A 72,089-nucleotide genomic window follows, 5' to 3' on the forward strand; every position below is an offset into this window, starting at 1 on the left:
GTGACCGCCTGGCACGTGTATTCCCCAACCAGTTGGCAAAATCCTCCCAGTGATTGTTTTGGGTGCTGGGATATTGCTGCGGTTGTAGTTTGAGTGGAAGTGACTGACTTGCCCAGCCACTCTCCAAGCTGTAGTGAAACTGCAAAGTTGGACGCAAGGCGAATCCAGTTTGTGTCACACTTTTTCAAGTTTATTACTGCTGAGCTTATAGTTAGTATTTGTAGAGAAATAACTACAGGAAATCTTAGCAATCCTCTAACAACAAAACCAATTACAGGAGGTTTTTGGTACTGCTTCTTTACCCAATGACAGCCAGCAATGCCCAGGAACTTCTGTAATCAGTTGGTGAATACACATTTTCCCAACCGGTGATTGTATCATGTCCAACTATTCATCAGTTGCCCACATGATGTCACATGAGATACCTCAATAGCTCCACCCTGACTCATTGATAAGAAAAGCAGTAAAAGTCGGGTATGGAAGTACTTTGTGTTGTGGGTGGATGACTGAGGGGTGATAATTGATTTAAAAAAAGACAATATGCAAATGATTCTTTTGTACTTTTCAGACAAAGGAAAGAGATATTTCCAGTTTAGCGAAGCACCTAAAAAAATGGCATCCAGATGTGTTCAATTCAGCATACAACAATATCCAAAATATTATCATTCTTATCCTGAAATACACATGTTTATTTGAGATAGCTGGAACTGCTGTTGCGAAATCAACTTTGTTCTGTCGGCTCAGATGTTTGCAATGACTAACATTATATAAATGCTTATACTGACACAATGTACCCAACAAAAAACAAGACTTGTTTTGGCATCGTATTGGGTAAATCAAGCAAATCTACTCATATTGGTACAGACCCCCCCAAAACTTCAAAATTAAGATCAAACGATCCTTTTCCTTTTCAACAGAATTAACAGAATCCCACTGAGCATGTGCTGAGAAAGCATCGGTACTCCAGCCATTTCCTAACTGTACTAAATGAGGTCGTAACAATTAGCTCTCTACTACTTTTACATCTGACATTTATGAAAAATTGCAAATAGTACTTAAAAGTTAAAAAAAAGAAGAAGATCTGACTGACATAATGGGCCGTGTTTGTTGAAAGAACAGGTCAGTACTTGGTAACTAAATCTGCCATTATGTGCACAAAAACACTGCCTAGGGAGAAGAAACTACATTTTATGTTTTTTCATCACTCTAATATGCTTGAAACTAAATAGGTTTTAACTCGAGTTTCCATAATACAGCATACTAACCATGCTCACCGCTCCGTGACACTAAACAGGTTCTGCTACTAGGTGGCTATAAGGGAAGCACTCCCTGAGTTTAATCAGCATCGCTAACAAACCTTTTGAGAGACTAAATGTCAGGGGATCTCTTAGGCGTGGGCTGTGTATACATTTCACAAAGATACAGTATGCGTTACAAGTCTTGTCATGTTCTCCAGCACTGGTCTCAGTTACAAATCTGCATCCAAGAATCTCTTATTAACTTTGCAAGCTGATTATTTTTTTCCCCTCTTCTCCCTTGGCTGAAAAACTGAGTTAAGCTGACAAGACCCATAAGGACATACTGCAACTCGAACTTTTCATCTCTCCTCGCTTACTGCTTGGCCTCTAGAGCACTGACAGACCGTGCAGATATTTCACACATTGCATACGACAAGGCATACCTTTTCCCTTCTTTTTTTTTGTGCCACAACCTTTAGTTAAACAGTTACTCCAGCAGGCTTGCTCAAGCGCAGTTACACATGCGAGCAAGCACACCCCCTTCTTGCGAGCCTCTGCAATGCAAAGCTCCATATAAGGACATGTTGATGATGTAATGGTCCATAGGCAGGGAGCACATCCCTTATTGTTTGGTCTGACTGCAGGAATGCCCACATTACTGCTACTAAGAGACTGAGAATCAGAGAGAGAGTGCAGGAGAGCCGAGAGCCCGGGTGTTGTACGGCAAGTTGATCATGAGCTTGTGGCAGTAAAGCTGGGAGAGAGAGCCGCTGGCACAGGTAGGCACACAAAACATTGCCTTTGAGGAGAAGAACTTTCAAAACTTTAAAAGAGCTGCTCCCTTGATGAGCCTGAACGCGCACAGATTTTCAGGCTTGCATCTTGTCATTCTGGTTGTTCTTTTCAATTATATTTTGTGTAGTTACTGTAAGTTACATCTGAAATGCGTCTTCTTTAAAACAGCTACAAAGGAAAATTAAGACATTAGATTCTACTTAATTAGACACCATTGTGGGGATTTTAATTCCCAAGTACCTTTTTGCATATTTGCTGAGAAATTCCTATAAAAGTTGAATGAATTTAATAGAAATGATCGGAAAGGAGCACTTAATATGACAACTAAAATATATAGACTGTAAAATTAGGGAAATCTAAGGTAAGGTCCTAAATGTTCCTCGTTGTGTACTATGTAAGTCACATAATAAGCAGAAATTAGTACAACTTTACACAATGTACACCTAATTGAATTACACACAAATATTTGAGTCCCATGTGTAACGACAAGAAAATTGACTGTGTGTGCCTGAGTGCGTGTGCCATAGCAGATGGCATAGTTCTGTGGTGATAGTAATAAGTATATTATATTAATTCAAGTCATACCCATTGAGATTAAGAGTAATGTCATTAACTGTATTGTATAAAACAGCAGCCGTGTTTAAAGTAAGTAAAAGAGTTTTGGTGCTTAAGACCTGAATGTTTCAGGAGAGTCACATCCAGGTCTCTGTTGGGTTCACACCATGTTATTAACCATAATACCACTAGCAGGAAGTTAATAAATACCCGAACAACATATATCACGCGTTTTGATTGCACTCTGGGGGCATATCACTTGGCCTGTGCAGATTTTAAATACAGTCCGTGGACCTCATCAATCAGCGTCCTCCCTTTGAACTGTTGTCACACTAGCATCTGTTAAAGAAGGAGGAGATGGTCATGTATGTGCACAGGATATATTGGTCTATACATACATGACCTAATCGCTTGCGGTGAGGAAATGGCACAGCAACCCGCAGAGGAGGCGCAGCGGCACTTTACACACAGCGGGTGAGCCACAGTTTCCAGCATAAAAACAGAGGGAAGCCCTCGGCAAAGCTGTAATGTGTGCTAGTGTGTCTCCCGTATGGACTTGGCTGAGAGTTGCCGACTGGATGTTTCCTTTTCTTTGAGTGCATTCATGTTATCGTACATTTGAGAGAAAAGGAAAATATAATATAACATTAAGATATCCACTCTAGGACCCTAACACATCAAATCACTCAGCACGACTCGTTTTTCCATGACACTTTAACGACACACAGTGGTGACCCTGCATCTGTCTTCCTGGGAAAACCGCTCTGAATGAAATCAGTACCTGATGCAAAGTTTGCACAGACTGCTGGATGGGTGGTAATAGTGATAGCTGTTAGACTGTTATGTGACCAGCTCTTTTTTCAAGAATCACAGATCTCTGCGTAAAGGAGCTACACTCTTGCAATGCTGAAAATGTAGCGTGATGGGGTTCAAAATGTCGATCAGCTATTAGTTATGTAGCCCTGAAAATGCACCACACATAGTAAATTAGATGGTGACAGCAGGTAGGTTGAGCTACTAACCATCATTTAAAAGTTTGATTGTACTTCCTTTAGGTGCCACCTGAGGTTGGCTCCACAAAGGAGTCAATCGTGGAAGGCTCCCATTTTAAAATGGAAGACCAAAGCATTAGAAAACATGTTTTCAACTTTGACCAAAAAAAACAGAGGAAAAAGAAAAAAGGTTTTGGCCTCTATGGATAGTTTCCCCCTCTCATAACAACTCTAAGTGGGATAATTTTTTTAATAACTTATCCAGCTGGACAATTGAGCTTTCCTGACGCAGGTAGTTGAAGCTGATCGGAGTCTGCTAAGCCTCATCCACTACTTTGAGTCATTAAACTGGACCTCTTCACTGTATGTATGTTGCATTTTAATGGATTATCTGACTAATATTAGATTATTATGGTACAGACCATCCAAAAAGTTTGTCCTTCAGATGTGCTGAGGGAAATTCTACTGCTCTATTATTTCTAACTACACTAATTACACCAATTAGCTGATACGGGTCTGTTGTGTTGCACTTTGTGAATGCAGCTTGCTAACCAAGCTAGCTAGTATCAGCTGATAACTTAGCCATCTACCCTTTTATCAATAAAAGCTAACGTCTGGCTCGAAAAAAAACTTTGGCTAATATGGTAACGTTGACAGCTCAAGGTGTGGAACAATGGGTGACATCACGATAGATAAGTCCATCGTATTTTTTTTCACCAAGGGTCACTATGTCTGTTTTTGCCCCATCCATGCAACACGCAGTATGCTCTAAATTATATCTAACAACCAAAATGGTCTCAGATGTTGCTCTGTTGGCCAATTACATTCATCTCTCTGTGTGTCCCTGATGAGAAGATGTCCGGGAACAAATTATCTGATTTAAAGATTTTTTTTCTGTACCACAGAGTACATCAGGCACAGAGTAATATAGTCCTACAAAGGAGATAGAATTTGTCTTTAGTAATGCAAAGCTCTCTTGCATGCAGTAATTTGGAATAATATCCATTTCAGGACTTTTTTTAACGTGGCTTTTATTTTTTTAAGCCAGAGTGACAGAGTTTCCAGTAATACTAGGGAACAAAGTATGTTGATCTTTCTATTTTCGCCGATGACATCACTAGAAAAACAGTGGGGACTGAGATAAGAGATTAAATAAATAGTGATTACAGACTGGTTTGAAAAGGACATGTCTGCCTGCTGTAGAGGAGTTTTGCTTTGCAGTTTTTCACACGCATAATCTAATCAAAGAAAACGCAACCTTTCAGCACATGCATGGCTCCTGATGAGGTGATAAGTACTTTGATGACACCACTGGCGAGCACTTTGTAGTCCTGGGCTTGATTTGCAATCAACATGTGTAGGAGAGAGGATTAAAAACAAGAGCAAGCTATGTTGATAAAACCCAGACAGAAAAGCGCAAGTCCTTGGGGCTATCAGATACTTTGAAACGAAAAAGCAGTCTGGAGTTTCTGGCATGATTAGAGGTTAGTTTAATATACTGTTGAACACCATGTCACCTAATAACCCCAGCATAGTAGCCAAATCAATCCTCTATATGCAAAAATCAAAGTAGTTTATTCAAGACATAAATCTTTTTTTTTAAAACTGACATACATGTAAGTGTGCATTAATATATACCACCATATAACTTCAACTTCATGTAATTTTACCAGAATAGATCAAAATGTGTAGACTGTCTCTGTTTTAAATTAAACTGGAATATAAGTAGTAAAAGTGAATAGAGCTTTTGTAGTTGTTTAAATGTAATTGACTGAAGTGTAAAGCAATATCCTGGGGAACCTTTCCAAAAAAATGGTACTAAAGTGTAATATTTGAGTAAATGTACTTTGAGTTTACCATGAAAAGCTAAACTATAATGGATGGTGCAATCTTGTGTTGTGTGATACTATAAATTCTGGTATCGCTCGGATACCAAATACAGGGTCAGTATCGCTGATACCAATACAGATACCGATAGAGCAGGGTGTCATGATTTATGAGATGAATCATCATCAGTTTACAAATTATTAACATATGTTAATGACCAATAAATCACTGTGACTTTTACTTTCTACAATAATTAGTTAGCACAACAAAACACACCTTTAAGCTTTTCATGCATTTTGAAACTGGGTGTTTTTATAAGCACATAAAACATAAGAAACAGAAAGGTTCAGACAATTTTCACGGTGCATGTTAGAGATATATTTATATAAAGTATCAACCCAGGCCCTTCAGTATTGATACAATACCGATACCGGCATTGGTATTGATACTATCAGTATTTGGATTGATCTAACCACCTCTAGTGCAATGCTCTACTCTGACTATACCCAATATTAGAATGGTACATCTTTATTAGAAAATTTCAACATAATTTGCTATAAATAGGTTTATTTGTTTCTTGTCCATAAAAAGATTTCCTCCCATAATGCATTACAACCACAATAATTAGGTCTTATTATTAATCTTACAGATTTGTATGTACTTTATTGGGTGTTTTTCTGTGTAATAGCAGCACATGGATCTAGTTACATGTGTCCCCCTAAATGCAGCCGCCCTTTAGCAGCTACTGAAGAAAGAAATGACATACTGCTGTAGAAGTGACCCACCCTACTGTACCACACTTACATCATGGCCCACAACCCAAGTGTACATGTGGAATTAGTGATCCCTAAGAGTGTGTGTGTGTGTGTGTGTGTGTGTGTGTGTGTGTGTGTGTGGGGGTGGTGGGGGGGGGGTGGGGACTTCTGAATAAACCCTGCGGAGCTGTAATTGCTTTTGGAAGCAGGGGGAATTCCTTTAAAAGTATAAGAAAAAAAAAAAAAGCAGGGTGGGTAGGTGGTGGTGGGTTTAGTAAGGGGGAGGAAGGTTGGTAGTAGAGGAACCCCTTAATTAAAGGATTGTTCCATGCCAGTGGGCCATCTGTGTGGAAACGCCTGGCAGATGCACACACAGCAGTCATAACATCTTTTCTCCAGGGGCTGTAGGCACTTTGGTGATGCATGCATGTGCCAGACGCCTTGACCCGGGCTGCACACTGTACTTAAGGGACTACAGCTGCATCAGATGGCACACATATTCTATAGTATAAAAATATAGGATTTCATTAGTTGTGGAAATATAAATATTACATACGCTACCCTGTCGGGTCTTGTTATTTTTCTTAAACAGACTGCTTCTGATTTTATTTTACATCAGTTTGTCAGCTGTGAGAGACATTATAAAAAGTTTACATTCTAACGTGTCTCTCATTTTTGAGGAATCCTGATATCCTGATTTGCTCTTGTGCAGTGATGCAGTTATTTCCCTCTATGAGCTAACAATCAGATTATAAGTGGGCCACAGACATATTTTATTGTGCTTACAATATGTCATGTTGTTCAGTGAGATGATCACTTTCAGAGGTCAACATTTGGCTGTGTGTCTCTTTTCTGACAGGGGACGTAGGTCTTACGCCACCCCCTCACCCACTGTGGAAACTTTCAGAAATTCACTGATTGTTAAACTTAAGACCCACTATTTAGAGTAGGAACTCGGGTTTCCAAAGCATATGAGAATTAGCTGGCACTGAGGGAACAAAAATTAACCAAAGGTATTTCAGAACGTAAAGTGATGCTTTTTTTTATTATGTGTTAAACTTTCCATGACATAAGAACTTTATTCCTCCTTAGATATGCTGGGAAAATAACAGTGTTAATGATGTGTCAGAGCTTGGAGAACTGGACCATATGGATAACAACAGTGAGGGTGTCGAGTTCCTTTAGGGGTTTTCTTATATAATATTAGTGGATAAACAGGATAAGCATTTTAGATTTTTAGGTTTAGGATGCTCTATTTTTACCCTCTATGGAAGACTTAAGCAGCCAAAAAAATAATAATAATAATTGAGAAATTAATCAAAAGATAACTAAATACAAAGGCAAATATTAAAATATATCAACTTATATACGGTTTTAAAAATTAATTAATGCCTATTTTTAACATTTTTTCTATATTTTGTGCTTTTTAATTAAATAACGTACTTTTGTCAGAAAAAAGCTAACTAATCAAATTCCTAAAAATCATGTTCATCCTTTTTTTTCTTTCCTTCTTTTACAGGTTAAAGCTGTTAATTGATCAGGAAAAGGCCTACCAAGAACGCAAAGACGAAGAAAACAACAAAAAGGTCGCAAGCCTCAAGGAGGAGCTGACAAAACTCAAGTCGTTTGCGTTGATGGTTGTGGATGAACAGCAGCGTCTTACCGAGCAGCTGAAGCAACAGACAGCTAAGGTCCAAGAACTGAGTGCCAGTTCTTCACAAGCCCAGGAAGAGCTGAGCTCAGCTAATGCTCGTCTGCAGGAAGAGGAGCAAAAGGTCTGTCGCTTGGAGGCTGAGCTGCGTGACCAAGCCAGTCGATACCATCAGGAACAGGAAGGCATGACTGCCAAATTAACCAGCGAGGATGCCCAAAACAGGCAGCTGCGTCAGAAGCTTTCAGCTCTCAGCAGGCAGCTTGATGAGCTGGAGGAGACCAATAAAACCCTGCGCAGGGCTGAGGAGGAACTGCAAGAGCTGAGAGACAAAATTAGCCGCGGTGAGTGTGGAAACTCTGGCCTCATGTCAGAGCTTGAAGAGTTACGAAAACGGGTACTTGAAATGGAGGGAAAGGATGAAGAGCTGATCAGAATGGAGGACCAATGCAGGGACCTCAACAAAAAACTGGAGAAAGAGGCCAGCCAAAACCGGTGCCTGAAAGCTGAAGTGGACAAACTGAATCAAAGAATCATGGACTTGGAGAAACTAGAGGATGCATTCAGTAAGAGCAAACAAGAATGCAGCTCACTGAAAAGCAACTTGGAGAAAGAGAGGTCGGTGTCAAAGGTTCTGACCAGTGAGTTGGAAGTCCTCAAAGTCAGAGTCAAAGAATTGGAGGCTGCTGAAAGCCAGCTGGGAAAGACAGAGCTGACTCTGAAGGAAGATCTCACCAAGCTAAAGACTCTCACAGTGATGCTGGTGGATGAGAGAAAGGCAATGGCAGAGAAGCTGAAGCAAATGGAGAACAAAGTCCAGAACAGCACAGGCAAACTGCAGGCTGAACAGGACAGAGTTACATCAGTTACAGAGAAGCTTATTGACGAAAGCAAGAAAGCACTGAGATCAAAGGCTGAGCTTGAGGAGAAAATCTGCAGTGTTACAAAGGAAAAGGATGACTTGAAGGCCAGGTTAAGAGCTGAGGAGGAGAAGAGTAATGATTTGGAGTCTAAAATAAGCTTGATGAAGAAAAGGTTGCAATCACTTGAGACAATAGAGAGAGAACACCTGAGAAACAAGGCTAAAGAGGAGAATATCAAAACGCCAATTGCTAACCGCTTCCAGCAAGAAGACAACAAAGTAAAAGATTTGACCCAGGAAGTCGAACGCCTCCGACGTAAGTTAAAAGACATGAAAGTGGTGGAAGGCGAATCATTAAAAACAGAGGCGTTTGAATCGCTGGAGAAAAGATTTAACAACGAGCAAGAAAAAGCTAAAGCCTTGATGGAAGAGCTGGAAGTATCTAGAAAAGAGCTTTCAAAGTACCAGCTGGCTGAAAAGAAAGAGTGCAACCAAGAGCATGTCCTTTACAAACGCCTTAAGGAAGAGGAGGCCAAGTCCAGCCATTTGACCAGAGAGGTGGCAGCTCTGAAAGAGAAGATTCATGAATACATGGGAACAGAAGAGTCCATTTGCCGCATGAAAACTGACCACTCGACACTGCAGAGAAAACTGACCCAGCAGGAAGTCAGAAACAAAGAACTGGCCAGAGAAATGGAGACGCTCACTCGAGAGCTGGAAAGATACCGACGGTTCAGCAAAAGCCTTCGCCCAGGAATGAACGGCAGGCGCTTTTCAGACCTGCATGTTTCCACTAAGGAGGTTCAGACAGACCCACTTGATTTCATGTCTCCCAACTGCAAGGGTATGCCACCGCTGGAACGTGCAGTGGTGAACGGCAAGCTGTACGACGAGAACGAACCGGAAGAAAATGCAAATTACAGCAATGAGCTGCAGCTCACCAAATGTAGCCCCGCGATTATCAATAATGTAAATAATCTTAACAACAACCTGAAAAGAGCACGAGGCCCGCTCCTTAAAAACAAAGACGCTCCTCATCAGGTCAATGGAAAAATGCAACCGCGGCAGAACGGCAGCCATGTTCAGCCTGGAGACGTCGTGTTGACCCACAGTCCTGGGCAGCCTCTGCATATTAAAGTGACACCTGACCACGGACACAACACTGCAATGCTAGAGATCACCAGTCCGACCACAGAAAACACCCAGTCATTCACCAGCACTGCTGTCATACCCACAAGCGGGGGTCCACCCAAACAAAGAATTACCATCATCCAGAATGCATCTATATCCCCTAATGCAAAATCCATTTCCCCAACAGCAAAATCTAAGAGTTCCTCTGTGTCTGACGAGCCATGTTCACCAGATAGGGCCCTGTCACCTTTTACTATGGCTACATACTCCAGAGCGATGACCCCAGACTCTTGTGGCTCTGTAACCCCAGACAGAGCCATGTCACCAATACAAATAGTATCAGTGATGACAGGCACCCCCGACCGCTCCTTATCCACGGAGCCAGTTGAGGTTGTTGGAGGACACGCCGTCTTCCGCGTGACCCCTGAAAGGCAGAATAGCTGGCAGGTCCAGAGGTCCCCCAGCATGGGGCCCAACGTCATCACCACAGAGGACAACAAAATCCACATTCACTTAGGGAGCCCATTCATTCAGGGCATCAGCACTTCGTCCCAAACGCAGAGTCCATGCCACACGCCTGGACTTCCCGAACAAAGGACTCAGGTGCTTGCAAACTGCAGTTCTCCTACTGTCAAAGCCAACAGCAAAATCACAAGTAGCATCATGATTAAGCCCACCTCCATCCCAATCCAAAGGCCATCACAAATTACAGTAAGTAATGCCTACGACTGACCTGATAACCCCCCAAACCCTCCATCCCATCCTGCCCATAAGATACCTCTTATACCCCAACTCTATACCCTAAAAAAAAAGTCTGATTTGCTTCATTTATGAGCTTAAATGGTTGAATGTTTTACTTTTCATTTTTGTTGGTTTGCTTGGTTCTGTGTGATAAAGTTCAAACAACTGTGTGCCTGCATGAAAAAAAATAAAGCACTAGAACTTGAATTAATCTGACATAACACAAGGTTTTAACTTAAGTGCACTTACTGTATTGTACTCAGTGGCACATTTGCCATGTAGTCAGACTATTCACACTGATGTATCGTACCAATTTTTATACTTCATACTCCACATACTGCATTATTATTAAGTTGTTTGCTTTCCTGAGAATTAAAGTGTGCAAAAAGAAGTATGTTTTAGTTTGTCATCCATGCTTGCCTATTTCATTTATTCACTAAATCCAGCATGTTTTGATTTTTTTCTTTTTACAAATACATATAATGTGGGAATATGCCATTAGATTAAAATCGGCTGTTTGATTTTATTTGTGCTGCATGCACCGTAACGTTTTAACACTTGAAGACTTGAATCCAATGAGTCAAAGTCAAAATGTCTGCAGATCACTTTCCGTCAGACTCAAGTGGAAGATTTTTCAGCATAAAAAACACAGTGCTTATGTTTGACCAGATGACACAAAAGCAAAGTCAAAAACCCCTCAGGGATTCTCACATGGTTGAGTTAAAATCATAAGCTGATGTCATAGTTTCTTCTTCGGGACACAGAAACCCAGTAACTGAGAAAGAAAACCACAGTTGTGTGAACTTGGGAGTTCTCTTAAATGACATAATGGAAACTCTGCTTAAAACCTTTAAACCTTAGTGTGGTGCACAGTAAAGCTGCTGTGGAAGGTGAGTCTTGTACTTTTAAAAATGCAAGAACTGCAGTTGTTCTTCACCAGTGGTTTTTCAAACATAACTGAAACATTCTTACATATTCACTGGACCATGAAAACTTTTAGCATCAATCGTGTATGCAACACTGCAAAGAGTACCTGCTAGATTACATCAGTGATTTCAAACTAGGGGTAACAGCACAAGAAAGCCTGCGGCTGTATGTGCAGAGACAATGGATTACGTGGGAAGACTGAGTGTACCTGAATAGGTATGAATAGAACCATTAAAACTCATATGACCGTAAAGGATAAACAGTACAAACAGAAACCCAAAAGCAATAAATACATCATATACAGATGAGGATTAGGTCCACTGAGAAAAAAAATGTGGGAGCTCATGACTTTTCTTTTTTTTTTTTCTCTGAAAAAACACAACACAAAAGTTTATATATAGTTATAATTACAGATAAATATAAAAGGGACATAAATGTGAACAAATACTTCACATATAAAGGTTAATACTCTGCATTTGATTGGAGCTGTAGCCTAAAGTAATGGCTTATTGTTACTAATAGGCTAACCATAACTCATACCATAACCCACTGAAAGCAGTGGCTAACGGTAAACATAGCTGACACTCAGATGAAACTGGCCTAAACAATGATAATTCAACTGGCTGAAAACTTATTTTAACAACATATATTTTTATATAATTAAATGTGAAAACAAGATTAAATTTAAACTCGATTTAAATGAATAGATCTCAATAGATGATGATGTGATGCAGGCTTGAAAAAGGTTGGGAACCACTGCATGAGAGCACAATGTTTCAATCTCACATGAGGGTCGGAGTAAAGAGAAGATGATGGAAAAGGGCAGAATGAGAAGGAGACAGACGACCCGTGTGGCAATCCTTATAGGGAGCAGTTGAAAGAAGATGTAAAGTACAATTCTGGAAAAAAAGATTTATCTACTGCAAATTTAGGGTAAACTATGATGAGCAATGTTTAAAAAAAAGATTACAGCAATACAAAAACTTTACATTAATAACAACAGTCTAAGTTGTCTGACATAGTGCAAAAAATATAGTAATATAATCATAATTATACATATTAAAACTATTTTTATATTCTCTTAAGTAGTAAAGAAAAAAAAACATTAAAAAAAAGACCACAGTATGTTTAGGTTATCTGAGGTAGTCCCATGCTTAGCAGTTGGTATGGTTGCCCATCAGTGTTTTGGCTAGTTGGAGGTAAACTTTTCTCAGACTTAATCTGGGACTGTAAGAGAAACAACAGTTTTTAGACACAAATAATTGCGTTATCCTACTAAGTTAACATCTGCCTATATAAATGGGCAGGACTGAAAATATAGCCCTAACCACTAGCCGCTACTCGCTGATACCTCACAGCTAATGTGGCTATCGGGCAACTGCTAATAGTTAAATAGCTAATAGTTAAACAGGTAATGCTAACATGCCACTGACCAGGTTAACATTTATGAACTGTTAAATACTTCAACATCGTTGAACAAAATTACTTATAAAGAGCCAGATTAACTAAACGGGGTAACTAGCTTGTTAGCGCAAAGTGTCTTTAGTTTTAGTTTTACAAAAGTTGTGCTGTGTTCTAAATACAGATGCAGGTATTTCATTTCAATATCAAGCACAAAAAAATCAAATAAAAAATAAAAGACATCCTTTTTTGTCAGCATTCAATGTCGGCACAATTAGTCAAATTACGGATCACAAACATTGGTGAATCAGTTTGCGCGCCCAATTTAAATATTCTCCTCCTTATACTTTGTCAGTCGCAAAAATCTGTGAGTTTACACCTCATACCTTTTCATGGTGCTCTTGTTGGAAATACCAGCACAGCACTTATTTTTTTATCCTAAACCCAGTTTGCACTGGTTCAATGTTTTCATAAATCTGGCCCAAAAATGTTCAGTGAACACAAACTACTGCAGCTGCTCCTGAGTGGAGGCCCTTTGTTGTGCCTACCTGTATGCAGCGGTGCTGTATGAAGTTGGGTGTGAACTGTAGGAGGTGAAGACAGCACTGCTGGGATCGATTTTTAAAATTTTTTTAACAACACTACTGTGAGAGGAAGACGCACCCACCTCTAAGCACAGTGCAGAGGGCACTGCACTAAAAGTGGACGATCCAAACATGCGGCGTGACAAAGAAAATCCTAAAGCTTTTAAAGTTGTGGAAATAGAGGGGGAAAAAACTGCCTTTATTTCCCAATGTTATGAGCATAGCAACTGAATAATGCACTCCAGGAAACATACTGTAAACATCACAAAACCCCTTCAGAAAACCTGATACTGTGTTTGGGTCACAGGAACACAAACGTATTCGTTGAAAGTTCTTTTTACTGAGCGTGCCTTTGACTGGGTAGAAACCCAAAACGTTTATTTTCTTTTCTCCCATGAATCACGTCCTTTGAGATGAGTCATCTGTATAGCCTACAAATGTTTTCTATGTATATGCATTCTTCCACATGTACTGAAAATGTTACCTCGTATGTGCGTTTCACTTCACGTTAAATCTGTACCAAAGGTCAGAACTGGATGGTCGGGGAGGGGAGGTTGATTGAAAGGCAGGAATGAAAGGACGCAAGAGGAAAAGGTAATTAATTTCATGTCTTAAGGAAAAGATAATGAACGCCTCAGATGGGCTTTCCTCATCGCAGTGGCATTTTATGCACGTATAAAACTAAAACTAGTATTGCATCATATGATTGGCTTGTTTAAAATCAAACACACAAAAAAATCTTAATTATTTTACTCTGTATTTCCAGCTGGATCAAAGCAGATCCGTACTTTAATTGTTAGGTGATTCAAGTAGGGCAACAAATTAAGTGTTGCAAGGGGTAGAAAGACAAATTTGAGCAACTTCATTGCTCTTCTTTCCATTCCTGAGCCTTCCTCTTTACCCAAATTCTTACATTTTACCAATAACCATTAAAAACTAATACACTTTAATGAATTACAAACTCATACTTTGATTGTTCATGGAGCGAGGCAAGTGCTGCAGGAAAACTGTCGAACCCGACCCAAAGGCAGACGAGCAACGAGGCGATGATTAAATCAAGCATTAAATCCAATGAGTGAGAAGGAGCGCAGCTGTGGAAACCAGATCCAAAGCTCGCCTGGGTGTGATGAAACGATGCAGGGGCTAAACAAGATGCTATTCATTAGACCTCTCCTTGAGAAAAGCATCCAGCAGCTGGGATTACTGTCTGCGACCTTAATTACCCCCTGACTCACTTTAAACTTATTCGATTCATAAAACTCATCTGGTTCAGCCAAGGAAGACAGATCTGTGAACGGTATCCCAGCCAGACTGGGAAAATGAGTATCATGTGACACACTGGAAGGCTATTTCATTTAAAAGCCCGCAGCAATGCTCCCTTCTGCTGGGCGAGAGCGAAGCTGTAATCACACTAAGCTCACAATGATACTGCTGATTAAGAGCAGAGTTGTTCGGGGGTGAAAGAAAACATCAAAAACGCCAGACATCCTGATGTGATTTTTGAACAATCAGCTACTGATATCAATCAGCCAGGGATAGGAAAATCGAACGATTACCACAGCGCGAACAAAGAGAGCAGATCTGCGTGCTTTAGCCCACCTTGACCCTTAATAAACAGCAGTACTGGGGCTTTGTCTAAACAAAAGGCTTCGTGAGTGTGAGAGTGCAGACATTGTGAAAGCAAGCCTCTCTCCCACCGCAACGCAAGCACCAAAACAAACCTCGTGTTTGGTTGCCACAGAAACAGCCGTGCCGGTGCAGTGTGGGGCAGAGGAGGAAGTGCTCAGCTGAACTCCTGCTGTACCGCTGATATATGAGAGGACAAAGCCGCACATTAAGGTCTCTCTCCATGTAAAATCAACAGCACTCCCATGACATGGGTCAGATTTTCTGGACCATTAGCTCTGCCGAAGCATGAGGCCCTACTTATTCTGAAATTTATACCCCCGTATGAATATTTAATGCTGTAGTTCACTGAATATTTCTTAATTCTCTAAACCTCACGAGCGCTTCTCCTAAGTGACAGCAAGAGGTTTGGAGCTCGGCAGGGAATAATATCGGTGAAGTGATGAAACTCGTGGAAATACTGAAAACTTTCACTGGGCTGGAGAAAAGGATACCAGATCGATGACACGTTCATACAAAGAGACGGTTTCGGTTTTTATTTCTGACTCCAGTGAACTCCAGATAAAAAGTTAAGAGGCCTGGACTGAAAAAGGCTTTTTAAACTTTTTTTTTTTTGCTAGAGATATCTCAAAATGCTTTCCTAATATCAATTCTGGTTTAGGGATGTTTGATGTAAAGTACAAGGACATTTTTTTGCAGTACCAATCAGCTTTTGAAAAATGAGGAAAATGAAGAATAAAGCTGTGAAAAGATTAAACTCAGTCATGTGTAAAAGTCCTGAAGCATCTCTCATTTCTTTATATTTTACCAAGAAAATGGGAAATACGTGCAGTGGTTTATTTAAATGAACAAATACACATGGAAATACAGTATATGAGGCAAAAAATTTGCTTTTTACAATTTTAACAAGCCTGAAAGTCAATATTTGAAAGTCAATACATTATTTAACCACCTTTATTCTTCAGCACAGTCTGAACTCTCTTAGGCAGCTTTCTTGTCATGTCTTTAAGTAGTCTTCAGGAATAGTTCTCCAGGCTTCTTGAAGGACATTCAAAGCTCTTCTTTGGATGTTTCTGCCTTTTGTTCTGTTCCCTGTCAACATGATCCCACACTGCTTCAATACTGTTGATGTCTGGGCCCTGGGGAGGCTAATACCCCAACCTTTTCTCCCTGTTTCCCTTCCTTAAGAATGGCTTCTTCATAGACACTTTCACTGATACCATTTCCTGGCTAATAGCTCTTTGGGAAGCCACTCGTTGGTGTAAAGATAGTATTTTATGTCTGTCAAACATGATCATAGATCAGCGTTTAAGTGGCTTAACAAACAAAACAAAAAAGCATTCGTCTGAAAATGGTCAGGTACAAGAACTGGACTTAAAATGAATAGAAACAAAGCAGAAAGAAAAACTTTGAAAGACTTTGAAACCCATTCAGAAAGCCTGGAGAGCCATACAACCAAGTCTGGGTCCTTGGAGGCAAAATACAAAGAAATGAGGGATGGCTCGAGACTTTTGCACAGTACTGTGTGTGCCATTTTTGTTTGTTGATTACTCTAAAGAAGATAACACCTTGCTGACTATCACCAGATAGGGATTCAGTCACTGTTTAATGGATAAGAGGATCGCAGCATGATTGGTGAGATCTTCTTATGTAGTCCTGAGCTGAGAGTTTTGGCTGTCATCATCTTGGATGTAACTGGAAAGCCAAAAGCTCTGCATGCGCAGTATGCTGTTGACTATGGTAGTCATGCACTAAGGTACACCGTTCTTTGACTCTGATGATGGCTGTAGTTTACAAAAAGAAAATCATGCAGCATCAAATAAGACTTGAAACTAGCAATCTAGGTGGAAAATGCATACTAAAGTGACCCAAGTGAGGCGTTGGGTCCTCTTGTCTCTACAGTCAGACCTTCTGCCGCCAGAGGAGTCTCCCCCTGCTGGACATTAGAAGCAATGCAGATTTAAAGCACTGGCTTAATCCATCTTTCTTATCCAGTCTACTGAGCATAAAAACTACACATTTAAACAAGTGCATTAGATGACAGCAGTGTTTATCTAAATCAGTGTATCCATTTCATGAAATGCCAAATACTAAATAAAGCATGCTACAAATACATTTACTGAGTATGCCATCTGTGGCTGAGGTTCCTCATAACTGTGGAAACATCTTATCACTGTACTGTAAACAGGACATAGTTTCTACTGTGCAAGGACCGATCCAAAAGTGATGCACCTCAGTGTGCTGCCCTGCTGCTCTGCATGTAAACATGCTGATTAAAAGTGATTGCACAGTAAGTGGAGCAGTAAGTTGTTTAAGAAAATGCGAAATGCGATGTGTCTCATGAGATGCCCTCATATGAGGACTGTGATATAAAAGCACTGGTTTCTAAGCACAAGTTACACTGTTTTTATCATTACCAGGATGAAGTGGAACTATGTCAGGGCAATTAGCAGCTTGCAGCAAAGGTTTTTTTTTTTCATTTAATCATCAAATCATTCTCAAAATACCTGTTACCATTTATTTGATTAACTGGTGGACTCAACAGCTTTCCCCATACTTGTAGTTTTCTTCAGAAGAAGCACTGATGTGTATTAAAGTTTGCACAAAACTGTCTAAATGTATCACTAAACATATTGTGATATTGCTGTTTAATGCATTTTAAAAATAGTAGAAACCTTTTCCTTTACTGAAAATTGCTCTATTTCATGTCAAGTTACCATATTTTTAAGCTACAAGCACAAAATACTGCAGTCATGCAGCAAAAGTTTGGCAGTGTCCATAAGATGTGATGTGATATCCTCTAGTGGTCATTATAAGTATTACAGCCGGTTTTTGCTGAGCTCATGGGCACAGTTCAGCCTTCAAACACATCTCTTTTTCATGCAGTCCTCTACTGTATTCGCTTCTTTCCTCATTGTCGTTGCTATAAGTCACAATGGAGACTTTAAAATTCTGTCTTTGTTCCCTCAGCAGATACCTCTAGAAGCATTCCGACGTCCAGGACCGACAAGAATCCCCAAACCGAAGGGCTTCTGCTCCCAGAAAGGGACAAACAGCACAGCAGGAAACCTGGGACTGCAGTGCAAGAGTCAGCCGCCACAGACTCACGTACCTGGTGGGAAAGAGCAGGCCTCACACACAGCTGCATCGCACAACAACAACCCAAATCTAGCAAACCGGAGACTGTGAAATCAGTCATTTCTCTTCAGGAGGAAAGCTTTCAGTATGTCGATGCCAAAAACATACCCGTAGTTAGCTGATATATTAAACAGGATAACAATCATTTTAAACTGATGAAGACTTTAAGAGAAGATCCGTCATGACCCATGATTCATCTGTGGTGCTTTCAAGACTACAAAACCGCAACTGTTCAGCGTGTGCACTGCAAAAACTAACAAGTCACAGGAAGTACATTAAATGTGGATTCATTTAATTATTCACTGATTACAAACCAGTAAATAACTTTTTCTGTCAGATTTATGTGGGGAAGCCACTGTGATCGAACAGAGAATTTAAAAAAAAGAAGCGTAACATTAGATCAGCAAGCGTGTTATATGTTGTTTAATGAAATATTTATTTGTATTGTGAATATTTTGGTTCCTCTTTGCTGACTTTTTATCTGTTGTCGGATACAGGTGATGAAACAGCCTTTTATTCATTTCGCAGGATAGGACATGTTTGTATTTTTTAAGTGGCAATAATGTACATACTGTAGGTATATAACTGTTGTAATGCAGCTCATTCATAGTGATTATGTCTAAACTGTGACATTTGTGGTTTTTTTGGTTATCAATAAAAATCTTTTTATACCTTGAACTCCAGAAATGTTTCCTATGTGCCTTACTACGGTCACTCTGCAAAACTGCAAAAGCAGCTTTGCGTGATACCTTCAGTACATCCATTGTACAGCAGGAGCAACAGTTTTTCCATGCAGGGTTACTGCATACACCATATAGATATTTCACTACAAGACAAGAGTGGATCAGAGAAGATTGTAACACACATACATACGTCAAAAATTAAAAATCTAAAGAAATGATGTGGAAAACTTTCAGGAAATAGCAATTTTGTATTATTAATTGGTCGACGTTCAGCAGCTTGCACAATGCGGGGCTTACGTTTAATTAATTGTGACGCAGTACAGCAAAAGGTGGCAAAAGATGCAGACTGTGAACACTGGCTGCATACAAAAACAGCCAAGCAAGGACACAAGAAAGAATAACCAGACTTTGCAGTATTTTCAATGAGAACACAACTGATATAGAACTTTTAAGACCATACTGATACCGATATGAGGTGATATAACAAATCTGATACATTGGCCGATATTTTTTTTTCATTCAAACACACGAATCATAAACAGATTTGTCTAACAATTCCTATGAGTAATTATTTGAGTGGTTACTAAGATAATATAATAACGCTGCTTAAATATATTGTGAGTGTGAATGGTTGTCTGTCCCTGTGTGTTGGCGGACATCTGGACATCACCCTGGACAGACTGGCGACCTGTCCAGGGTGTACCCCGCCTCTCGCCCTATGACAGCTGGGATAGGCTCCAGCGCCCCCCGCGACCCTGGAAAGGATAAGCGGAAGCGAATGGATGGATGGATGGATGGATGGATTGATGGATGCTTAAATATAGACTCTTTTACCGTCTGCTCGGATTAGCTGGTTGTTGTTTGTAGCGTTTAAAACACGTGTTGCAAACAGGAAAGTTGCAGAATGCTCTATGAACGTGTGTTTGAATAAGTAAATAAGTGCTCAAACAGAGTAGAAAAGCACTCCACAAGTAGTGGTCCATTTTCCATAAATGAAGACGATATACTGGCAGGTCGCTAATATCGGCCTCTGTTTCTGTTGTTTGTTATCTTTCCTGTCGTCTTCTACAAACAATGTCCAGAAAAGCTTATTCAAGAGTTTCTGAAACATAAATTGCAAATAAACTTTTCTATCTTTAGCCAGTTACATTAAGGCTGTGTGGATGATTTCTTATAGTTTTTATTGGAACTTTAATCATTTACAAATGTGCTAGAAAGGACTATTTATCAGTTTCCCTCATTAATAAATGTATCTTTGATACAGAAACTCACACAAAATAAAGAAATACTGATTAACAAAATCAGTTTTTTGCATGTTACTCCAAAAGTTTGGAAATTTTAGGAACATAAGAAAGTTTAAAAAAAAATGAAACTTTTGGACTGTGGTTTTTTTCATACTGTATTACATTTATTACACCAAAAACCAACACTTAGAGCACAACTGTTCTTTATCAGACTTTTCTCATATCATATAAAACTACCAGAAATACATCAGTTGAGGCAACAGCCTACTTTACATTTTCCAGACAGTTACCTGTGTTTTTCCTCACACCGGTCAGAGATTACACAGACTCTGAACCTGGGAGCTGGCAGGGTGAAGTCTGTTTAATGTCTGATCTGACTCAACATACAGCTCTGCTTGGTAATGCTAAGAAAAGGTCAAGACAGCATGTGAAAATGTGTGAAAATGGCTAATGTCTAATGAATAACTGTATCGCTAAATGGAGTATAAAGATGTTGTAAAGATGTAAGTATGTGTAGAAATGTGTACTGAGGCATTTTTCATCTTATAAATGCAAACATATGAGATTTCTAATACTGCATATTTTAGAACTATACAGTAACGGTAAAAGTAGCATCAATTAAATATAAACACTGGCAGATGGTCTACATATTTTTCACTTAACTACGACATTAAAATAGAATTTCCTTCATAAATTTTAGTTTCCAAAAACCTTTTGACATAAAAATAGTCAAACAGTCTTTTTCCAAACCTCGCTGTCACTGATGTCCTGCCAAAGCACACTCTATAGCTGAACGCAGCACAGACAGGAAGTGCTGTCTCTCTTCGCCTCTCTGTGTGGCACAGACCCAGGAGTGGCAGGGACCCTCGAGGACAAAAGCATGGCTCACATCTACAGAGAAATACATGAATAAAGTTGTAAGCTTTACAATTAAAGGTACTTATTTTACCCACTAGAGGTCAGCAAACACTGAAAAACTCACAGCGTGTGTGCCTGATCTCTCTCACAGACAGGCTGGTGAGAGCCACAGAGGCCAGAAATGTGTGTGTGCTCTGGTGAGCCAGCGTGAAAGGTGTGTGCTGGACATTTTGCCGAGTCAACACCAAAGCATCGGTGAACAGGAAGAGGCCCACATCACAGACGTGCTCATAGGTCCTACGGCAAAAGATTAGTTCAAAAACATTTGGTAGCACTTTATAATACGGCCTGCGACTAAGGGTGCAATTCCCCTGTAATAAAATGGAATTTCAAAGTATTTTATCTCAAATTAAAATGTAATTATACTGTGTACTGTAAGTAAATGTAAGTAATGTGCAAGTAATTTCAGGTAGTGTGCAATTTCATAGCAATTTTGCAGAAAAACAAACACTACTTCCCAACATGCAACTTTCAGTTCAGAGGACGTACTATGGAGTGTATTAAGCTTGTCTTTTTTTTTTACATCTTTATTTTTTTCCTTTATTTAATATTCATTATGTTGATGTACATGATGGACATTCTATTGTTCAATTGAATTCAGTTAATTCTAATATTTATTTTATTTGACCAATATAAATGTTATAAGGGCTGTTCTCTTACCAACTTACACAAAAAAAGTAAAGCAATAAGAGCGCCGTCCTCTTTGCAGCTGTGTGCTGGGGCAGTGGGGTGAAGACAGCTGATGCCAACAGGCTGAACAAGCTGTTTAAATAGACTGGTTCTGTCCTGGGTGTCAGACTGGAGAACCTGGTGTCTGAGAGGAGAATGCTAAAAATGCTTCTTTGTATCATGGACAACCCCTCCCACCCCATGCACGCCTCCATGATGGACCATCGGAGCACACGCAGCAAAAGACTCATCGCCCCGAAATGCAGAACTGACTGCCACAGGAAATCCTTCGTACCGGTGGCAATAAGACTGTACAACTCTTCCTCGCTTTGTAGGTGATTCTCCTGAGGATTAATACCAAAGTTATTCTGTTCCCATTCAGAACGTGCAATATCACCCAATAGTATTTCATCGAATGTTTGTTTCATCTCCCCATCATACGCTGCTACGCTCTTTTATTCAATTGCACAATACTATGCCACTTTCAGAAACACCTGCACTGATTGCTAAGCTATTTATTTTTCAGGATATAGTTATATATATATAATATATTGTTACTTCATTAGAGTTATTTGATATTATGTTTTGCACTATCCTACTGTATATTACTGTATACTACTATACTTATTGTATATATTGTATATCTTATTCCTCTCTTCCTCCGTCTCACTTGCTGCATTGAGCATGTGTATGACAAAAGAATTTCCCTCAGGATAAATAAAGTTCTTCTTATCTTATCTTATAATGGAGCCAAGTATAACCTTTTTTTTTCTTTTTCACAATCACTGTTCAAACATAACTTTCAAAGGGAGTGTCTTCTTTCATGTAAAATACCTGGAAGTTAGGCCAGATTAAGCCACTACATAATATAGCCCGCACCTGGAAAAGTGCAGCGTGGTTGGCTTGTAAGACAGGGAGATATTGTTGGGTTTTTTCACAGAATTAACAAAACATTAAACAGTACTTAAAATTACTTACAATGCAATTATTCTTTCTTTCCCGTAAATACATGAAGTTATGCAATACTTAAAATAACTACTTAAAATTACTTACAGTCTGCTTAAATTTGAAATTCCATTTAATTACAAAGGAATTACACCCTCAGTTGTGGGCCGTATTAAAAAGTGTTACTAAGCATTTGAATGAAACAGACAAAGTACATATGCATGCAAAGTTACATAAAGAAGAACATTATTAAACTGCAAATATACACATGGTTACAAAACAGCCTGAATCTGAGCATTGGTGTTATTACTTGAGAGAATCCGGTATCTGCTCATCAGGGCTCCTGAGCAGAGCAGCATCCTGAGTCATTATTAGTTGCCTGTTTTCTTCACTGAGGTTCTACACACACACACACACACACACACACACACACACACACACACAAATATATGGTTTTGAGCATATATGATAAATTATTAAAGAGTTAGAGGCATGAAGAGAGAGGAAGAGCTGTGTGTGTTTTTTGTATTTTTTACCGGACAGCCTTGAATCTGTCGCTGCGTTTCCTCTATCAGTCTATCTGCCTCTGAGCTGCGCTTTAACTGAACACAACAAAGAACATATGCATAAGAGGAAAGCCAGCACAGCCACAACAGAGGCATTTACATGGCTTATAGCGCTCTGTTCATGCGTTACCTTGTGTATGAACTCTCTGAACTGGAGCAGCGTGTTGAGGGCAGAGCGGAGATGTACGTGGTCAGGATGACCGGGGTGCGTGTGCAAGGACAGAGCTTGAAGCAGAGTCACATACTCCTGCATCCTCCACACTGGACACAGCAGCAGCTCTTGTAGGCTTCATAAACACAGACGTACTTTGAAACACTGTGGTTTGATACATGCAGGCAGGTATGCATAATAGCAAATAAAAGCTGTGTGCCTGCTCTTACCTCAGCATGTGAGTTGCAAGCGTTCTGTCTGATCTCTTCAAGAAAGCCCGAAATGATGGCTTGCTCTCCCTACACTGACGCACATACATGTACAGATACACAACAATTAAATTCAAATATATTTTTGTGTTTAACTATTAGAGCCGAACAATAGTGTGTACTGCATCTTCCACAAACCAGAACAAACTCGTTTTAATCGTATCTTTTATTCGTACCTGTATGAGCCACTTTGCATGGCTTTTGTAAAGGGAAGATTACTCAACAAGAAAAATTCAATCTCAATAAAAATAAATAGAAAAAACTAAATTTTCTTTTAGAGTAAAATCTACAATGTCACACACTCTAGACGTTCAGATAGCCAAATCTGAAACCCAAAGAATACATTATGTACCGTTAAAATTATTATAAACTGCAGTAATGTTTGACCTGTTTGTGCTGCTGGCCATGGAATGATAATGCTTATATAATGCTTTTATAAGAGGTTAAAGGTGCTAGAAATGCTAGAAATTGGTTATTTTAGCCCTTTGGTAGGTGGTTGCTATGCAACATGATGATTAACATTGATTGTTAATTGTCATTTAAACCATTTCTGCTAAATTTCAAGTTATGTACGATTAAACAAATGTGCTTTGTTTAAAAAGACACTGACTTTACCTTATCAGTGGTGTGGATGGCAGTGGTGTAGTTGTTGAGGTAGTTTGTGTAGACTCTAAGTTTTGAGCAGAACTTCACGAAAACATCTCCAATACACTTCTCTGCACCCCACTGCTGTAGCCGCGCCTGTAAATCAGCCTGAAACACCCTGTGAAGTACACACAAACATGTCTCCCGTGTCATATCCACACAGACAGACACCTTAAAGGGTGGTTAAGTTGACTGTGTTACACCTGTGTGGCTTGAGCTAGCCATCATTTCCCTCACTCCCTTCGAGGAATGACACATCCAGGTTTTGTTTGTTTTTTTCTTTTTCACACTAGTGCCAGCACACATACATTTCACTCATTTGAGCATTCATTATCCTAACATCTCCTGATATCACATGTTTATTTATTTATTTGATTTGGTGAATAAAATAATGATTGGCAACACACCCTGCTTGGTCTCACATCTTTGTCATTGGCTGTTGGCCGGCTTGCGACATTTAGGGGCTCGTCCGGGATCTAACTGATGTTTGGAGACAGTTTGCTTTGTCTTTTGACTTAGGCTCATTGTTCAGGTGGATAGTGTTTCCACCTCTGACCTGGAGCAAGTGTTTTGTGGAGATTTGGCTTGTTTTGTAGCCGCCTTACATATTCAATTCAATTCAGTTTTATTTATATGGCGCTAAATCACAACAACAGTCACCTTAAGGCACAATTATATTGACCCCCTATGAGCAAGCACATTGGCAACAGGGGAGTCACCGCACCTAGTGCTCCGATTACCACTGGGACCACTGTTACCATCACCCTCCACATCTTCTCGAGCTCTTCTCTGAGCCCTTGGTATTTCTCCAGCTTCTCGTGTTCCTTCTTTCTGATGTTGCTGTCATTGGGAACCACTATATCGATCACTACGGCCGTCTTCTCCTGTTTGTCTACCACTATGTCCGGTTGGTTAGCCACCACCATTTTGTCCGTCTGTATCTGGAAGTCCCACAGGATCTTAGCTCGGTCATTCTCCACCACCCTAGGGGGCGTCTCCCATTTTGACCTCGGGACTTCCAGGTTATACTCGGCACATATGTTTCTGTATACTATGCCGGCCACTTGGTTATGGCGTTCCATGTATGCCCTGCCTGCTAGCATCTTACACCCTGCTGTTATGTGCTGGATTGTCTCAGGGGCATCTTTACACAGCCTGCACCTGGGGTCTTGTCTGGTTTGATAGTCCCCAGCCTCTATGGATCTTGTGCTCAGAGCTTGTTCCTGTGCTGCCATGATTAGTGCCTCTGTCCTGTCTTTCAGCCCAGCTTTGTCCAGCCACTAGTAGGATATATATGTGTGTGTGTGTGTGTGTGTGTGTGTGTGTGTGTGTGTGTTTGTGTGTTTGTACCTGTTGAGCTCCAGTATTTGTGCAACAGGACTGAGGACAATGTGGATGTCAGCATAGCTCAGAATGGCTCTGTTGGAGTTCAGAGCTGCTGTGAGAGGCTCCTTGTACACCTTCAGCACAGACCACACATATCAAATGAATATTTCTAAATACTGAAAGCTTTCTTCTGTCTGATGTCAACATAAACACTGTAAGTGGCAAAATAGAAAAAAATGGACTTGCAGGGTTGTGGTTGCCCTTAAAATTCAACTTGTGTGGTTTGCATATATTAAATAATTGATATCTGGATTCTGGACTTGCTTAGACAGATGTATATATATATATGTTTTAGTTCTGAAGGAATATTGTTTTTCCACTGCTTGTTAAGGTCTGGCACTTGCAGATTAAAAAAAAGAAAGAAAGTATACCTTCAGCACCGCGTTTAGCTTTCCCAGATAAAGACACTCGCTGTGGTGCAGCTCTCTCGCAGCTGCACCTCTCCAATCCAGAACCATCTAAAACCAAAAGAAAAAAAAGATGAATTAAATGTTCTCCTTGAGTTTCTACTACAAGGGGCAGTTTAAAGCAGACACACCTGTGGTAGATCAGGTATCACATTGAAGCATGTCTGTGAACCACCATCAGCTCCACTGCTGTCCTGTCCATTACCCTCTTGTCTCTTCTTCTCTTCATTCCAGTTTTTCAGAAAGATGGAAAGAAACTCCACAGGTCGGGTCTGAAGGTGTAAGAGAAGGAGAAAAACACACAAACACACTTGTGCGATTACCTTTTTCTTTTTCTGTTGAACTTGTGCATTACACAAACTCCTCTACAGTAATTCCCACCTCCTCCTCTCTGGTCAGAGCAGTGAGTCCTTCGATCAGAGCCTCGCTGAGATCTCTGGACACACAAATCTCGTCAATGCGGATTCTCTCCCACAGAAAATAGCCTAGAAAAACAGAATTTAACCAGACTGCTACTTATAGAGTATTTTTCTATTTATATTTAGCACTCAAAGAAGTTTCTTACTACACACCTTATTCATACAAATGCTTTTCTCCTTTTAACCAGGGGTTCAGCATCTTGGCCAAAGATCCGCTGCACTTCTAATTAGCAGACGATCTGCTCTACATCTACACCATGGCACAAATCAGCACGTACATGAAACTCACCCAGAGCTCGGCCCCTTGCCTGGACGCTGGCCCACTGTAGCTGCAGCCCTAAGGTGCTCCTCAGCTCTACCAGCGCCTCCTCCATCCACTGAGCCTGCGTGCACCAGCCCTGCAGTACAGCCTCACACACATACTGCAGGGCCGGGCGTGCTGGCTGGTGCTCTGAGAGGCCGGTATGCACACTGCCATCAGACCACTCACTGAGGACTGGAGAAGATGAAGCATGTTGAAAGAAACACACTTTGTGAGGGATACTGTAGTCTACGAAACAATGACAGGGGAGGGGGATATTCCTATGCTTAGGGTCAAAGTTTAAGGGGTTACGCACTGTTCTGGAAATTCCCGGTGGCCACACCCACCGGTGCCCGAACCTCCAGACCAGTCAGCGTGGAGAGATTCTGGAGGAGAGCCACTCCTGATGCTGCAGAAGAGAAACCAAGAGGCGAAGCAGGAGGCAGCTCAAGTTAATGAGAAAATACTGATTAGAGAGAAGAGTGTGTGTGTTGTAACATCTGCTACCAGATGCAGCCAGCGGGCAGAATATGTCAATCCCTCCTCCTTCCTCAGTTGGAGCCACCATGCCACACAGTTTTTCCCAGAATTCCCTACGATCAGGAATCAGTAGAGTCTTCTCTGATAGGCTAGAGTCTGAAAAGTCAGGGCAGAATTACATAGTAGGTCAGCAGAATAAGGGTTAAGTTTTGGTCAATGGATTAAAATGGCAGGTACCACTTTATTAAAATGTTTTCATAATAAATGTCAGCACAGGATTTTAGTCCAGTTAGTCCAGAACAAACTCCTGCAGTGTGTGCACACATGAATTTACTCATTGTGATTGAGTCTCACTGTGAAGCAGGTGAATTTCCTGTGTTCCTCCGCAAGCTAGCAGGCCAATCCTCTGAGCTGGTTTCCCAGAAATAGCCCTCTCCACCTGGGTTAGCAGAGATGAGAGAGTCCCTCTGTGGTCATAGAGAACCGCAATCACACCAGGCTTCACTCCGCTCAACACCAGCTAGATTAAAAAGAGCGGATGGGGAGGAATGTTATCTATTCATCTTCCCATTGTGCGTTTTATTTCTGCACTCGCGGGAGTGTTTTATGTCTGCTCTGTTTCAGGAAAAATAAATAAATAAATAGATGATGATGTGAATTCACCTCATAAGCAGGAATTCTGTTGGAGATGAGCAGTAGCAGGGCAGGAGCGGATAGGTGAAGGGGAGAGACTGTGTGAGGCTGTGCAGGTCTGTAGATAAAAGACGACAGCGCTCCTCTGGTTTTGATCAGTGTTTCGCTGAAAGATGAAAATGCATGTTACTTTCAGCATACTGTAACATTATATTATACAGATGTTTTCACATGTGCTCACAGATACTTTATATACACTGAATAACTTATTTTGTACACTTCAATCGATTCAAAATAGACTTTGAAGCCTCCAGAGCCGAAACACGAAGACGTGCCGCTCAAAGCTGGCTACAAAAATGAGTCACTCCCAGTAGACGCCATTGTAAAATGTCAAACTAAACAACAGAAATAAACATGTTTACAGGATGCTACAAATATTGCTTTGGTCTCCAGGGTTAAATTTCCCCTTTATAACAACAGCACAGTGGGTAATGTTGAAGATTCAAAATGCAGAGTCCACTAACTGTGGTTGAAGCTAAGTGAGGTTGATCTAATATGTGGTTAGACAATCACCTGCTAATGCTGGAGGCCTGGACTCTCTCCCAGGTCTGAGGTGCACTTGTGGGCTGTCCTCTTTCCAGGCTGAGAGAGTGGCTGGAAGAGCCAACGCTCCTCAGAGGCCAGGAGAGGGGGGGCTGAGAGACGAATGTTGGGCCAGACTCGGGTCTCCCTTTCTGGGTACCTCCACCTCTGGCTATTTCTGGCTTTGTGTAGCTGCCCCAGGGTCTCCTGGCACTTACAGACAGTCCTACAGATATCACAGATACATGATCTGACAGTAAGGGCGAGTTTTTGCTAATCAGAAGCTTTTTGTGCTTAGCAATGAGTTGGAAAGGCAAAGATGAACTGTTTGATAATCAATAAAATATATTAATCACATTCATTAAACACATTCAATAACATTCATTCAGTTCAGGTTTATGTATTTAACACCAAATCACAAGGTAAGTCGCCTTAACGTGCTCTGTACTGAAAGGTAAAAACCCTACAGTAAAACACAAATAAGACCCCCTTTGAGATGGTGGGAATGAAGAACTCCCTCCCTCCAACAGACCCAGGGAGGGGCAGTCATCTACCATTACACATTAGAGGGTGAAGGGGAAAGAGAAACATAACAGAGATCATAGACAGGACAAAACACAGAATAAAAGACTGAGTAAACACTACCATTCGCTTACTACTAACAAACCAACTGTATTAGAATTAACCAAATAAACCTATAAATGGATGATAACCATTCACGCACATCTCACTGAATTATGATACGCATGAAGGGAGTTAGAAATAGTGACATAAATGCTCTCCCTGCAGTCTGAGTCCAGAACATTCACAAGTCTGATTTGAACACCTTTATATAAAGAATACAACATGTTTGACACAGGAAACCTTTCGATTTGTCTATATGTTTGTTTTCAGTCCCGTAAAGCTTGTAATGACATTTATAAAAAGTTATAAAGGAAATGTCCCAGGAGCTGTTTTCACTAGTCAGGAATCAGACCATCAGGATCTCTGCCCACAACTGCTGCCAAACTCACATCACACCAGAACCCTACAGTGCCTAGCGCATGTGGTGGGCCCACAGGAGGCCAGGCCCCATGGACTAAGGCCCAACCACCAGTGCTCTCCCCCAAGCCTCGATAATGCTATAGTAACCAGGGCAAAATAGTCCCTTGTTCTCTTCTTCATAGAAGTTATCTAGATCTATTTTTATCTGGCCAATCATCCAGGACTAATATGCCTTGCGAGATTCTGCTAGGAGCCTGTAACAGACACATTATGGGTCAAAATTAGGTAGGCAGGTGCGTCGTGGTACAATGATCACCCGCCAGGAAAGAGGACACACTGAAGAGATATATCAGCTGACTTGCCTTGGTATCCTCCAAGAACAACTTGCGGAGGTAGCCGGGGAGAGGGAGGTCTGGCTTTTTCTACTTAGAACACTGCCCCCACGACACAGACCCAGATTGTACCACCTCAAAAATGTGTTGCTATAGTTTCTACACCCTGTCATTTTTCTGTTTTTTCTGTTCCACTCACTCTTCTCCTCTTGAAGCTTCTCTCTGATTTGCTGCCTGATCCTCTTCTCCCTCCTCCTCTCTTCCTCTTCCTCTGTCATTCCTGTGCTTTGCTGGTTGAGGGTCCCATACATCTCTGCTGCCTCCCGTGGAGTGAGCCAGTCAAGTGTGGAGAGGCAGGAGACATAGTGAGTTTTCCATGCACCAAACTCTTTATCTCCAGGAGTGTAAGGAAGGAACCAGCCTCGTCTGATGCACCGGCCCGCCCACAGACAGTCCTAGAAAGAAGAAGAGGATTTAACTTGTTTCATAAAAACCCAATTAATGATGTATGAATACATTTCAGATCTCTTCAGGGCTTCTCACCTGCTCAGCTAGAACCCTCCAGTGCCAGCTGACTTGGGCAGCTTTGCAAAGGTCACGTGGGGACAGAAACGACATCACATACAGGGAGAGAAACCGAGGCAGCACTGATGTAAGGTCCACTTTCGTGACCGGAACCGTCTCAATCAGCAAATCCCGGCAGTACCTGCTCAGGTTACAGAGGTTTCCAGTTTGAACTGTGCACCTGTGCACACTTTACTAGTTACAGTTTCAGGCTGAGATTAATGGTTAGGACAGAAAAGTGTAGAAACCACTTTACTTGAGCTGTGACTTGGTGCCACGAGTGAGCAGAGAGTGCAGCAGGTGTTTCCTCTGTCTGTCCGTCCACAGATCAAACCAGTGTAGCACAAGATTCACTCTCTCCTCAAATAACTGGTAGAAAATGGAAAAAGGATACCAACACAGACACATTCAGTGCGTGCAAAAGCCTCAAGCCACCTCTCATTTCTTAATATTTTACTTCCAATTAGCCAGAATTTCTTGTAACTTTTTTAAGTGCTCTTGAGCAATAGTTCTCCAGGCTTTCTGCACGTCTTTCAAAGTTTTATTTGACATTGGCTGCTTTTTCACTCATTTTCAGTCCAGTCCTTGTACCTGATCATTTTCAGAGGAATGCTTTTTGCTTGTTAAAGCACTTCATACTGACCTAAATTCAAGTATATAAAAGGCACCTAACTTAAGGGATGAACAAGTGTTGTGTCTACACATAACCAACTTAGCAAAAAAACACTTTTAAATTGTATCTTTATGCACTTTGTTACTTTGTTCTCATAACTTTAATTAAATCTACAAAAAGTTCCAAAGATAACACTTTAACATAAATGTATATTTTTGCACCAATGAAGTCATTGCTAAAGAGCTGTTAGCTGCAAATGTGACATATCTCAGCATGGTGTGCAGTGTATGCTTAAAAGATCTGAGGAGACTGGACCTCAACATTATTGAAGCAGTGTGGGATCATGCTGACAGAGAACAGAACAAAAGGCAGAAACATCCAAAGAAGAGCTTTGAATGTCCGTCAGGAAGCCTGGAGAACTATTCCTGAAGACTACTTAAAGACATGACAACAAAGCTGCCTAAGAGAGTTCAGACTGTGCTGAAGAATAAAGGTGGTCACACCAAATATCAAGCTTGTTAAAATTGTAAAAACTCTGTTTTTGCGTTATATACTGTATTTCCATGTAAGTTTGCACGTTTCAGTAAATCGCTACATCTGTTTCCCATTTTTCCTCAATGAAGAAATGAGGGATGGCTTGAGACTTTAGACTTTATGTGTCATGTGGGCTTTTTTAAGCTTATAAGTAAACATATTTTAAGCTTTATTCACAGTAACGATTCTGCTTTACGAACAGCATACTATTGTGAATTTCAAAAGCGTCAGAGTTAAATGTATTTTGAAGGCACAGAGCAAAGCAGATCCTTTCAACTAGTTTGGAAGAAAATGAAATGATTTTTACAAAATACACAAGTATTTCAAATAAACTAAGATAAATATGAGGTGCTACTTTTCATTACATTTCTTGCAAACAAACGTAATGAAAGGAGAATTCTCCTGATGGTTTTATATAAGAGGTGTGGGCAGTAAATACAAGGTATGGCCTCGAATTGCATTAGTTTCTTCTAATGGTCAAATACTCAAGCTACCAATGTACACAGAAATGCTGGCTCCATTGGAAAAACAATCAGTTTACCTTATTTAATAAACATATCTCTAAGAATAAACTTATTTTGCTGTGTTAAATGAAGTGATTTAACTTCACCCTGGGTTTTTATGTTTCATGCTTATTTTTTTTTAACCCTTCAGTTATGTTTGTTTCTCAGATACAGTAATGATGCTCCTGGGTCAATTTGACCTCCGGCATGTTTAGTTATCCAGGGCAATCCAATCCAATCCAAGAAAGCAATAAATTCCAATAAACATTGTTTATATCTCATTATAACCTCCATTACTAACTACAGGGAGTGCAGGATTATTAGGCAAGTTGTATTTTTGAGGAATAATTTTATTATTGAACAACAACCATGTTCTCAATGAACCCAAAAAACTCATTAATATCAAAGCTGAATGTTTTTGGAAGTAGTTTTTAGTTTTAGCTATTTTAGGGGGATATCTGTGTGTGCAGGTGACTATTACTGTGCAACCACAGCCTCCCAGACACTGTTCAGAGAGGTGTACTGTTTTCCCTCCTTGTAAATCTCACATTTGATGATGGACCACAGGTTCTCAATGGGGTTCAGATCAGGTGAACAAGGAGGCCATGTCATTAGTTTTTCTTCTTTTATACCCTTTCTTGCCAGCCACGCTGTGGAGTACTTGGACGCGTGTGATGGAGCATTGTCCTGCATGAAAATCATGTTTTTCTTGAAGGATGCAGACTTCTTCCTGTACCACTGCTTGAAGGTGTCTTCCAGAAACTGGCAGTAGGACTGGGAGTTGAGCTTGACTCCATCCTCAACCCAAAAAGGCCCCACAAGCTCATCTTTGACGATACCAGCCCAAACCAGTACTCCACCTCCACCTTGCTGGCGTCTGAGTCGGACTGGAGCTCTCTGCCCTTTACCAATCCAGCCACGGGCCCATCCATCTGGCACATCAAGACTCACTCTCATTTCATCAGTCCATAAAACCTTAGAAAAATCAGTCTTGAGATATTTCTTGGCCCAGTCTTGACGTTTCAGCTTGTGTGTCTTGTTCAGTGGTGGTCGTCTTTCAGCCTTTCTTACCTTGGCCATGTCTCTGAGTATTGCACACCTTGTGCTTTTGGGCACTCCAGTGATGTTGCAGCTCTGAAATATGGCCAAACTGGTGGCAAGTGGCATCTTGGCAGCTGCACACTTGACTTTTCTCAGTTCATGGGCAGTTATTTTGCGCCTTGGTTTTCCACACGCTTCTTGCGACCCTGTTGACTATTTTGAATGAAACGCTTGATTGTTCGATGATCACGCTTCAGAAGCTTTGCAATTTTAAGACTGCTGCATCCCTCTGCAAGATATCTCACTATTTTTGACTTTTCTGAGCCTGTCAAGTACTCTTGACCCATTTTGCCAAAGGAAAGGAAGTTGCCTAATAATTATGCACACCTGATATAGGGTGTTGATGTCATTAGACCACACCCCTTCTCATTACAGAGATGCACATCACCTAATATGCTTAATTGGTAGTAGGCTTTCGAGCCTATACAGCTTGGAGTAAGACAACATGCATGAAGAGGATGATGTGGACAAAATACTCATTTGCCTAATAATTCTGCACTCCCTGTATTTCAATCAATATTTGGTGCACCTGTGTTCTTTACCTCTCACATATCATGGTTCAATGAGGACATATTCGCTCGTTTTTCACAAAAAATGTATATTAAAACATTTTATTGTACATTGGAAACACCTACACGTAAAAATTTACTTTTTCATGACTTTTTTTTAAATTGTATTACAAACACATATATTGATTGCACTTATTAAGTCAAGCAGAAGAAGCTTCATATTAAAAGAAATACTTTTAACTATTTTTTTTTTTTTTTTTTTTAGATTATTTTTCTTTGAAATGTGTCAATTTGATCCGCAACATAACCGGTTGGAGTGGAGTTTCAAAATTAGGAATTCAGCAGCCTTCATAAAGCTCTGCACTGTCCTGAAATGCATTAACTCTGGTTTCAGTGACATGTTGTTGCTAATAAAATATCGCAAAGTTTATCTGCAGGGAGTTTACCAAGGCCCACGTAGTATTTCTGACCTGCAGGTTGATCCGCTTGTTGTTCAGGGGAGTCCAGCTGCTGAAGCGGGTGTCGGACAGCAGGGTGCCGGCCTGCTGCGGCTCATAGTCCGTCCCGCTCAGCTGCCACCGCTTCACCGAGTGAGGGGCTGATGTCAGGCTCGCCTCCATGTGCACAGACAGTTTAAAGACCTTTGAGGAAGCGCCTCGAGTTCTGCTTCACTTAAAGTCCGATCGATTTATTTCCAGATTGATGTCTTTAAGCCAAGTGTCCACTTGCCAGGCCGCCCCTTGTGCTGTTCTGTGCAGTCAGTCACCTTAGAGACGCATCAACAAAAGGATTCCTGCACACTGCACATCCCCGTGCCTCCTGCACATTAATAATTAAACACGCAGGGTTCACATGTAAGCAATCACATATTAAAGCATCAAGTGATACACTTGCTTTATACTTAACCCCTTAAGGCTTAGTGTGCCATATTTGATACATGTTCTTTTAAGAGCTGTACATCATAAATGCGACCCCCTAAATCCCCCTAAAAAACCTACATAAGATTGCACAATACATTTTTAAGGAACAAAAAAATGTCTGGAAAAAATATTATACAAATTATACATATATGGAAATGTAATTATCATTATTTCGGGGGGTTTTTTAATTGTCAAATGCTTCAATAAATACTCCATTTTCAAAAACTTAGAATTTTCTGACAATTAATTCATGGTTCAGACTTTAATGCTTGGAGGATCAAAGAGTATTCCCTTAGAAACCTGTACAAGTGGCACATCACCTAAAAAACGGTCTGTTAAAATATTTTTAATTTTTCAAATAAAGACAAACTGTATTCATTAACACATTATTTATTGTTTTTAACATGGACAGCTTCTTCAGTCAATCGACCACAAGTGCTCCGTGATGAAAACTGGGCTATAGAATAGCAAATGAAACTACAAAGAATATACATTTCGCTTTCTAATACTGCAGTGACGATAAAGCATACTTTATCCAAAAACCTAAGAGCCTTTGCCCATCGAAAGGACAAAAATTTAATTATGGTTTTACCAAACTTTGTTGTTTTCTCACTTGATGGAAGTATTAATATTTCTGTTCATCATATAAACAGAGGTAGAGTTGCTCAGTTACCCCCCCACCCCCAATCTACATTCATTAAAAGTCAGGAGAGAGGTACAACAGTGAGTGTCTACAGCACGGTGGAGGCTCTGTCACGGTTTGAGCTGAATGCAGAAAAGTACCTCCATGGAGATGATCCCAATGATCCCAAACATACTCCCAATACAGTAAAAGCAGACCCGGATAGTAAAAAGAGCACAATGGAAAACTATCAATTCCGCCTCCCCCAATCCAGGTACTGTTATTACCCTGTTTACTCACTTCTCTATTATCTTACTTTACAGCTGCAACCAAGAAATTCAGACGGAGAACTTTATTGAGTCAAAACAAACAAACAGGTTAAACACCCCAAAACATAGGTTAAAATACAGTGTCCAAGAAAAAAAAAAGAAAAAAGGATTTACAATCAAAGCAGCATCAAATGATCTTATCAAAACTCTGAATCCAAACCTAAACTCACCTAAAGTCACTTAAAGTTTAGAACCAATAAGGCAAAAAATGATTAAATGATTAAATTAAGGCTTGTTTGTGATGACAACATTGGGACTGTTTAGTCTTCTCCAGCGTCAAACCAACACACCAGTGATAACGTGTGCAGTGCATGCTGTGTGTCGCATGGGTATGTGCAAATATACTGAAATGGACCAAGTCCACTCAGCAAAAATCATATGCAAAAATCGCAAACTGGAATTAACATACTGCTCTATTCTCAGTACTCACCGGGTCCTTATGTTATTTTTGGCTGGTTTAAAGGATTTTTAAATCTATGCTGTTGTTTAAAGCTCTAATACTGAGAAACAATTAGAAACTAATGCCTAGACTTTGAAAAGTCAAGCTCTGTTTCTTACTGTGAGGAGATCAGTGCAACACAAGTGATCTACATACAACGTCTGATCAATGTCAAAGGAGCAAGTTTACAATCATTTCACTTTCAGGTGATTGGTATCACTTTGGTTAGCAATGTATTGCAAATCTAAACTGCTTGGAAATGAGTGAACACACTACGGCTTGGCTTTAAACATTACAGGGATGCACCAAAGAAAGAATACAGTATACTGCACATTAGCTAAAGCTCTCAGAGAACAAACCTCCCTTTGATACAGCCACGGCTCAGGTAAGTCAACATCCTGCTGTCTTAGTAAGATCAGACCAGAGAGATTTCCATTCAATATTAGCTATTGTTAAAAAAACAAGGGGGGGTAATGTGGTGCATCCCTATGAGATTATCTTACAATACATCCCTCCCCCTGTACAAACAGGGAACGCTGGTGAACAGCTTTGTTGCCATTTCCACTGCAATACATACAATCAACACTGCTGACACCTTATATATGAAGGCTAGAAACTACCTAAATCAAAAATAAATTAATGATTTGTTTAAAAAAGAATTATATGCCATTAAATGTACAAAAAAGATTTAAAAAATATAGAAACTACTTTCATTGTTTAAATTTTATTTATTTATTAAATGTTAAATTAGATATTTGTTTTAAATTGCTTCAGCATTTACTTAGTAAAGATGTCTGCATGCTTAATAATTTATGTATATATATGCGTATTCCATTTTTTTCAACCCCAGACTTACTTTTTTTGTTTTTTTTCCCCATTTGTTTATGCATTTCTGCTTCATTGTGCAGACTTTTAGCTAAAGGCAGCCACAATATGTGACAGAAAAATGCATAAAGAAATGTTTGAGGAAATGAGTGAGTAAAAACTTTCACATTTGTAAGTCAGCAAGTTAAAATGAATATAAAGGTAAATAAGTACAAAAGCAACTTAAAGCAAATATGCCATATATGGTCAATTTATTATTATTGTTATTATTATTTTTTACTATATTTTGGTTCATTTAATTGCATATACATATATATATATATATATATATATATATATATATGTATAGCTATTTTGCATTTATTGATTATGGCAGTTTCAACCCCCCATACTTACAGACCCCCATAGGTACTATAAATGAAATAGTCGGCTCAAATTTGATTGAGAAATCTTGGGAAGACCGAAGTCACACGCTCGCAGTCCTCGGGATCTCTTGTGTGTCGGCTAGATTCAGTTTCTGACTGGAGAAGCGATGTCAAGAAATACAACGGTTACAGCAGCTGTTAAACAAGAATGAGCTTATTTCAAACCTATTAAGGGCTAAGACAAAGGATACATGGAAGAACTCAGCTCCTCCAGCTGTGGAGAGAAAAATAACATTTTTTACTTCACTACGAATGCAAAAAAATGATTGCAGGATGATGTTCCAGACTTTATCCTGTTCAGCATGAAGCCAGCTGACTAAACTCTTTAAGAGTTTAACACTTGCCGGAGGATAAGCAGCTAAATCCTCACGGGGATACTGAGTAGTTACATGACATCAGTGAAGGGATTATTCAGCAACACTGTTAAACTGTCAGGCGGCATGCCACGGGCTATGAAAAGAATATTTTATGAGTTATGTCACGGTGCCCTTACATTAAGGAGCAACTTGTCCATGTTGGTGTCGCAGGCTGTTTTCCTCTGATCCTCGGGCATTTCATCCACCTCACCGTAGAGGTCAAAGTGCAAGCGTGCCAGCTTCTCCTGCATCTCTCTCACATGTTCCATTTGGTCAATAGAGCACTCATTGCCTAAGACAAAAAACAGTCCTCAGTTATCCGTACCAATCATGTCTCTCTAAGTGTATAGGATGATTTCTATTACTGGATATATGAATGTCAGTGTGTGCTCTGGTGAAAATGTTTTTAGTGTGAATTACCAAATGCCTGTAGTTTCCCTGAGTGGAAGTCGTTGAGGAGACTGAGCAGACCATTCTCCATCTCCTGTACATCTGAAACATCTGTGAGAAAAGAGTGCTGGACAATCGGTGTTGCCTGGCCCTGGTTCTGACTAGCTTTACCACCCAAACCCTGCTGATACCTGGGTTTATCTTTCACGCCCCTAAAACAGGCAGAAGCAAATACAGGCAGAGTGAATACAAGTCAACAACCCCAGTTCGGTAAATCCTGGGTAAAACTGAAAAATACTGAGATGTTAAAACATTGTAACTACACTGTTACTACCTCCTGCTCTTGTTCTTTTGGCTGGAGTGAGTCCCTGTGTAGCCAAGGTGCCGTCCTCCAGAGGAAGCGCTATTCTTCCGGCCAGACCCACCGGACGGAGCCGCTGCGCTGGTGGAAGTCCTTGGACTCTTTCTTTTTAGCTTCCGCTCCTCCATAACTTCATGTTACGGTGCCACTTGGTGAGCTGCCCGGACTGGATAAGTAAAAGACGAAAAGCTGACAGGTTGGACTGTAATTCAAAGCCCAGCCCTGTGGCTAACCGTACAGAATCAGTCTGACAGGGCAGGCAGGCTCCGTACAAACTGATGGCTTTCGTGACTAAGCTAACGCTAGCTCAGGAGCTAGCTACTCGGCTAACCTTCTAACTTCTGACACAGCGTTTAAGCCACACAGCACAAACATAAGCCGATAGATATATTTACTCCCAGTAGCAGCTGAGAAAGGTATACGTTACTTCTGTTCGTGACAGGTTGTCCACTAGATTAAAACAATTAAAAATTAATAGTAATTTCCGAATGTACCCCGCAGGCTAGGTGGCTAGCTTGCAGGTCCAAACTCTTGAAAACTTCCTGTTTTGGTAGGACGCAACGGAGCAGATCGGGGCCGAATTCCAAACCATAACGCTTCACGGCCACTATCCACAGAAAAATTACTAAGTAAAACATGCTAAGTCGTGTTACACAACAGCGTGGTGCCAATCAAATACGAGTGAAGCTTTATAAAAGCACAAATATACTTATTTTTGATTAAAATGATTTTTTTGGCCTTCTCTGTAGAGTCCTCCTGAGGCCACCAGGGCTGCATTCCATTATAGTTTGATATGCTCTCACCGATTTTAGTAGTATTTTTTTCCCCGAGATTCTTGAATATTTACAAGACATTTAATATCCTTTTTAAAATTAATTTCATTTTAAATGTACTTCATTAATTTAGAACATTTATTTTAGTTGTTATTTGTGAAGTTTTGTATGTGAATGCTTGTTTTTATGCATCAGAAAGAGGAATTTCTTCTTTCTTTCTTATTATTTTTTTTAAAAATATTAAGCACATTTTATATAAGTATTTTTTTAAGTATAACTCTGCAGACTCAGTTATCAATTTCGTTTGAGTGAGCTAACTAAGGGTATTATAGGTAGCTTAAAACTAAACTAGAGTACAAAAAAGGGAAAAAGTAATTGAAATGATTTTGTGAGGTTGGAAAGCTAACTAAAATAAAGTAAAAATATGGAGGAAATATGGTTAATTTTAGTATCTGTTAGTTTGGTAAAAAAAAAAAAAAAAATTGTATTACAGCTTCCCTATAAGGCATTGATGGACATGATTATCGAGAAGACAGGATGTCTACAAGACTGCAAGTCAACTGCTTTTAAAAAGTTGTCTGTTTTAATAATAACTCTGGAGCTAACAGAGGAACATCACCAAGCAACATCTCCTCAACTTTGACTCCGGTGTAGTTGCGTGAAGCAACCACAAGAGAGCGATAGGTGAACACCTAATAATGATTCCCTGCCTCTCCCCTTTTCTTAATTAGGAATTCTTTGGTGATAAACATAATGAAAAGAGGCTCTTTGTACACTTTAATTGTGCATATTTTCATAAATATAAACGAAATTAAAAAACGCTGCTTAACTGAATTCCAGACAGACTATTCAACTTTTTATTGGCAACGCCAAATATTTTGCACTCAGTGAGCATCCGAGTGTGTGTGTGTTTAGGGGTGCGTATGCCATGCTACTCCAGTCCTAGTCTTGAATAGCTTCATTAATAGCTGATTTTATTCACTTTTACTGGCACATAATGAAGAAAAAAACCCAACAAATTCTTCTGATTTTCAGCATTTGCGATTGCATTGCTGTCCCTCACTTGTATTGACGAGTTGGCCTTTGTGTTACTCAGTAGAGAGAGAGAGAGAGGAAAAAAAGGTAATTCAGGAAGAGGGGGGAAAAAAAACAACAGATAAATGCTTAATGTGAATTAGAAAATGAATTTCAGTTTGCATCTAAAAACCCTAACTTCCTACCAAAGAGGTCAAGTTAAAAGTATGACCCAATGAGGATATTTGAAATATCAGACTGTTATATACTCTTAAAAGCTGCGTTTTTCACCCCCGCCCCCTGTTAAACGACTGGGGCTGAATTCTGCGTGACACATCAGGCGACCTGCAGATGTTTTTCTGATCTTGACCCTCCTGATTTAAAGCTCAGGAAATGACGCACCGTAGATGCGTTGATGCAAACAGGCTGTAGATCAACCTCACTGTCGCTAATAATCCATTAACTAGATATATTATATTTAAAAATGTAGCTCAATTGCACCATGGAAAGGCCCAGTGCGCTGTTTTAAGTCTGCTCAATCCTTCCAGCTCCTCTCCATTTGTTCCAGTTCCAACATCAGCTTTTCTCATAATTGTTTTTTCACAGCGATCGATAATCAAAAAAAGTGGAACGAAATTCTCAGAATTCTGGAAAACTACCTGGCGTGGAAAATGAACTTGAGCTAGCGGGTAATTTTCTCTCTCTCTCTCTCCCCATTCCTTCCATCCTCGCTGCTCGAGTGTGTGTTTACTGCGTGACAGTGGCAGAGTGAGTTGAACCGGGATAAAACGTTACAGATGAAAACATTTAGACTGTCGCGTCCACGCAGCCATTAACTTAGCAGATCCACACACACACATATATGCACACACGCATGCACCTATCTCTCATCAGTAATTGCAGTGTAGGTGCTGTTTGGAGAGCTAGCTGCTAGTTACAGCCAGTTCATCCTTTTCTCGTGTGCACGCCTGCTTGAATATGCATTGGATTGTAAATGAATGACAACTCGTTTAATTACACGCTCGCTCTTATTCCTAATTCTAAGTTAGCAGGTCTTTTTTCCCCGATGTGACGTTATTCGGGAATTCTGTCAGACAGAGCGTCCCTATTAAAGGCTACGGTCTGGGATTGCAACAGATTTCAGTTAAGCTGATATGTGACTGTGTTTAATAAGAAGAGCTACACAACCTCATTTCAGTTATCCATGTTTTATGAAGTTATTACTTCACTAAAATAAAAAGTCTCTCTCTTTTTTCCCTCCGAGGACCTGACCCATAATCAATGCAGAACATACGCTGATGTTATATCAATCAGGAATAAAAGCATGAAGGACGTTCTGTTGTTTGTATTCATGCTCCGCGTACATCCGTGTTCGATACTGTATGTCCCCCAGTGTGACAGGACACACATGAGACTTGTGAGCAAGACACTTTGTGTGTGTGCTTTCATTCCTGCGGTTGTAACCCAAAATAAGGCGTTTTTTTTTTTTTTTAATAATTTCTTCATTAATACAGACACACTTGACCCAAGTGTTTTCTATTAAAAAAAGATGAGATTTATATTGTTCTCGGTCTAGTGTATGAATAAATGTTCTGTGTGTGAGGGAGCTGGACATCTCGTCCTTGTCTTCTATTTGTCTTCCATACAAGGACGGGGATCAACGCGCACACAGTCACATAAACAGCACATGCAGTCTGGGATTGGCTGAGAGGAACGAGGAAGAAATAAGAAATGGAAGAATTTGAAGAATGGAGAATTTCTTAAAAAAAATTTTTTTTTAAAGTGTCCTTTTTATGACAACCTGAAAGAGTCTTCTTCAGTAGAAATATTAAAGCACTGTGGATGTGATGCTGAGTATAGCATCACTTGTAATCACTTACACACTAAAAAGGATCAAAACAGGTACTAATCAGGCAAAAAAAAACTGGCTTTAAATTGTTTTCAACATGTCTGCGATGTATGTATGGAAGACGAGTAGAGCCGCTAAAAATAATATTTTTGGCGCCCCCCCCCCCATTATTCTGACTTTAATATCAGAATTCTGTTTTGTTTTTTTTTCCTCATAGTTCAGATTTTTTAAAAAGTCAGAATTCTGAATAACAATTTATTCAGGGAATTCCGACTTTATTCTCAGGATTCTGAATTTTTTTTAATAGTTCTGAGAAAAAAAATTGTAATTGTGAGATTAAAGATTAAAGAAACGTTTCGGGGAAAAAAGACTAATCTTAGAATTTAGACCTTTTTTTTCTAGTTTGGAGAAAATATATTATTAGAGTGAAAATTGGGGGAAAAAAGGTTCAGAATTCATTTTTCCCCTCAGAATTCTCAATCAGAGGATGACCTAAATATTATATATGTATTTATTGTTTGTTTTTCAGCGGCTGTAATCCTCTTCTGTACGTATGAGGCCAGGCACTGCATTAATGCTGGTAGTAACCTCATGCCCTATTTTTTTTTATTGTACTCTCCTGGTACATCGAATAATACAAATAATAATAATAATGATAAATACATTTTTTACTGAGTAAGTGATAATTTCAGAAACATGTTGGTTGATCTTGGTCAGTAAGGATGTAAAAGCAAGCTCAAACACCTGACACGTGAGTGTTAACTACCAAAACATGAGTTTTAAGAAATGATTTTGAAACCAAATGTGTTAAAGTTGAGACAGAATCGATTTTTATCCATCGATTTTTCACAAAGATGCACAGGCAGTTTAAACAGTATGTTCGAGTTTGAGAAAATTGTTAATTTTGAGTGATTGTTTATGTGTATTATACTTGTGCATATTGGACAACATATACATGGATACGGATGTATCTGTGATAGCAACAGGCCCTTCAGTTGCATTAGCGTGTAACAGTTAAAAAACAATCACTGTGAAAAGTACTGGTTGACATTTCTCATGCAAGCTTAGTCACTGTGCTTTAGTTTATAGCTGCCACACAGGAAAAAAGTATAGGTGAGAAATCAGTTCAAGGACTTATTAAAACCGATCAGCAGCTCAGTAAAAGATAACTGATTTTATTAAGAACTTATCAAAATAAACTCTGAACATTTAAATGGTTTAAAACCAGTTCTGTGATGTATATTAGTAATAAAGAGGTGTTCATTTTTGTTCACATGACTAGAATCCCCATATACTGGACTAAAGATCTAAGAGAAAAGTCTTGGAAAGAGAATTTTGGATCTAAAAGATTGCAGTTAAATGCCTTATGTAGGTGGTGCTGACTGTAACATGTTGCTCCAAGAGTCTCTAGTATTTAATATTACATTTATTTATTATATAAGTCAATTAGGATCTCACTAATTCCACCCAATTTTCATCTGAGACTCTTTGGTCATGCCGCATATCCTGGTATCTCCTCCTAAACTTCCGTCTCCCTCTCATTGAGTTCTTCCCCCTCTCCTCCTTCCTCCTCTTCCCTCCCTCCCCCCTCTACCCACTGGCCTCTTCCTGTCCTCCTCTCACCACTCTGTAGAGGGTCCAAGTGACATTTGGCTGTCCCCTGCCTCGAGGGGGTCCAGGAGATGCAGACGTTTTTGGCAGGCAGGCACAGGGAAGCCTAGGGGTCCTGACGGGGACTCCTGGACTAAGAAGAGAAAAAAAGTACACATCATAAAATGCACCCGCAGTCAGAAACACACATACGCACTCGGGGTGCACATGCAAAAGCCAGCTAATGCGCAAACAGGGGAGAGCTAACGCAGACACATAATGACACGTGTTAATGTGTATGCACGCTCGTGCACCCACCCATCAAAAACATGTAATGAAGGCACAGTGGATGGTAAATGTGAGAAGGCGAGGGAAGCTGACCCCCGGGATTTGAACTGCTAAACTACTGAGTTTTCCCAACTGCTTCCATTCCCTGTCTTAGTTAGGATTAGATCCTTATTTAACAAGGCCTGTATGCTGGTAGTTATATGGGATATAGGCTGTGATAAAACAAGGACATTTCTGCCTAACTATGTTTTTATCCAAGTGCCAAACATACTTTGATATGAAGATAAATTTATTTAAGATTTAAAAATGCTTAAAAGAAGTTTAAAGTTCTGTAACATTGGCTGAACGAACGTTCCGGTTAAGATCGAATCGGTCAGACTGTCCTTGTTTCCAGGTTGTCAAACACTGACAATGACTTCTCAGAGATTTGAGCAAGGTCACTCACCACACTGTGACACCTGTTCTGGATCCAAATCATATTTTTCTAACCCTAAAAATAGTATTTTTTGATCCCTAAGCCAGAAAACCAAAGCAGAACAAAGTGTCCAAATGGGACATGAAGCACAGTCTCCTGGTTAAAACACTTGTGATAGATTCAGACTTAAAGGATCATTTTTTCAGTCTTTTCCAAAATATTCAGGCAGACTTGGTTATATTACAGAATAAGACCATTTGTTCATTTACACTTACTAAAAATGAAAAAGTTTTCCATTCCAAAACAAGTGTGATTAAGGATTTTTTTCACTAACTTGCCACCAACTTACAATACACCAGATTTTAGTTTGAGTTTTTAAAGAGTCAAAGTTCTACTGCACTGTACTTCCTGTAAGGTAAGAATCTGACTGAAAGGCAGAGCAGTTGAATACTTTAGCAGAATTCAAAGTAAGATTCAAAAACAGGCAAAACCCCTGTATGACTTTAAAACACAGAACTGATGGGGAAACAGCAACAGGTGGGTGTAACTGGGTGGGTGTAGCAGGAGCTGAAATGACATGCAAGGGATGTTTTTGATTGTGAACACACAAAAATATAATAAAACATTGTAGCACATATATGAAGTACCTGTGAACCCTTATTTATCTTTTACTAAGTCTGGGAGAAGCCCTTCAGTTGGTCCACTGTCTGAAACAAGCTGTTTTATCTTGTCTGCCTTTAAGGCCTCCCTCCCTTTAAGGGTGTTATCACATCTGCACTGTTTAGTCTGTTTAAATCATTCTGTGGCTTGGTGTTGCTCATTTGTGCAGATGTGAACACCGTAATTGTAGTTGGGTGTCGAACAAAACAACCACCCCAGATGGTCTCTGTCCGGTTCTAAACGATGATCTGACCTCGATCCGAGCCAGCTACCAGGTGTACGCTGCAAGTCTGAACTAAACTAAAAATACCCTAAGATTACCTGTCACTTGCAAACAACAGGTGTTGAACAGTAGGTGGGAGAGGCTTTTGTCCTCTCAGCCAAAGCTCTGCGCTCGAAATGACCCACAGAATCACATAATCAAGAGTGTAAAAAACTGATCGTTCAGAGGAATCTGAGGCCTGACCCGAAGCCTTTTGAGCTTCTATATACACTAACCACACTATTTGAGGTCAGTGAGGATCCAGCACTGTAGCAGTATACAGCAAGACAGAAAGAATAGAAGTAGCCACTAATACTTTACAGTATTAGTGGCTACTATAGAATCAAGCTGCTGCTGGTTTATGGTTTTGAGACTCTGGTATTCTCACTTCTTCAAAACCACACCCCCATTTTTCCCCTCATCAAACTTGTAATTGTCAGAACTGATGCTGACTCGACTGACATCAGTTGAGGCAATTTTATCAGATTTCATTGAGCTCCCTCTGGAAACACAAACCATTTGTTTTGTTTTGTTTTGTTTTGTTTTGTTTTGTTTTGTTTTGTTTTGTTTTGTTGTTTTGTTTTGTTTTGTGCATGGTCATACTGGTAAGACCTGCAAAAGGTTCCTCCATGTTCATCACACAGTAATACAATCAGCATTTCCTCAATCCCATCTTTCTCTGAACCTTCTCAGAGATGTGAGGCCTTCTCATTTTGAGTGTCAAAGTTCAATTAAACCCATATATCAACTGCATGTTAAATTATAGCTTTAAAAAAGCAATTTTTATGAGTATCCAAAGGAGGCCAAAGAAAGAGGAAACATGACTTGCTTGGATGGACAGTTCTGGTGGTGTGGCTGTCCTCCTCTCCTATCACTCGTGTACCTCTGAGACCACTCATCTGTCTATTTTCCCTCTCCACTCTCCTCTGTCTCCCGGGTCTCTTCAGAGAGATAATACGCTGGCCATCAGGGGAGCAGCAGAGCGAGGGGAGATGGAGATGCAGGGCTAATTGCGGGGTGTCGTAGCTCAGCGGCGCGGCACTGCCCACTGTTTTGGCTCAGCCGTAATTACCTGGTAGTCACAGATGTTTCGTGCCATTGTTGAATGCCCAGACAGAGAGGAAGGGATACATAGATGGACGGAGAGGTGGGGGAAACAGAAAGAGGGAGTGCGGTTTCGCCAGCCAGCTGCAAACTTCTGCACACGAGCAAAGAAACAGCTACCAGACACTTTCTCTCTCTCTCTCTCTGCATTTATTCATCCATCTTTTTTCTTTTTTACCCATTCTTTTATTCATCTCTTTCAATCCATTATCAAAGCAACCCTTTTATATTTGCACCTTGAGTGTTGATGGGTGATAATAATTCTTTTTGTGCATGTGTGTGTGCGGGGTGCAGCCTTCCCACTGAGGCAGAACAAAGTAGCGTAATAACTCAGACACTGAGCTGACCCTCTCTGCCGCTCTCAAGTACACTTAATGGAGGTGTGTGTGTGTGTGTGTGTGTGAGCATGCATGTGCATCGTGAGTGTGTCTGTCTGTCTGCTGGATTTGAATATGACTGCACTTGCATGTGCATACTTGACAGCGTGTGTGTGTGTGTGTGTGGATCCCTGTGTGTGAATGTATCCTGTTCTCCAGTGTGTGTGTTCAAATTGCTGATCCCCTCCAGGGGTGAATTGTTATGGCTGCTGTTCTGTTGAAATTACTGTTATTTGTTTCCTTTAAAACAAGCTAATTGCAGCATAGCCGATTGCTGCGTGTGTGTGTGTGTGTGCTTATTCGTGTGTGCGTCAATTTGTTTGCTTCCTTGTTTATTGTTTGTTTGTGTTGCATTGCAGACCCCTCCAATTTCTTTAGCATGGACACATTTTCACTCCGGCGTCAAAACTCATTCTGCTGCAGCTGTTGGGTGGCAATTTGACTTTTTAGCCAATTCCCCCCCCCCCATGATTTAAAAAAACTCTTCTGCTTAACAAAAAGGAAAGGAAATTATGTGCACATAAATTGTATTACAAAAATAAATCTCTCCCTGTGAGAATGAATCAATCACGTTTAACTCAGTTCCTTTTTATTAAGTGCTGCAATCATTTACTAAATGGCCTTGTTTGTGCCTTCTGAAGTATTTTTCTTGCCAGTGTTAAAACTCTTGTTAAAATACTACTAAAAAGCACTCAACAACTTTTTTTTTCTTACGCTTATCTGATTCAGGGTCACAGGGGTCTGGAGCCTATCCCAGCTGCCAAAGGGTGAAAGGCGGGGTACTCCTTAGACAGATTTCCACTCTGTCACAGGGCTAACACAGACAGACAGACACCGTTCAGACTCATATTCACACCTCACCCATGCTTATCTTTGGACTGTGGAAGCTGAAAACACGCAGACTCAACACAGAAAGACCCAAGATGAGATTCAAACTATGGAACATCCTTTTTTGTGTTCCTGCTTCCACAGACCCAGACTTTCTTGTCCTTAAAAAACTGAGGAAGATGGATTGGAGAGAGATTTTGTAGGAGACACTTCTGACCTGTGTGTAGTGCAGGGCTGGGGTCCTCCACCAATTTGCCAGGTGCTGATTCTGGCCCACAGTTCTAAGGAGGGTAGCTTTGCACAGTTTCCAGACTCAGAGGCAGCGTTAAAGATCATGCTGGATGGAGGATCCCACTGCTTCTCCCTCCTGGACTAGAAAAAGAGAAGGTTAACAAAGCCTGGCTACAGAAGACATCCATCAAGGCTACAAACTCCAGGAAGCAGAGTTGGGGGAAACTATGTCTTAAAGCAGCTTCAAGCTCTTGATTTGCTCTTGCTGTTTGACCATTAGTCTACAGATGGAACCCAGAAGATAGATTGACATTCACTCCCAGTGCCTCACAAAAAGCTTTCCATACTTGAGATATGAGTTGAAGTGGGTCATCAGTGTAGTGGTTTACACATTTATTTAACAAGCGGGGGGGAGACATAAATCCTTTGGGGAACAGATCAGGAAGGGTACCTGGTGACTAAGAGAGCAGCTGAAAGTAGCTAATTTTGTTTATTTTTTTACTTGAGATATGAATTGGAGAGTTTGGTTAAAGCTGCAAAGTAAGCCGCCTTACAGAATCTGTCAATTATTGTTAAGGTGACATTATTACCATTAGAAAGAGGAACACCAGGAATGAAATGTATATAAGACCAAGGGTGACTGGGAACAGGTAAAGGTTGGAGCAGAGCAGCTGGTGGTTGAGAGCTGTTCTTATTTCTAGTTGCAGCTACATATTCTGTCACATTCTTATCTAGGAATAGCCACAAAAAAGTGTTGAGGGTGATGGTGTGACTTATCCTGTGATACCAGGCACATTTTGAGGTGTGGGCCCAGTGGATAACTCATGAGTGGATTGAAGACGAGATGATCCAACAGAGCCACGGTCCAGTTCAACTTAGAAGTCATCTTCTGAGGAAAACTGACAGTAAAGAGCATCAGGTTTCATCAGTGAACCGGGACAGTCAGATCTGAGTCTGAATCTCCCAAAGAAAGATTTAGAAGTTGAGGTGAATGTGGTGAGTGGTGTAGCTGCCTGGCTCTAATTCCACATGAATCTCCTGTAGAAGTTGAAGAATCCAAGAAATCATTTTAGTTGTTTCCAGAAGGATGAGATTGGCCTCTCTGCCACTGACACCTCAGGGTCCCGCTTGTTCGCTCTAGAAAATATATCCAAGGATATATCTAAATTGACAATTCCCATCTTTGACAGGTAACCTATTCTGCACTGACAGAATAGGTTCTCATGGTCTGTTTTATGGAGAACATGAAATGCTGAGACCAGAAAGGGAAGGCAAAAAGGAGCAGGAGGCAGAGGCAGAGAGGCTACTCACCTGAGCATGTTAGCATAAATAGTTGTCAGTAATCACAGCTCATGTCCAAATTGAGACCCGGTAAGAGTTTGACTTGTTAGCAGTTATATTTACTATACTTTAATATTTACTAATTAGAAATTAATACAATGCAAAAATAAAGTATTGAATTAACTGAAATCTTAACCTGATGATTATGGTATTTGAAAAGTCACCAGATCCTTAGGCAGGTACTATATATTTTAAATTGATTTCAAATGTATATCAAAACATTGATAACTACAATATTTGCACTCAGGCAGTAATGTCAAGCAGATGCAGTGTGCATTTAAATATATGATATAATGAAAGAGACTGAGGAGGAGAGAGCAGCAGCAACGAAAAAAAGAAAGTAAGAAATCTCATGCTAGAGTTGAGTGGGTTAAGCATGTGTGTGCATGTGTGTGTCAGTGTTAAGTGGGACATCTCAGACAGACAGGCCATCCTCTAACAGGCACCCTTCTCTGCCAGGCAGGTGAGCCAGTGTCTCTTTATCTGTCTCTTTCTCACATACACGCGCCTCTGCCAGCTCCTTCACGTCCCCCTGTGCCAGGTATGTCTACGTGCCGTCTTTGTGTGCGAATGAAAGCGTGGCAGATCTGACGAGGAAGAAAACACACACACGCACACACATTCTCACGGGGGGGAAGAGAAGGGACGAGAAGAGGAGAGGGAGAAGAAGAGGTGGCCTCGCCTTCCCTCTCATCCCTCAATCCAACACTTCTCCTCCTTTCGTTTGGTTCCATTCGATCGTCAGTTCTTTCCTTTTTGTGCCGTTCCATGTGCTGCTGCTCTGTCGCTGCCTCCACTCTTCTCCTGTCCTCTCTTTCTTTGCGCTCCATCCTTTTTCTCCTCCATCGCATCGCTCTCTTTCTTTCCCATCCATCCTCTCTTTCTCCTCGCCTCGTTCCAGTTTCCAAGTGCTTGGACGGGGGGCTTAGTGCTCCGGTCACTGCTCAGGGAGTACGGTGAGCTAAAGTAGGCTCAGCGTAGAAGAACATCACACACGCAAGCGCACACTTGAACAAACAAACACAAACTGGCCCTTTCTCTTGCTCCAATTTCAATTGTGTCTTGTGTGCTACCTACGTATGTCTCTACCTTCTCCAGATCCCAAAGCTTATCAGTACACGCAGCCTAGAAAGCATTATGAGAACTGGTCTGACATCATACGTATCCAAACACCAAGCATCCAGAGATAAGCCTCCCTGTTCCTATCTCAATCAGTTACTCGCCACTCCAGGCCAAACAAAGTTCAGCACAACAGAAAGGCTCTAAAGTTCAAACCAGCAGAAGAGAAATGCATCTATTATTGATGCACCTGCAATTAAAAGTTATGACAAAGTAAGTGGAAAAAGTGGCAATGTGTTTGATCTGTTATGTACAGTTGCGCAAACATCTCAAGTTAGAGCATGTGTGGTGGCTCTGCATCGGTCTAGACCTACAACTCTATCGCAGGAGCTGGTATTGCCAAATTTCACCCAAAACTGACTGACAGTTTTTTTCTTCTTTGGCCACCAAAAGCATAGAAAAGCCCCCTGAAAGAACACCATTAATGTGAGTCAAACGAGTTATCTGCAAGTTTGTAAAAGAATCACTAGAGATTTTCTCCTTCTGCTTGTATTTACTATTTCTGCCTCTTTGTTTTCATCATTTTTACCAACCTCTTCCCTCATCCTCGCCTTCATCATTGCATATTGATTTCATCTAACTCTCCAGGTGTGTGCTGACCTTTCATATGAGGTGCTCGTTCTTCAAGACTTCAAGAGGTGAGAATGATTGATGTCTAATCTTTGATATCCTATGAAGATGTGTGAGCATGTGTGCACAGTGTGCATTTCTATGTGGGTGTGTGGGTGGGTTGCTTAGGACCTCCTACAGTTAAGGAACCAAAGGTCCTCAGGGTATTAGAGCAGGAGATCAGGGAGTCAGCTCGCACACACACAAACACATTTAACTTGTATGAACACATTCATGCACATTGTGGTGTCTCAGCGACCTCTTGGTGAGTTCAGTGGCAAGGCGTGGTGAGAATAGCCGTTTGAACCTCCAGATCTTAAAGATCATAAAAACACACAGACAACCACACACAGATTAATGCTAAAAGAAAGGAACCGTTTTGCTTGTGGGGGTTCAGAGGTCTACCCAACCACAGTCAAGAAATTATCTTGTTAAATGTTGGTTGTTACACTGTCACTGTGATGCAAACACGATACCTTGTTATTACAATGTAAAAATTATGCAACATCATTTTGTTATTCACATAGGAAGAACGCTATCTCCACACTCAGGTGGTTAAATAGGATAAAGCTTAAAGAGATAGTCAGTATTAAAAGTACCATTAAAATAACAAAGTAACAAAAAACAAAGTAAGTAACATAGAGTAGGTAAAAAAGTAACAAAAGGAAAAAAATAAAAACAACACAAAGTGTTGTAAATAATATTAATTTCAATTCAATTAAATTTTATTTATATAGCGCCAAATCACAACAACAGTCGCCTCAAGACGCTTTATATTGTAAGGTAGACCCTACAATAATACATACAGAAAAAAACCCAACAATCATATGACCCCCTATGAGCAAGCACTTTGGCGACAGTGGGAAGGAAAAACTCCCTTTTAACAGGAAGAAACCTCCAGCAGAACCAGGCTCAGGGAGGGGCGGCCATCTGCTGCGACCGGTTGGGGTGAGAGAAGGAAGACAAGATAGAAGACATGCTGTGGAAGAGAGACAGATTAATAGCAGGTACGAGTCAATGCAGAGAGGTCTATTAACACATAGTCAGTGAGAAAGGTGACTGGAAAGGAGAAACTCAATGCATCATGGGAATCCCCCAGCAGCCTATGCCTACTGCAGCATAACTAAGGGAGGATTCAGGGTCACCTGGTCCAGACCTAACTATGTGCTTTAGCAAAAAGGAAAGTTTTAAGCCTAATCTTAAAAGTAGAGATAGTGTCTGTCTCCTGAATACAAACTGGAAGCTGGTTCCACAGAAGAGGGGCCTGAAAACTGAAGGCTCTGCCTCCCATTCTACTTTTAAATACTCTAGGACATAGGTGTCAAACTCTGGCCCAATTACATTTGGCCCGCGAAGCCATACCAAATTACTATTAGAGCTGGCCTACTGGTATTATACAGCTAATATATATATTGTTTAGTATTAAGCTTTGTTTGTTCCATATTCAGTTTTTCAGCAAAATGTGTTTGAGTCCATAAGAAAAGATTCATTCTTATATCTGGAGGAATAAATATATTTCAATAAATATTAACGTTAGCCCGTGACTTTGTTCCAGTTTTGAATTTTGGCCCACTGTGTATTTGAGTTTGACACCCCTGCTCTAGGAACAACAAGTAGGCCTGCAGTGCGAGAGCGAAGTGCTCTAATGGGGTGATATGGTACTACAAGGTCATTAAGATAAGATGGGGCCTGATTATTTAAGTAACATAAAGTAACAAAGTAACAAAAGTAAATAATATAAAGGAATAAAATAAATAAAGTAATAAAAGTAAGTTATATATTTTTTAATGTATTCGTGCATGCTCAATCATCCAGGTAAGGAAATCCCAAAAAGTTGATTCTGTTCATCTGGATGTAGCGTTTTCAGTGAGATAAATGTTTAATCACTCATCCAAGTGACTTCTTAAGACGAAACGTTTCAGTTTTTGGGATATGCCTTTAATATTTACTATAAAAGGTTAAAGAGCAATTTGTGTAATACTAATATGACATTATTTAACTACACAAAGTAAAAAGGAAGCGAGACAGAGAAAGAGAGTTATGTAAAAAAAAGATGAAGAATAAGGAGGGGGGACTTACAGTAGGAAGAGGGGGAGATGAAGGAGAGGAGAAGAGTCTTTAATGTGTGTGGGTCTTGTAAGGTCATACAGGGGCTGGGGAGGGAGGGGGAAAGGTTACAGGAAAGGTTACTATGATTTATTTAATCACTGATCCATCAGAAGCAGCCAGCGCGCGCGCGCACACACACACACACGCATGTGCACAAACACCACACCACAACTGTCAGATACACACAATTATTTCCAACTTGCCTTTTTTTCCTCCACATCTATGTACACACAATGTTTTTCACATAAAGAAAGAAGATGGAGAGAGAAGGCTGACTTTCTCTTTTACCACCTTGTCAGAGAGAAAAAGAGAAACTAAATTTCATCTAATAGTCTAATAACGGAAAAGTATTAACCTTACAGTGGAACTTTGAAACAACTTATATGATATCTACAAAGGATCTGGGCGATCTACACATTACACTTAGAGGAGCTGCTTGGCAATGGAACCCATGCCATGAAGCTCCTGGTGCACAGCTATCGTGCTGATGTTAATGACAGAGGCTGAGGTGCTGTTCCTAGACACATATCCTTACACTCCCTTACAGCTGATTGTTGAATATCTAAAAGACAGGCTCACGGTGTTGCATGAACTGCCAAAACACTTTCATACATGGACATTCATAACAGCTCACGACCCTCTCCTAGAGTCTGGAATAAAATTTACTTTCATGGCACTTACAGCAACTTACGCTGCTAATCACTGTTCATTTCTTCCCAAGCAAACTGACAAATTACATTCTCTTCAGTCTTAATTGTGAGGTTTTCAACATACTATATGGACCTAAGCAGATGTTCATAACTGTAGCAACTACAGAGGCATAGAGCTGATGAGCCACACCATGAGGCTATGGGAAAGAGTTGCGGAAGCTAGATTTAGAAGAGGAGTGATAATGAGTGAGCAGCAGTACAGCACTACAGATGTGATGTTTACTTTGAGAGTGTTGATGGAGAAGTTTAGCGAAGGGCAGAAGGAATTACACTCTGTGTGTGGATCTCGAGCAGTTGATAGGATACCAAGAGAGGCACAATGGTGATGCATGAGGAAGTCAGGAGTGACAGAGAAGTATGTGAGGCTGGTGCAGGACATGTTTGAGGACCGTGAGACAGTGGTGAGGTAGGTACAGTACGGTAGGAATGACAGATGGCTTCAGGGTGGGGGTGGAATTAATCAGGGACTGGCTCTGAGAAACTTTCTTTGCAATGTCCATGGACAGGCTGACAGATGAGGTCATGCTAGAGTCTTCATGACTGTGATGTTTGCATCACAGTAAAAGTAGGGAACAAGTGGAAGAGAGCCTGGAAAGGTGGAGGCATGCTCTGAAGAGAAGAGGAATGAAAACCAGTAGAAGTAAGACAAAACACGTGACTGAATGAGAGACAGGTGGAAAGGTGAAGCTGCGAGGAGCAACCAGGTCAATCATCCAAAGCAATGGACTGTGCAGAAGAGAGGTGAAAGAGACAGCATGTTCTGAGTGTGTGGAGATGACTTAGAAAGATGAAGTAACAGACTTGCTTTGGACAGGGATGGTCGATATATTGGATATAGGATGTTGAAGATGGAGCTGCCATGCAGGAGGAAAAGAGGAAGACTACAGAGAAGATTCATGAATGTAGAAAAAGACATGCAGAGGGCTGATGTGACAGCGAGGAATACAAGTGATAGGGTGAGATGGAAGAAGATGATGTGGCGACCTTAAAGGGAGCAGCCGAAAGACGAAGATGAGAAAATATGTATCTGGGCCCTATAATGTTAAAGTTGTCTCTCTAGTTTCAGTGTTTTTATTACTATGTTTTTGCACCATTAAGTTGTAGGCTAAACGTGCCTAAACGTGAAGATTTTAAACAATGGTCCCGAAACCCTTTTTGTTGGTTATTATTTGCTGTGGAGATTAAGTCTTTTTTTTCCCTGCCAACACATAATCAGGGATTTGTTACTGTTTCCCCTGCAGCCAACAGAGTGCGTCTGCTGCTATTCTTACCCACAAACTGACATACTAACAATACACGATTACATTTATCAAAAATCATTTTTTTTTATTAACATTAATAAAAATGTTGCATTTTAACTGCAGTTACAATGTTGCATTATTCCTACATAAAGTTGAACTTTGAAATAGTTGGACTACTACAGTTACCACAACTGCACTTTGTCAGCTTTCCAAAGTATTTTTGGCCCAATTCCCTGTTGGATTTCTAACCTAAGCTGATACTGACAGGAGCACTGGGTTTCCTGGAACGTGTAAAGAGGCACCGGAAGACTAAAGAGAATAGGTGAGTGGTGCATTGCCCCCGCATGCAAAAGAACGCTCATGAAATATGGACGACTTTGGAATAGTCAATGTAATTAATGTTAGCGTTGAAACAAAATGCCCACCATTGCTGTCACATCACTTGTTTTGCACCCCCCACACTCACACACAAATACACAAATCTTATCCGTAAAGACACAAGGTCGGGTAGATGGATGGAAGGGATGATGGGAGGATGAAAGTGCCACACTCGTTTTTTTCCCCTGCCTTTTGTGGTGGAGAATGCCCCGAGGCAAGATTTAACAGAGGGAAGAGACAGACAGAGGAAATGAAGGATAGAAAAAAGGGGGGTGCAAAAAAAAGGTGTCTCGGCGACAATGCCAACCCCCACCATCGCTCCTGCCCCCCTCATTCTCGCCATGTCTACCTCTCCCTGCTTCATTCTCAGCTGCCTCGCTTGAGGCCTCACTAGCCCTTTGTAGGGTGCGACCTTGGTGGTCGCTGAGCTGGTGTGAACATGCAAGAAACAAGCCATATGGGTGAGACAGAGCGAGAAATAGATGTAGAGATTCAAGGAGAGAGCCATCTAATCCTTGATTTGTCTCTGTGTCTTTTCTCCCCTCCCTCCTCCCCTCGCACTCACACACACACCGTCTGGGCTACATATGTGCTCCTTCACCCCTTTCTCTTGGCCAGGGCCAGGGCCAGTGCCCCTGCCACCTTACCCAGGGCAAGGGCTGCATATGTTGGGAAGGTGGGTACTACAGAGGGGGGGAGATGGGCTGGGTGGGCAGCAGATGGCTGAGCCCTAAGGCCTCCGCTGGTGTGGCCGGTGGCGAGTGTGTACGCATGTAGAGTGTGTGTGCGGGGTGGGTGGGAGGTAGGTGAATGTGTGTATGTGCTTTGGAGGTGTGCGTAAGTAGGTGGGGGATTGTTGGTCTGCATGTGTGTATATGTGCGTGCACATGAGGGTTTTCTGCTTGGAAGGATGAGTGGACGGGCACCAGTGCAGAAGAACTTCTTCTGGTCACGGTGAGCAAAGAGAAAGAAGAAAGAGAGATAGAAAGGAGGGATGGCAAAGAACAAGAACGCATAAATGAGAAGCATCAAGCGCTACCTGCCTTTACCTTGGTGTTTTTCTCCAAATTATCATCACCCTCATTTTTATTCACAGGTAGTTTTCATGCCTGTAGCAGCGGATCTAACCCATTTGATGCTGTATACTTTGATTCTTCGCATCAGTGTGTTTGGTTCAAGCGCTTTAAAATTGTTACTGCAAGTGATTCACTAATTATTTTACCCTTTCTATCTTACTTCTTTACTCTGAGAGGTTCTTTAAAACCACATTTGAGATGTCAGTAGTCTGCAGCGCACAAATGTTCTACCTGCAACACGGGGGGTATCTAAATCTAAATAAATAAATGATTTGGCTGTCTCGGTTAATGACATGCATACTTTTGATATGCAAAACTACAACAAAGTCTACCCAAGAACAAAACATCAGGATTGTAATATTAATACACATCCCAGAGGTTTGTTGACCAATAGAAGAAGCAGTGTCAAAAATGTATGAGAAAAGCAAGAACTTACAGCAAACTTACAGCAAACTTACAGCAAACTTGTAAAATAGCAAAATATATACATCACACTATATATGTGTGCGGCTGTGTGTGTACATGCAATAAAAGCACTGCTCCGTAATTGTGTGTGCATGTCAGTATAGAAAAAGCTAACCTTAGTGAATTTTTTAGGACATCACACATAAAGTGTGTTTGGACATTACAGTTTTTCTCGATTGCTAAAACACATTTCTTGAAACTACGCCTCATATCCGCACAACAGTAAACACAAATCCATAACATCTCACTCAATTCCCCAAACATCCTATTTCCAGGTCAAAATGAAGCTCTACAACCAAAACTATTCACTCCTGCTGAAAAACCGAACTTTGCCCTCAGACATCAAACACAAGCCCTCAAAAACACACACACTACAACAGAGTTTTGCACACTGGTACAATTAATTCAAAACAATAGTTCCAAAACAATTAGGTTGCTTATGGTTCTCCCCTTCAAAACCCTTGTCACATGATAAACACAAAAGACGCAACCAATGTATGTACAGTGGCACATTGTCATTCATGTACTATACAGTACAACACACACCAGAAACATTATCCCACCACAGCATCTTGTCTTTGGTCTGGGTCAGGCCAGAGAATCTCATCCACATCACAGGCTATATTGGCCCCAGCCAGGCAGCGGGGTAAAATCCTCTTGCATGCCTGATCCACCCCTGGCATGCATCTACTGATATGTCTAGGCAGGCCTCTTCCATGGCCTGAAGGAGGTGAACACGGACATAAGGTTCTCGGTCATACACTTTCCACCGCCATGCCGAAAATAACTCCTCTATCGGGTTTAGAAAGGGGAGTATGCAGGCAGAAAGATATTAGAAAACCTTGGGTTATTGGTAAACCAGTCACGAACCAGAGCAGCGTGATGGAAGCTGGACGTTATCCCACACAACAACGTAGTGAGGCTGCTCTGGCTGTGCTGGTTCCCTGTAGTCCAGCTGGAACATATGTTGTCTTAAACCATCAAGAAAAGCAAGGAGAAGCATAGTGTTATAGGGTCCTAGTACGGCATGGCGGTGGAGTACCCCTCGTTGGCTGATGGCTGCGCACATAGTGACATTCCCCCACGCTGACCAGGGACATTTACAATAGCCCGATGGCCAATTATGTTCCTCCCCTTTTCCTTCTTTTGGTCAGGTTAAAACCTGCCTCATCCACAAAGATCATTTCATGGGGAACAGGCCGTCCTTCAATCTCAAAGATTCTCTGCAAAACACATAACACAGTAGAGTCAATCGGTACCCTGAACCAAAGTTCAAGAGTGCTGAAATGGCAGCATAAACTGCCATGCTGTGATGGTACACAATACCTTATACAGTATCAAAACTCATACCTGAACATATTCCACACGTTGGTTTTTCACTCTGTCAGAGTTTCGTTCGAAAGGGACTCGGTATGCCTGTTTCATCCGAATTGATTCTTTCGGAGGATGCGGTCAATTGTGGAGAGGCTGATGGCATTTATGCCTCGAAAAGATGATCATCCTCAATCACTCTCCTTTGAATCTCTTGCAGGCGGATTACATTATTTGCAATTACCATGTTTACAAGTTCCTCTCTTGCTCCTCCGACAAAAGCCTTAACCTGCCTCCACCAGGTGGTCGTCTCTGTGTCCTACAAAAATAGAAGCACTCATTACTGTAACTGTCACACATTCATTTTACAGGAAAATAATGGAAACATACTGAAACTCAAGACACATAAATTCAGTAACTTAAACGTTACTGTACAAAGCAGTCTTACTGCAAGTACACCTACCTGTTTTCCTCCTGAAGGTTCTGATGATGGAGGCAACAGTGAAGCGACTCAAATTTGGTTGTACTCGTTGCCCAGCCTCCCTCATAGTCATCCCATGGACAAGGACATGGTCAACTAAAGTGGCTCGAATTTCATCCGAGACTGACTGTCTTCGTGCCCTTGCTCTTCCCCTTCCTTGTCGCCGTCGTTCTCCACCTCCACCTCCTTCACCACCTCCTCCTCCTCTTCCACCACGTCCTCCTCTTTCACCATGTCCTCTTTCTCCACCACGTCCTCCTCCTTCACCACATCCTCTTTCTCCACCACGTCCTCCTCCTTCACCACGTCCTCTTTCTCCACCACGTCCTCCTCCTTCACCACGTCCTCTTTCTCCACCACGTCCTCTTCCTTTGCATCTCTTTGGATCCATTGTTTCAAACCTGAATGAGCTGACTTTGGCCCTTTTATCTATCCATCGCAGGTTCTGATTGGTGTGTGCTAAATTTTGACTCCTAGTGTTTCCACCTGGTTAATTGTGTGCTAATTTGGCTCAAGCTATGCTGACTTAAGTTAACATTATTGCATGCTAGTGCTTTCTACATGACTACATGGTGTAAGCACTGTAAAATGTAGGGATTTGTGTGTAGAGTTTTGCAGTACCAGTTCACCAAATTTGAGTCATGTGTCAAAGCAGGGAATAGTGTTTATAGTTCAGGGAAATGGGTGAGCTTTTTGACCAATAGCGTTTATGGTTTTGAAATTTTAGTTTAGAGGCCTGGTTATAGTGTTTAAGCAATCGAGAAAAACTGTAAAACGAATTATGGCATTTACAAATGAGCCACTGCCTACGTTTTTGCAGATCATCAATATTTGATGGTTGCTTTTGTCGTCTTTTAATCAAGCGTCATGCAGGATAAGTAAGAAATGTCCTTGACATTCCGAACGTGTGTCTTCTGAACGCATTCATTCATGCAAGCAGCTGTTCATGTGTGCGCGTGGCCTCTGGCACCGTATCTCCTCTGTGCCCTCTAAGGAGGCAAGAAGAAGCATCCACACCACCATTCCCTCACACATGGGAGGGGAAAAGACAAGAGGGAGGAAGAAGATATCACTTTCGTCCTTCACCTCTCCCACAATCCCCCTCTTCTGCTCCATTAGACAAAAGGAAAGTGTCCCGAAGACGCTTGCAGGTATGACACAGCTGCAACGCTCTGAATCTCTCTCTCTCTCTCTCTCTCTCTCTCACACACACCTTGCAGGTATGGGACAGTTGCCATGCTCTAGATAATAGGCTGTTGAGGATAAAGCTTGTTAGGCAGCCACAGCTGACACGACAGACACCGACACACTAGTTGGAAAAGCCGGTGAACGGAGGGCAACCAAGGATGCAGTGACGACTCAGTAATCTTTCCTCTGGCTCTTTCTAAACTTCTTTCTTCCCACTTTTCTAATATTTGATTCTTCTTTCATGCCTCGTTCACATTTTCATGCTTCTATTAAGCAGAAATTAAAAACTTCCAGCCCATTTATAATCATTTAGGTTGCATCTTTTTAGCAGATAGTTATGTGCATACTGTTTGTGGCCCGTTCAGCTCTAAATTCCTTCATCACCTTCTCACACTCACAGACACACACATGCACACACCCCACAGACTCCCAGAAGGTCATCCCCTCTGAGAATGTCTGTTTGAAGTGAGGACCTCTGTGGCAAGCTGCTGGACGCCTGCTTCACTGTCAGGTGTGTTTGCCCATGTGTGGATTTCTTGGCGCTTTCATGCTCATTAATATCTGAGTGCCTAATTGTATACGTGCGTGAATACATGAGTTTCATTCTTTTATTGTCTAATTATGCTTGTTTATATGCTGCATGCTAGCTGAGAGTCTACGCGTGCGAGTATGTGTGTGCGCTGGAGAACAAGCGCCACAGGCTGTGGCGTGTCCGTGCCTCCTGGTAATGGATACTAATGGCCCTGGGCAGGCCTCCATGGAGCAGGAGGGATAGATTTGTCTGTTTGACCCCATCCTGCTGCCCTCGCCCTGGGAGGGGAGGGTCTGAGGGGTGGGAGGCTCTGTGGGGGTCTGGGTCACCATCAGCATGCATAACCCTCAACATAAACACACACTGTTAGCTGTGTAAGTGACAGCGAAGACACGCATGCTGGCGTCGCATGTTCTGGAAGGTTACAGACGCTGTGGAGATGATTAGAGAGGCACAGTAGCACGAGTGATTGCAGTTATCTGAAAATATCCAGGTTACACACTTCATAGACAAGTGTTCTTATACTCTATGTGCATTAATGCATAAAGAAAGGTTATGAAGTGATTTACATTTCCAAATCACACATTTTTAAAAGCACTTCTTAAACAAAGCAGGACGACTTGTTGGGCCTGAGCGATGGACAAAGCTACTCGTGCACAATGCGCACATACATGACATCCTAGGAGGTATTGCTGTATGTTTTTATCCAAGGTTGATTTATTTTTCAAGTAGCCACTCCAGCTTTTCTCTTTTTTTCATAACACACCCTTAAAATTTAGAAACTCTTCAGAAGTGAAAAGTGTCTCCTAATTGCTTATAGGCGAACGGAGCTTCACTTAGCTTCATGTAAATGTTTTCCTTGAAAACATCCCTGAGGCATTACAGTATGACCTTTTGTTAGATTTCTAGCTAATATCACTTTTGAATCAACATTTCTACTGCCTGAAAGGAAAAAGGTTAAATTCATCATTTCTTATGTGAGCTCGAGACTTTTTTTGACCAGAGAATTACTTTTGCTTGCTTCTGTCTAAGGTTAAAGATGATGGATTTCCGTTGTATGAATGTTGAACATTGGGGCAAAATGCCTGGAAAAGGAAGATGTGGCCATGCTAAAACAGATTTCTAGAGCCATCTTTTTAGATTTTATTTTTTTTTTTTGTGATTAAAGCTTTTGGCAGAAAACTGACATTTTTTTTTTCAATACCTGTTAAGGTTTTGGAGAGCGACCGACCTCTGAGCAATGAATTGCTAAATTTGTTCTTCCCTTTTCTCCTTCTGTCTCTAAGTAGTTGAATGTCAAAAAGAGGGAAGTGGCTCAGGTAAACAGGGCCTCAGGGGAGAGGTGACCTTTGGGTTCACAGTCAGGGGGACACAAAAGGGAAGGGAGAGGGAAGGAGGGAATGGTGAAAACAAGGCTGAGTGCAGAGAGCAGATAATGGAAAAAGCATGAAACGAGAGAAAGACAACAGAAGAAGAATGGGAAGCGACAGAGAAGAGGGAAAGATGAGAAAATGATCTGACTAATTAACTAGAAAGTTAATATTAAAAAGTATCTGTGAAAGAGCTTTTAAAATCAAAGAATCCAATTGCCTGGACGTTTGAACACTAAATGACAAGGTTTCTTTTTTCATGGTATTTTGAAATGTCCAAAGTTAAACATACTGAACAGCATCTTATTTCTAGAATTGGTTTAGTTAAAGCCCTACACATAATTAAGTACAAATTCTCTCACCCACTACAAATGCAGCACAACCTCAATCCTTACTTGGCTCATATGGATGTTGGTCGGAACCCGTACACGTTACATTTTAAAGACTAGTACGATCTGCAGTGTTGTTTGCTGTGAAAATTAAATGATACGAGGCTTTTTTTTAAGGTGTTCAAGGTTCATAAATGCTAATAATCATTTTTAGTCTGTTGCTACGTGGTTGCTGGTAACAGAATACAGACTGTATCAGAAAGAATCAATGGATTTCTAAAAGTTATATTTTTTAAAGTGACAGGCGTAGAAACTTGTGGTAAATTTTAAAATGCGTGACTGAGTACAAAGTTTTACATACGAAACTTAGACTATCACCTCCAGATTCACGGCATTTCTCTCAATCTGAACTTGTCCCATACTTTTGTGAGCTGTAGTCACTGCTTTAGCCCCTTGGTGGGTACTTGCTAAGCAATATAATATCCGATATAGATAAGAGCCTTCAGGGGCTTAAGATCTAACCATGTACCAACTTTGACTGCTCACCTCCTGATCATGCACAAAAGGACAGGTACAACCTTCTCCACCCTTTCAAAGAGTGCTACAGCCCACTTAAAAAACAGAAAATCCAATGGGGCCCATCCAGTCTTAAATCTTCGTTCTAATCAAAATAAAAGAGAAATAGAAAGTGGTATATTTAATTAAAAATTCTGTTCAAAAAACATAAACAACACAAGTTGTTCACTACAAATTATTAATGCCACCGAGTCATACGCATAGCGTTAAAGGCACGTGTGTAAAATCAAGCACCCAGCCATGCAATCTGTCTTTAAAAACATTTGTGAATTTGACTGTGGATGCCACCGTGGCAACAAGTCAGTTTAGCAGTAATGTGTAGGTGGCCAAGCACTTATACTGTTTCTAGCTTAAAACACTTTAAAGCTACGGAGCTATAAAATGTGACGCCATCATGTCCTGATGAAATGTCAGAATGCTGTGAGTGACAATGACGATGATCGTGACAACAGGTTCTTAAATACTTTGCTATATAGAGACAACCCTTAAAATGGGAACCCTTAATAGAATAAAATGTTTCACTTAATGTTAGATGAGGACAATGGACCCCTTGACTATTTACAAAAATCCTTAAAATTCAGACTTTTACACCAACACATATTAAAGTGGACATGAAACACTACATGTATAAAGGCTATTTTACAGAATGGAGCCCTCAAAAACATACAGAGATTTAACAGCTGTCTGTGAAGCTGGATTTAAGAAATATGTGGTTAAAGTTTTTGGAACATGCTTAGCACCATCTCGTGCCAGTTCAAAAGGATTGGTTGGTCGGTTGGTTGGTTGCAGCTAATAGAGTTACTTTGGTTATTTATTTATGTTAGCAAACTAGTGACAGAGCTGATAACGGAAAACAAGGGAACTCACGTTGTCCACTGAGTTATCGGTTTTGTCGCTGGTTATCTAACATAAACGTCTATTAACCACGCCCAGCCAACCAACCCGGTGACATCACGCTTTCAAACTCTATACTGGCACAAAATGGTGCTAAACATGTTCTAAAAACTTTAGCTTAAAGCACTTATTTCATAAATCCAGCTTCACAGACTGTTTTGAGAGCAGTGCTCCATGGTGTAAATTAACCTTTATACATGCAGTGTTTCATGTCCACTTTAATGTTTTAAAATAGGTGATATATTCATGGATTTAGCACCTTCATGCCTGCCTATAAGCAATAAGGCACTGTAAAGAACTGTAAAGCCAATCAACACAAAGAAATGAATGATAACTTATGGCCGCTAAATAAATATTAACCAGTGCCATTTTTCTATGCTGATAAAAATCCAAATTTTGGAAAAAAGTACTTCAACACTTAAAAACTTCAACCCATTACATGGGATTTGAAAAGCATGACATTCTTAGCTGAAGACAAAAATTGAATGATTTATGTGCTAATGTTTTTTAAAATCTAGTCCTTCACAGTGAGTGTAAAGCAGAAAGTTTGTGCCCACTACCCACAGCGGGGAGAGATGTGTGTCTTAGCTCATCAGCGAGGCTCTATTCAGATCAGTGTCTCCTCTCCACAGGTTACTGCCACTACTCATGAGGGCGACTCGCCTCGCCTTATGGGAGGCTCAGTGTGCTTCAGAGGAGAACAAAAGTGAGAGATTCTCTCTTTAAGTCCTATCCTTCCTGCTCTCTTTCTTCCCATCTTCTTCTCTCCTCTCCATTTGAAGCTTTTCTTCTTAACCTTTCTCTGTGTTCCTCTCTCATTTCGCTTCCCTCTCAGACTCTCTTTCTCTCTCTGTCTCTCTATCCGGATGTCTCCCACCGTGGCAGGCAGACATCAGTAGCCCTAGGGAAGTGCTTCGCTGTGGGAAGGAGCCTTGGCTTTAACTGGCTCTAAGTGGCTCTTGCTGTTTGTCTCTTTAGTTGTTTATTTTCTCCTTTGCTCACCCCGGGCAGGGAGGAGAGAGGGACACTTAGCGTCAGGGAAACCACAGCGTGGCCAGGCAGGGAGGTTTAATACCGCTTAGTAGCCTGCAGAGTTTACATGTGAGGGAGGCACAGAGAGACAAAGTGCAAGTGTGTGTAAGTTTATTATTGCAGTTTGTGTGTCATTTTATCATTAGAAATGTTATACAGATGTCAGATGGCTTGTGTGCGTTTTACTATGTTGCTGTAATTACGGTGTGTGTTCACAAGTGTGTGTTTGTATCGACAAAGTCAAAAGGTCCAGGTATGACCTTCTAAGATGACATTATTTGCCATTGATTTGCCTCTGTTTCATATTTTGTCTCACTGGGACTACTGTACCAACAATTGGCCTCTATTGTTCTGTTTTTAAAGACAAACAGCTACACTGCATTCCCTCATGAAAAAGGTAAAACAATTGTGTTTCTGGTCAATGCCTCAACCTGACCTGTAACATGGGAAATGTTTTAGTTTTAGATTGAATCAAAAATAATTGGTTCTTAAATGTCTTTGTTAAAAAAGGGTACTTTGGAAAAACAATTCCTTAATCTCATGTTTATGTGATGTAGGATAAAATACAATGAATGTAAAGTATTGTACAAAAGTCTTGAGTCACCAGTCATTTCTTTATATTGTGCTTCCAAGGACCCTGACTTTCTTGTCACTTTTTTAAAAGTCCTCTCGAGCAATAATTCTTTAGGGTTTCTGAAGGTCTTTCAAAGTTTTTCTTTGGACATAGGCAGCCTTTTCACTCCAGTCAGAATCAGTGGAAGGGTAGCAGTCAAGAAGCCATTCTTAAGGAGGAAAAACAGAGAAAAGACTGAGGTATGGAAATTATACAAGAACCGGACTGAAAATCAGCAACAACGGGTCTGATGGAGTGATGAATAAAAATTCTGGGTTTGAATCATGAAACGTGGTAGAGGCTCTGTCATGGTTTGGGATGCATTTGAACCAGTGGTTCCATCAAATTTTGATCCACCATGCAATACCATCTGGAAAACGTTTGATTGTTAAAAGCTTAATTTTCCATAACTATCAATCATGGATTGGCCTCCCCTTTTACTGCCAAACTCTGAAACTATACAATGACTGATAATGTTCCAAGCAGTGAAACACTACCAATCATGGATTGGTCTCCAGGGAGCCTGGACCTCAACATTATCCATCTTCTCTTGACAGAGAACAGAACAAAAGGCAGCCAAGATCCATAGAAGACTTTTGCACAGTCCTATATTTAACTAAACAACAAGTGATTGAAACCTTAATACAACACCTTGTGTATTAACAGGATTTCTACCCGAGTTCAAGTCTCATCTGCAAAGGAAAGTATCATCTTCTGTTAGTGTTTAGACTGAGTGGCAGTATTTAAATACTGTGAGTTTAATCATGTTTTTCCAATTAAAAAGTCACCAGTCTATTGAAAGATCTGTACCAGAATATGGTTGGTGTGTTGCCAGCGAATGTCAGATTTCCATTAGCACAGCTCAAAAATGTCAGCTTTCTTATGCTGTGACACCACGAGTGCAGAGGGTGTCTGGATTTAGTGTCATGGTCCTGGGTCGGTGATCCAGCGCTTTGAGTTTATTGTTATTATTTTCTAGTTGATTCTGATTTTGTATTAGTTCTTTGGGTTTGGTTGTCGTGTTTATTATCCCTACCTGTGTCTTCCCTCTGTGCTGTGTTCGTGTCCCCGAGTTTTGTGTTGTAAAACAGTCTGTGTGTTTCCTGTTTTACTTTGTAGGTCTGTGTCTCGTTATGGCCTGTATTGGCCATAACCGTTTATGACATAACGGCCATAAACTAATGGCCGTTATGTCCATTAGTTTCAGCTGTGTCCACCCCTGCGTGTCATTTCGTCATTACCTGGTGTGTATTTATAGTGTGTGTTTGCCTCTGCTCGTCGTCGCGTCGTCTGCTTTACTCTGTGTAACCTGGTATTCATTCTGCGTCTCTCAGCCAACATTCTCTGTGCATTTTGCTCCTCCTCCCGTGTGTGTTTGGTTTCAGGTTAGTTCTTTAGTTTTCCCCAGTTTAGGTTTGTTAACTCCCCGCTCTGCTCTTCCTGTTTTTGCCACTTTGTCACTTCTGTAAATAAACACTCACTCGCACCCCAGCCAGTACCTGCATTTTGGATCCTTTTCTCAATACACCACACGACTGCTGCCCCAGCCGTGACATTTAGACCAAACTTCTGGGCTTTGCCAGCCATTCCCAAACTTAAATACAACAGCAATAAATATAGGTCAGGGTAATGGTTAATATCCACCTTATATTACCATGTGTAATTCACTTACATATAAAAATCTATAACTGTAAGTAATTTCAAACTGAAGTTGTGTTCTTTACTGTGACCCATGTGCAGTACCTTCACTGGGGGCCTCTAGCTGGCAAAAATGCATGCTAACTCCTTTTCTTTTTAAAAATTTTTATTTAACCAAGATGTGAACTTTTGAGATTGAGAATATCTTTATCAGAGTGTTGCGAGTGTCGACAATCACCACATTGTTAAAAGTACAATGCACGAAGTTTACTAGTGCCAGCATGATATACCATAAATTGCTTCTAATGCTAGCCTACTTGAAATAAAAGCCCATTACTTTTAATGGTTTATGGTAAGAGGAGAAAATAAAGGCCCGGGTTTATCTTTGAAGAAATGCAGTAGCCTTCCAATATGAAACCACCTGGATCTGTCCATGGTGCTGATTTTTCCTCTCGCTCTGTCTCACACACACACACACACACGACTGCCTATGTCATTGAGATATATACTCTGAGTCACACTAATGGCCCATTCATAACACCTTTTTCTACGGCACTGTAACCAGCATCAATAGAAGAATAATTTAATAGTTTTTTTCTGAAGCTATATGTTCAGAGAATCCAAGGATATTTGATAAAATACTCACAAACATGAAGAGAGAGCAGGTGTTGTTTGGATTGCATGCCTATTCTCACCAAGGCACAATACACGAGAATGAAATGGAAGGCAAGGAAAGGCACTTTGCCATCATCAAATCAAGCTTTCCATCAAGCACGTCCATGTAGATACATAAAGCATCAATATTTGTATGACTGGCCTCACAGACAGAGGGCCTCTCAGCGAGCTTCAGCAGCAGAAAGTAACTTTTCTCTTTGCTGGCACGGCTGTGCGTTGTTCAAAGATTAAGGCAAATAGGGGTTTAATTCCTCTAAGTGGTGTGCAAGCATGAGCTGTGAAGTCATGCAAAATGCCGGATAGCATGTGTTCGTAAATGTGTGCGTTCCTAAGGACCTAAGCGAGTGCATCTTAGTGTGTAATGTGCGCAAGGCCAGGCAGATGTATGAAGGGAAAAGAGCGCACTCTTAAATACTCAGCTCACCTCACATGTATCGTCACACACTTACCTCCCAAATGAACACCTCCGCATCATAATGAGGATTACCTGCATGGCCTCACATTGCACTTCTCATCCCCTTGCAAACAAACACACGCACACAAGCACACACACTTGCACATTTGCTCATCTGTCCTGGCTCCCCCTGTCACTCTTTCTTGTTCCTATTCTTGTTTTTTTCCGTCTCTGTTTTCACACATGTAAACACACACACACACACACACACACACACCCCTCCAGTGTCCTCGTCATCTCAACTTGAGCAGCAAATGAACACAATTAGCCACGGCTCCACAAACACACACTGGGGTATTGTTCTGCTCACACTCACTCAGTCCTTAATCTGCTGCTCCGGAGGGACCTCGGGTGTGTGTGTGAATGTGTATGCCTGTGTGTGTGAGTGTGTGTGTGTGTGAAGGCAGTCGAGGGGAAGCATCGCAGAGCCCAGCTGACAGAAGGGGCTTCCAGGCCTTTTTCCCTCAGAGGTTTCCACGATGATGATCAACTCCTCGCGCCTTAGTCCTTGCTGTGCTCGCCTCAGTACCCCCGCAAACACACACACACACACACACACTCTTTGAGCAATGGACCATTCGGCTTGAATGCATTTCAAACACGAGCACACACACAGCCACAGCCTTCGGTCAGAGCCAGATGTTACGGGGTGAACAAAGGCATTGAGTCACAAGTTACTGTTCTCAACAGCAGGTTGAGCCTCAGGTCATTATTAGCACACACACACACACACACACACACTGAGCAGCAGACCCACTCACTACATTGCACAGCCACTGACTGAGCTTGCCGTTTCTTCCCCTTGAGCAAGTGTGTGCTGTCTTGCTAATTAGACAGCAGGTATCTGCCTGACAATATTTCTTGCAAGAACACCTACACAAGTGGCTGCTTAATGACTGCACTTTAAGATGCCTCGCAGGCCTTTACAGAGGAGACGGGGGCCTTCGCAGCCATGCAGCGCTCTACTTACTGGCTTAAGGCCAATTGCCACAGTCACACCAGCAGCGTGTAGCATTTAGCATCAGTGCTAAACAACTAATATCCTTTACTTAGCCCTTATTTACATGCATAATAGCTTATAGTAAATCTAAAAAATGCCTTTTTAAAACGTGTTTTCAAATAATCCTCTGAGATTACAAATACATATATAGTCTGGTCACTATCTTGATTATGATTTATTAAAATTATCCTTTGACCTTGACACTGAAATGAAATAACATTGAACTTGATCGTTCATTGCTGGTATTTCAGACATCAAACATGACATACAGTACTGCAGAACGTCTTGAGCCACCAATCATTGCTTTGTGTTTTGCTTCCAAGCAGCCAGACATTTATTAAAGTAGTCTTAAGCAATAATTCTCCAGGCTTTCTGAAGGTTTATCAAAGTTTTTCTTTGGACATTGGCTGCTTTTTCCCCACATTATATTAGCCTGAGTGTCGGTTTTTATTTATTTATTTTTTAAACATCACAGAAACACTTTGTAAACCCTCCACCCTCCATGATTTGTTCTAGGCTCCTCCTCAGACGTCAACAGTGTTGGTCAAGTTACTTGAAAAAAGTAATCAGTAACTAATTACTGATTACTTCCCCCAAAAAGTAATCCCGTTACTTTACTGATTACTTATTTTCAAAAGTAATTAATTACTTAGTTACTTAGTTACTTTTTAAAAACACGATTTACAACCTGAATAGGTGATAAAGCGATAGATCTTTCAGCCCAATTCTACTTTTTCTGCATAATCCATCATACAAAATGTAATCAAATGGAAAAGTCTCTTTTTAAAACTTGTTTTATTAGTTTTAATCTTTTAACTTTATGCATCAAGCAAAAATTAAATTATATGCAACATTCTCTGACTGGAAGAAATTTGTTTAACATTTAAACCTATTTTCTGCACATTCCAACACATAAAATAAAATATTTTTTTGTGTTTACACTCACTCTTTCAAACAGATGCAAGTAAAACACAGCAGAAAATAAATAAAGTCAAAGACTAGTTGCTCTATTTTCACCTGTAAAGGAGGACTGCGGTAGGCAGAGGTTTACCCTGGTGCAGGTGTGCCGCAGTGGTCAGTTGAAGACTCCGCGAGTTTCTCTGTGAATTTCCCATTACAGTCGTAGCGCACTCGGCGCTTGCTTGGAAGTTAAGGGGTTTTTTTTCGCTGTAAAAAGAAGTTTTCTTCCCACGCACAACGGACACTAATGTTTTTGTCACTTTTTATGGAATCAAACTCAAAATAAGCGCTTTAAACGCTGCACGCTCATACTCTCTCCCGTACTTGATATATTATCCATTGTTGATCTGCAGACAGCTGTTGTCACGAACGTCGCACTCGCTTACGTCACTATCATGAGACATTCTCGCAAAAAACTCACGGTTTTAGTAACGCAGTAACGCAGCGTTCCTACGGGAAAGTAACGGTAATCTAATTACCGTTTTTGCAATGGTAATCCCTTACATTACTCGTTACTTGAAAAAAGTAATCGGATTACAGTTACTGCCCATCTCTGGACGTCAAACAGTGTTATTTAAATTTCTCCAGTCAGACTTTCTCCTTGTTTTTTGTGTTAGAGGTGCGCCTTTTACATCACCATATAATTCACCTCCATGTAAACTTGTTTCCTCATATAGAGAAATGGGGCGTGGCTGTAAGCAGATAATATGCAGATTGCAGGAAGTAAACACAAGCCTGTTGATTTAGAATAAATCTGATATACTAACAATTAGAGCTGGGCGATATATCGAGTTTTTAAAAATATCGATATATTTTTATACGAGATATAAGATGTGACAATATCCTTTATATCGATATAGTCTATGTTACGTTATAATTATAGTTGCGGAGCCACAAGTTTGCCTCTCTTTCGTCCACTTTTGTCTTTACGCAACGTTACTCGACCTCGCCTCTCCTTCACTGAACACAACTCCCCCTCCTCCCCCATCGCTTCACCTGCAGGCAGCGACAAGATGGACACGACAAATCTCCGTTAATGAGTTACTGCGCATCGCCCCGTGCGTGGGGTTGGACGGCATCAACGTGTTAACGAGCTAACCACGCTAACGAGCTAGCCACGCTAACGCCATGCACGGCCTGAAATCCTTTCATCTTCTCAAAAGTTGACTGCGCGCCTTTTGTATGAATTCTGGTTGTGCTTGATGACCGCGAACCGATTTTATGTGATACACAGCGCTCAGCAATCTGTCAAAAAATGTTTTAGTTCGACTTTGCTAAGCTACGGAGCTGCACCGCTTGATGGATTGTCGGAGCATTACAGCTACCGAGGAGCCTCGCGGAGTGATACGTACTGTGCTTCAACGTAATATTACCGTATTGTGTGTGTATAAGGACCATAAATGGCACCTGTTCAGAGACATGGTTAGGAAGCGGATTTCAAACTCCAGGCTTTCAGTCACGCAGTAGAAGTTGGGAACAGAGCAGCTGTGAAATCTGTCTATGTTATTATGCTCAGCGTCTGTTAGTTTACATTTTGACTGCACAATTGTGAGCTCTTTGTTATGCACAAAACAACATAGTTTTCTTTTATTTATAGAGCATCATTATTTAATAAATGCTCATAATTTATTTTTGAGTAGTTTTTTTCATGTACATCTATGCTGTATGTTAATAAAAGTGCCTGTGTGACATCTGGGACACAGCTTTGACTAAGAACTCTCTTTTTGTTCTTACTTTATGGCTTTAAAAAAATATCGAGATATATATCTTATATCGCCATCCAGCTAAAAAATATCGAGATATGAATTTTGGGTCATATCGCCCAGCTCTACTAACAATGATTCCAAACCAACTGTCACTTGCAGTGAAATCATACCTGGATAGAAAAACACACAGTGGAACACTATCAGTCATGGAAACATCCAAAGAAGAGCTTTGAATGTCCTTCAAGAAACCTGGAGAAAGACTATCTAAAGAAATGACAAGAAAGCTGCCTAAGAGTTTTGTCTTATTTACTATTTGTTCTCATTTTATGCTCAGGGTAAGAACATTCCCATGCACATATATCATCAAGCTGATATAATCTGGTTTATAACATTATTGCCTTAGTTACCTTACAGGTGTTGACCCTTGTCATTAAACACCGTTCTCACTGAAGGACTTAGAGCTATTTTGTTAATTCACACAAAAGACAAAACAGAGATCTAAAACAATTTGTTTTGCTTTCCACGTATTAATTAAAAAAATTAAATTTACAGAACCAAATTCA

General features: G+C 40.7%; 3 protein-coding genes across 4 annotated transcripts; 1 reads left to right on the forward strand and 2 right to left on the reverse strand.

Moving 5' to 3' along the window:
* The first annotated feature begins 1,862 nt into the window (after positions 1-1,862).
* filip1l (filamin A interacting protein 1-like) lies at positions 1,863-10,938 on the forward strand. Its single transcript, XM_031729614.2, has 2 exons — positions 1,863-2,017; positions 7,682-10,938. The coding sequence occupies exon 2, from the start codon at positions 7,797-7,799 to the stop codon at positions 10,536-10,538; it is 2,742 nt and encodes a 913-aa protein (XP_031585474.1). The 5' UTR covers positions 1,863-2,017; positions 7,682-7,796; the 3' UTR covers positions 10,539-10,938.
* A 9,383-nt stretch (positions 10,939-20,321) lies between these two features.
* LOC116312263 (epithelial cell-transforming sequence 2 oncogene-like) lies at positions 20,322-34,444 on the reverse strand. 2 transcript variants are annotated; one of them, XM_039606548.1, is made up of 21 exons: positions 34,132-34,444; positions 30,658-30,770; positions 30,381-30,543; positions 30,037-30,292; positions 28,513-28,747; positions 27,970-28,105; positions 27,661-27,826; positions 27,334-27,462; positions 27,143-27,235; positions 26,815-27,021; positions 26,488-26,591; positions 26,238-26,378; positions 26,071-26,157; positions 25,664-25,773; positions 24,284-24,431; positions 23,630-23,703; positions 23,379-23,535; positions 23,219-23,284; positions 22,993-23,081; positions 21,133-21,305; positions 20,322-21,041 (listed from the first exon to the last, which is right to left on the reverse strand). In XM_039606548.1, exons 1-21 carry the CDS (start codon positions 34,279-34,281, stop codon positions 20,908-20,910), a joined length of 2,931 nt encoding a protein of 976 aa, XP_039462482.1. In that variant the 5' UTR covers positions 34,282-34,444; the 3' UTR covers positions 20,322-20,907. The 2 variants fall into 2 exon arrangements, with proteins under 2 accessions (XP_039462482.1, XP_039462481.1); XM_039606547.1 differs by having other exon boundaries at positions 34,108-34,444.
* Positions 34,445-35,540: 1,096 nt separating this feature from the next.
* ccdc28a (coiled-coil domain containing 28A) lies at positions 35,541-39,000 on the reverse strand. The gene is made up of 6 exons (XM_039607380.1): positions 38,756-39,000; positions 38,302-38,494; positions 37,998-38,179; positions 37,715-37,869; positions 37,413-37,435; positions 35,541-37,317 (listed from the first exon to the last, which is right to left on the reverse strand). The coding sequence occupies exons 2-6, from the start codon at positions 38,454-38,456 to the stop codon at positions 37,263-37,265; spliced, it is 570 nt and encodes a 189-aa protein (XP_039463314.1). The 5' UTR covers positions 38,457-38,494; positions 38,756-39,000; the 3' UTR covers positions 35,541-37,262.
* Positions 39,001-72,089: the final 33,089 nt, after the last annotated feature.

Source organism: Oreochromis aureus, linkage group 23, assembly GCF_013358895.1.
Source record: "Oreochromis aureus strain Israel breed Guangdong linkage group 23, ZZ_aureus, whole genome shotgun sequence".
Lineage (NCBI taxonomy): Eukaryota > Metazoa > Chordata > Actinopteri > Cichliformes > Cichlidae > Oreochromis > Oreochromis aureus.

Excerpts from the sequence above, each read along its gene's own strand:
- LOC116312263 (XM_039606547.1), bottom strand. The coding sequence starts at position 34,281 with ATGGAGGCGAGCCTGACATCAGCCCCTCACTCGGTGAAGCGGTGGCAG. Across the intron at positions 27,463-27,660 it reads GGAAATTCACCTGCTTCACA|ACTCTAGCCTATCAGAGAAG; the intron begins GTGAGACTCAAT and ends CTGACTTTTCAG. Across the intron at positions 26,592-26,814 it reads GGCAAGGGGCCGAGCTCTGG|GCTATTTTCTGTGGGAGAGA; the intron begins GTGAGTTTCATG and ends CTGTTTTTCTAG.
- filip1l (XM_031729614.2), top strand. The coding sequence starts at position 7,797 with ATGGTTGTGGATGAACAGCAGCGTCTTACCGAGCAGCTGAAGCAACAG.
- ccdc28a (XM_039607380.1), bottom strand. The coding sequence starts at position 38,456 with ATGGAGGAGCGGAAGCTAAAAAGAAAGAGTCCAAGGACTTCCACCAGC. Across the intron at positions 37,870-37,997 it reads AGGGAAACTACAGGCATTTG|GCAATGAGTGCTCTATTGAC; the intron begins GTAATTCACACT and ends TTTTTGTCTTAG. Across the intron at positions 37,318-37,412 it reads GAGGAGCTGAGTTCTTCCAT|TCAGAAACTGAATCTAGCCG; the intron begins GTATCCTTTGTC and ends TCGCTTCTCCAG.